The sequence below is a fragment of the Triticum aestivum genome, chromosome 2A (genome assembly GCF_018294505.1).
Source record: "Triticum aestivum cultivar Chinese Spring chromosome 2A, IWGSC CS RefSeq v2.1, whole genome shotgun sequence".
NCBI classification, from domain to species: Eukaryota; Viridiplantae; Streptophyta; class Magnoliopsida; order Poales; family Poaceae; genus Triticum; species Triticum aestivum.
Window position 1 is genome coordinate 504,221,188 of NC_057797.1, and position 72,089 is coordinate 504,293,276.

The following is a 72,089-nucleotide window of genomic DNA, read 5'->3' on the forward strand; positions in this document are numbered from 1 at the left end:
AAAGATGACCCTCGGGATGCGCGACTCCCAAGGGAAAAAGGCTAGGTGGCGAATGGTAAAACCAAGGTTGGGCCTTGCTGGAGGAGTTTTATTCAAAGCGAACTGTCAAGGGGTTCCCATTATAACCCAACCACGTAAGGAACGCAAAATCCGGGAACATAACACCGATATGACGGAAACTAGGGCGGCAAGAGTGTAACAAACACCAGGCATAAGGCCGAGCCTTCCACCCTTTACCAAGTATATAGATGCATTAATTAAATAAGAGATATTGTGATATCCCAACAAGTAAACATATTCCAACAAGGAACAACATCTCCATGTTCCAACAAGGAACAAACTTCAATCTTCACCTGCAACTAACAACGCTATAAGAGGGGCTGAGCAAAGCGATAACATAGCCAAACAACGGTTTGCTAGGACAAGGTGGGTTAGAGGCTTGGTTCAACAATATGGGTGGCATGATAAGCAAGTGGTAGGCATCATAGCATAGGCATAGAAAAAGAGCGAGCAACTAGCAAGCAAAGATAGAAGTGATTTCGAGGGTATGGTCATCTTGCCTGAAATCCCGCAAGGAAAAAGAACGAGTCCATGAAGAAGACAAACAGACGTAGTCGAACGAATCCTCACAAACGCGACGTTATCGGAACTAACCCGAAGAAGTAACACCGGAAAGAAGCAAACAACATAGTAAACAACCAACACATCAACATGGCATGATGCACAACCAAGTATGATGCATGTCCGGTTTAATTATGCATGGCATGGCAAAGTGCACAAACAACACTACCAATTAAGTGGAGCTCAATATGCAACGAGTTGCATATTGAAGAAAACACCACATGACTTATTTAGTTCTCTCTCGTTTATGTACTCAACAATATTAAATGTTGTTAAACATGGCAAGAGGTGAAACATGAGTAAAATACACAGTTAGGCATTTTAAATGACGCCGGAAATATCAAACAACAATTCCGGTAAATCCTCATGTGCATTTAGCAATTTAAATGCAACAACAATTAAAAAAAATAATTGTTGTTATCATGATGTGGATGACATGGACAAGTTTATGCAATTTTTATTAAAGTTGACAAGAGCAATATGAAGCATTTGGTCGTCATGGTGGAACAAAAAGGGTGCCACGACAACTACAATGGAAAAGGTGCCACGGCAACATTCCGGGTGATCCCACAACTCATTGGGATGTCGGTGCAAGAGAAAATGTGGATGAACGGATCATGCGAGGATGGTGGGGTGATCCCGGATACCGGGTTTCCCATGGGTCGACGGCATGGCAACCGAGGAGGAATGTGCAATGACAATTCGGACACGGTTCGAACAAGAGCATCTTAAACATCGCAAGCATTCGTTCACGGACGTCGTCTCGAGGTTATACCTTCGAAGCATGCCTTTTCGGAACGGATCAAGTTCAATGCGGTGTAGGGGAAGTAGACGTTCTCGGGACGTTCGTAGTGGAAGTAGTGGGGTACACGACGACGCTAGAGGTACTCGCGGCGGTAGTGGTACACGTTTTCGTAGAAGGACTTGACGAATTCGAGTCACTTGAGGTCGACGGTAGTCGTTCACATCCATAGTCGCACAAGGTTCCGTAAATGTTCGGGGTCTCGGCGAGGAACTCGGCGTGTCGGTGCGATGTAGGGGTACAAGTCGAAGGTCGTCGTGGTACTTGACGCGTTCGAGGGTCGTTCATGTCATGGTACTTGGCAAAATCCTCGGAGAAGGTGCTTGCCGGTCCGGGTACGGTTCTTGGGTTCTTGGTGTCTCATCCTTGCTGATCCAAAACACACGCGAGACGGAAGGCCTCTGGTGGGCAGCAGCAAGGCAGGGACGGGAGGATCCGACCCAACGCGACCGGATCTAGCGATCTCCGGTGACGAACATAGCAGGGCGGCGACGTGATGCTTGACAGCAAGGACTTGAAGCGAGGAGGAGGCCATGGCAGGAGGTCGGCGACGTGGTGGAGCAAGGTAGGGGCTCCGGTCCACTTCTGTTGTTGATACCGGCACCGCAGACGAGGCAGGGAGACGGCGCGGCGCTCGCCGGAGATAGAGCCAACGGTGGAGGGCGGTCCTGGTGCGGGCACCTGTTGGAAATATGCCCTAGAGGCAATAATAAAAGTGTTATTATTATATTTCCTTGTTCATGATAATTGTCTTTTATTCATGCTATAACTGTATTATCCGGAAATCGTAATACACGTGTGAATACATAGACCACAATATGTCCCTAGTGAGCCTCTAGTTGACTAGCTCGTTGTGATCAATAGATAGTCATGGTTTCCTGGCTATGGACATTGGATGTCGTTGATAACGGGATCACATCATTAGGAGAATGATGTGATGGACAAGACCCAATCCTAAGACTAGCACAAAAGATCGTGTAGTTCGTTTGCTAGAGCTTTTCCAATGTCAAGTATCTTTTCCTTAGACCATGAGATTGTGCAACTCCTGGATACCGTAGGAGTGCTTTGGGTGTATCAAACGTCACAACGTAACTGGGTGACTATAAAGGTGCATTACAGGTATCTCCGAAAGTATCTGTTGGGTTGGCATGAATCGAGACTGGGATTTGTCACTCCGTGTAAACGGAGAGGTATCTCTGGGCCCACTCGGTAGGACATCATCATTTGCGCAAATGTGACCAAGGAGTTGATCACGGGATGATGTGTTACGGAACGAGTAAAGTGACTTGCCGGTAACGAGATTGAACAAGGTATCGGTATACCGATGATCGAATCTCGGGCAAGTAAAATACCGCTAGACAAAGGGAATTGAATACGGGATTGATAAAGTCCTTGACATCGTGGTTCATCCGATGAGATCATCGTGGAACATGTGGGAGCCATCATGGGTATCCAGATCCCGCTGTTGGTTATTGACCGGAGAACGTCTCGGTCATGTCTGCATGTCTCCCGAACCCGTAGGGTCTACACACTTAAGGTTCGATGACGCTAGGGTTATAAAGGAAGTTTGTATGTGGTTACCGAATGTTGTTCGGAGTCCCGGATGAGATCCCGGACGTCACGAGGAGTTCCGGAATGGTCCGGAGGTAAAGATTTATATATGGGAAGTCCTGTTTTGGTCACCGGAAAAGTTTCGGGCGATATCGGTATTGTACCGGGACCACCGGGAGGGTCCCGGGGGTCCACCAAGTGGGGCCACCTGCCCCAGAAGGCTGCGTGGGCCAAGTGTGGGAGGGGACCAGCCCCTAGGAGGGCTGGTGCGCCCCCCACAAGGAGTCCAAGGCGCAAGAGAGAGTGGGAGGGGGCAAACCCTAGTCCAGATGGGCCTTAAGGCCCATATTGGTGCGCCTCCCTCTCCTCTCCCCTCTTGGCCGCACCCCAAAACCCATCTAGGGCTGGCCGCCGCCCCTAGGGGGTGGGAACCCTAGAGGGTGCGCGGCCCCTCCCCTTCCCCTATATATATGAGGCCTAGGGCTGCCCATAACACATGAGTTCTCTTCCTCTTGGTGCAGCCCTGCCTCTCTCCCTACTCCTCCTCTCCCATGGTGCTTGGCGAAGCCCTGCGGGATTGCCACGCTCCTCCTCCACCACCACGCCGTTGTGCTGCTGCTGGATGGAGTCTTCCTCAACCTCTCCCTCTCTCCTTGCTGGATCAAGGCGTGGGAGACGTCACCGGGCTGTACGTGTGTTGAACGCGGAGGTGCCGTGCGTTCGGCACTTGATCATCGGTGATTTGAATCACGACGAGAACGACTCCATCAACCCCGTTCACTTGAACGCTTCCGCTTAGCGATCTACAAGGGTATGTAGATGCACTCTCCTTCTACTCGTAGCTGGTTTCTCCATAGATAGATCTTGGTGACACGTAGGAAAATTTTGAATTTCTGCTACGTTCCCCAACAGTGGCATCATGAGCTAGGTCTATTGCGTAGATTCTTTGCACGAGTAGAACACAAAGTAGTTGTGGGCGTTGATGTTGTTCAATATGCTTACCGTTACTAGTCCAATCTTGTTTCGACGGTATTGTGGGATGAAGCGGCCCGGACCGACCTTACACGTACTCTTACGTGAGACAGGTTCCACCGATTGACATGCACTTGGTGCATAAGGTGGCTAGCGGGTGCCAGTCTCTCCCACTTTAGTCGGAACGGATTCGATGAAAAGGGTCCTTATGAAGGGTAAATAGCAATTGGCATATCACGTTGTGGTCTTGCGTAGGTAAGAAACATTCTTGCTAGAAACCCATAGCAGCCACGTAAAACATGCAACAACAATTAGAGGACGTCTAACTTGTTTTTGCAGGGTATGCTATGTGATGTGATATGGCCAAAAGGATGTGATGAATGATATATGTGATGTATGAGATTGATCATGTTCTTGTAATAGGATTCACGACTTGCATGTCGATGAGTATGACAACCGGCAGGAGCCATAGGAGTTGTCTTTATTTATTGTATGACCTGCGTGTCATTGAAGAACGCCATGTAAACTACTTTACTTTATTGCTAAACGCGTTAGTCATAGAAGTAGAAGTAGTCGTTGGCGTGACAACTTCATGAAGACACGATGATGGAGATCATGATGATGGAGATCATGGTGTCATGCCGGTGACAATATGATCATGGAGCCCCGAAGATGAAGATCAAAGGAGCTATATGATATTGGCCATATCATGTCACTACTCTATTTGATTGCATGTGATGTTTATCATGTTTATGCATATTGTTTACTTAGGACGACGGTAGTAAATAAGATGATCCCTTACAAAATTTCAAGAAGTGTTCTCCCCTAACTGTGCACCGTTGCTACAGTTCGTCGCTTCTAAGCACCACGTGATGATCGGGTGTGATGGATTCTTACGTTCACATACAACGGGTGTAAGACAGTTTTACACAGCGAAAACACTTAGGGTTAACTTGACGAGCCTAGCATGTGCAGACATGGCCTCGGAACACGGAGACCAAAAGGTCGAGCATGAGTCGTATAGTAGATACGATCAACATGAAGATGTTCACCGATGATGACTAGTCCGTCTCACGTGATGATCGGACACGGCCTAGTTGACTCGGATCATGTGATCACTTAGATGACCAGAGGGATGTCTATCTGAGTGGGAGTTCATAAGATGAACTTAATTATCCTGAACATAGTCAAAAGACCTTTTGCAAATTATGTCGTAAGCTCACGCTTTAGTTCCACTGTTTAGATATGTTCCTAGAGAAAATATAGTTGAAAGTTGATAGTAGCGATTATGCGATCAGTAGAAAGCTTATGTCCTTAATGCACCGCTCAGTGTGCTGAACCCCAACGTCGTTTGTCGATGTTGCGAACATCGGACATACACGTTTTGATAACTACGTGATAGTTCAATTAAATGGTTTAAGTAGAGGCACCAAAGACGTTTTCGAAACGTCGCGGAACATATGAGATGTTTCGAGGGCTGAAATTGGGATTTCAGGCTCGTGCCCACGTCAAGAGGTATAAGACCTCCGACAATTTTCTTAGCCTACAAACTAAGGGAAAAAAGCTCAATCGTTGAGCTTGTGCTCAGATTGTCTGAGTGCAACAATCACTTGAATCGAGTGGGAGTTAATCTTCCAGATGAGATAGTGATGTTTCTCCAAAGTCATTGCCACCAAGCTGCAAGAGCTTCATGATGAACTATAACATATCAAGGATAGATATGATGATCCTTGAGGTATTCGCGATGTTTGACACCGCGAAAGTAGAAATCAAGAAGGAGCATCAATTGTTGATGGTTGGTGAAACCACTAGTTTCAAGAAGGGCAAGGGAACAAAGGGATACTTCATGAAACGGCAATTCAGCTGCTGCTCTAGTGAAGAGACCCAAGGTTGAACCCAAACCCGAGACTAAGTGCTTCTGTAATAAGGGGAACAGCCACTGGAGCAGAATTACCCTAGATACTTGGTAGATGAGAAGGCTGGCAAAGTCGATAGAAGTATATTGGATATACATTATGTTAATGTGTACTTTACTAGTACTCCTAGTAGCACCAGGGTATTAGATACCGGTTCGGTTGCTAAGTGTTAGTAACTCGAAATAAAAGCTACGGAATAAACGGAGACTAGCTAAAGATATGTGTTGGAAGTGTTTCCAAGTTTGATATGATCAAACATCGCACGCTCCCTCTACCATCAAGATTAGTATTAAACCTGAATGGTTTATTGAATCTCGATCGTAGTGATACACATTTTCATGCCAAAAGATATAAGATAGTAATGATAGTACCACTTACTTGTGGCACTGCCATGTAAGTCATAATGGTATAAAACACATGAAGAAGCTCCATGTTGATGGATCTTTGGACTCACTCGTTTTGAAAAGTTTGAGACATGCGAACCATGTCTATTGGTGTATATGCATGAAGAAACTCCATGCAAATGGACCATTTGGACTCACTTGATTTTGAATCACTTGAGATATGCAAATCATACCACATAGGCAAGATGACTGAAAAGCCTCGGTTTCAATAAGATGGAACAAGATAGCAACTTGTTGGAAGTAACACATTTTGATGTGTGCAGTCCAATAAGTGCTGAGGCATGCAGTGAATATCGTTATGTTCTTACTTCACAGATGATTCGAGTAGATGTTGAGAATATTTACTTGATGAAACACAAGTCTGAATTATTGAATGGTTCAAGTAATTTCAGAGTGAAGTAGAAGATCATTGTGACAAGAGGATAAAATGTCTATGATATGATCATAGAGATGCATATCTGAGTTACGAGTTTTGGCACACAATTAAGACATTGTGGAAATTGTTTCGCAATTAATACCGCCTGGAACACCATAGTGTGATGGTGTGTCCGAACATCATAGTTGCACCCTATTGGATATGGTGCGTACCATGATGTCTCTTATCGAATTACCACTATTGTCCATGGGTTAGGCATTAGAGACAACCACATTCACTTTAAATAGGGCACCACGTAATTCCGATGAGATGACACCGTATGAATTATGGTTTAGAGAAACCTAAGTTGTCGTTTCTTAAAAGTTTGGGGCTGCGACGCTTATATGAAAAAGTTTCAGGTTGATAAGCTCGAACCCAAAGCGGATAAAATGCATCTTCATAGGAAATCCAAAACAGTTGGGTATACCTCCTAATTCAGATCCGAAAGCAATAAGGATTGTTTCTAGAATCGGGTCCTTTCTCGAGGAAAAGTTTCTCTCGAAAGAATTGAGTGGGAGGATGGTGGAGACTTGATGAGGTTATTGAACCGTCTCTTCAACTAGTGTGTGACAGGGCACAGGGAGTTGTTCCTGTGGCACCTACACCAATTGAAGTGGAAGCTTATGATATTGATCATGAAACTTCGGATCAAGTCACTCCCAAACCTCGTAGGATGACAAGGATGCGTACTACTTCAGAGTGGTATGTAATCCTGTCTTGAAGGTCATGTTGCTAGACAACAATGAACCTACGAGCTATGGAGAAGCGATGGTGGGCCCGGATTCCGATAAATGGCTTGAGGCCATAAAATCCGAGAGAGGATCCATGTATGAAAACAAAGTGTAGACTTTGGCAGAATGGCTCGATGGTCATAAGGCTAATGAGTACAGATGGATTTCAAAAGGAAGACGGACAATGATGGTAAATGTCACCATTAAGAAAGCTCGACTTGTCGTTAAGATGTTTTCCGACAAGTTCAAGGAGTTGACTACGATGAGATTTTCTCACTCGTAGCGATGCTAAGAGTCTGTTGGAATTATATTAGCGATTACTGCATTATTTATAAAATCTTGCAGATAGGATGTCAAAACATTGTTTCCTCGACGATTTTAATGAGGAAAGGTTGTATGTGATACAACCGGGGGATTTTGTCAATCCTGAAAGATGCTAATAAGTATGCAAAGCTCCAGCAATCCTTCTAAGGACTGGAGTGAGCATCTCGGAGTTGGAATGTATGCTTTGATGATGATAAAAAAATTTGGGTTTGTACAAAGTTTATGAGAAACTTGTATTTCCAAAGAAGTGAGTGGGAGCACTATAGAATTTCTGATGAGTATATGTTGTTGACATATTGTTGATCAGAAATGACGTAGAATTTTTGGAAAGCATATAGGGTTATTTTGAAAGTGTTTTTCAATGGAAAGCCTGGATTAAGCTGCTTGAACATTGAGCATCAAGATCTATAAGGATAGATCAAAATGCTTAATAATACTTTCAAATGAGCACATACCTTGACATGATCTTGAAGGTGTTCAAGATGGACCAGTCAAAGAAGGAGTTCTTGCCTGAGTTGTAAGGTACGAAGTTAAGACTTAAAGCTCGACCACGGCAGAATAGAGAGAAAGGACGAAGGTCGTCCCCTATGCTTAAGACGTAGGCTCTTCAGTATGCTATGCTGTGTACCGCACCTGAAGTGTGCCTTGCCATGAGTCAGTCAAGGGGTACAAGAGTGATCCAAGAATGGCTCACAGGACAGCGGTCAAAGTTATCCTTAGTAACTAGTGGACTAAGGAATTTTCTCGATTATGGAGGTGGTAAAAGAGTTTTTCGTAAAGGTTACGACAATGCAAGCTTGACACCTATCTGGATAGCTCTGAGTAGAGAGACCGGATACATATAATGGAGCAATAATTTAGAATAGCTCCAAGTAGAACAATTGTTTGGAATAGCTCCAAATAGAGCGTGGTAGCTGCATCTAGGAGATAACATAGAGATTTGTAAAGCACACACGGATCTGAAAGGTTCAGACCCGTTGACTAAAACCTCTCTCACAAGCAACATGATCAAACATAAAACTCATTGAGTGTTAATCACATAGTGATGTGAACTAGACTACTGACTCTAGTAAACTCTTGGGTATTAGTCACATGGCGATGTGACCTGTGAGTGTTAATCACATGGCGATGTGAACTAGATTATTGACTCTAGTGCAAGTGGGAGACTGTTGGAAATATGCCCTAGAGGCAATAATAAAAGTGTTATTATTATATTTCCTTGTTCATGATAATTGTCTTTTATTCATGCTATAACTGTATTATCCGGAAATCGTAATACACGTGTGAATACATAGACCACAATATGTCCCTAGTGAGCCTCTAGTTGACTAGCTCGTTGTGATCAACAGATAGTCATGGTTTCCTGGCTATGGACATTGGATGTCGTTGATAACGGGATCACATCATTAGGAGAATGATGTGATGGACAAGACCCAATCCTAAGACTAGCACAAAAGATCGTGTAGTTCGTTTGCTAGAGCTTTTCCAATGTCAAGTATCTTTTCCTTAGACCATGAGATTGTGCAACTCCTGGATACCGTAGGAGTGCTTTGGGTGTATCAAACGTCACAACGTAACTGGGTGACTATAAAGGTGCATTACAGGTATCTCCGAAAGTATCTGTTGGGTTGGCATGAATCGAGACTGGGATTTGTCACTCCGTGTAAACGGAGAGGTATCTCTGGGCCCACTCGGTAGGACATCATCATTTGCGCAAATGTGACCAAGGAGTTGATCACGGGATGATGTGTTACAGAACGAGTAAAGTGACTTGCCGGTAACGAGATTGAACAAGGTATCGGTATACCGACGATCGAATCTCGGGCAAGTAAAATACCGCTAGACAAAGGGAATTGAATACGGGATTGATAAAGTCCTTGACATCGTGGTTCATCCGATGAGATCATCGTGGAACATGTGGGAGCCATCATGGGTATCCAGATCCCGCTGTTGGTTATTGACCGGAGAACGTCTCGGTCATGTCTGCATGTCTCCCGAACCCATAGGGTCTACACACTTAAGGTTCGATGACGCTAGGGTTATAAAGGAAGTTTGTATGTGGTTACCAAATGTTGTTCAGAGTCCCGGATGAGATCCCAGACGTCACGAGGAGTTCCGGAATGGTCCGGAGGTAAAGATTTATATATGGGAAGTCCTGTTTTGGTCACCGGAAAAGTTTCGGGCGATATCGGTATTGTACCGGGACCACCGGGAGGGTCCCGGGGGTCCACCAAGTGGGGCCACCTGCCCCAGAAGGCTGCGTGGGCCAAGTGTGGGAGGGGACCAGCCCCTAGGAGGGCTGGTGCGCCCCCCACAAGGAGTCCAAGGCGCAAGAGAGAGTGGGAGGGGGCAAACCCTAGTCCAGATGGGCCTTAAGGCCCATATTGGTGTGCCTCCCTCTCCTCTCCCCTCTTGGCCGCACCCCAAAACCCATCTAGGGCTGGCCGCCGCCCCTAGGGGGTGGGAACCCTAGAGGGGGCGCGGCCCCTCCCCTTCCCCTATATATATGAGGCCTAGGGCTGCCCATAACACATGAGTTCTCTTCCTCTTGGTGCAGCCCTGCCTCTCTCCCTACTCCTCCTCTCCCATGGTGCTTGGCGAAGCCCTGCGGGATTGCCACGCTCCTCCACCACCACCACGCCGTTGTGCTGCTGCTGGATGGAGTCTTCCTCAACCTCTCCCTCTCTCCTTGCTGGATCAAGGCGTGGGAGACGTCACCGGGCTGTACGTGTGTTGAACGCGGAGGTGCCGTGCGTTCGGCACTTGATCATCGGTGATTTGAATCACGACGAGAACGACTCCATCAACCCCGTTCACTTGAACGCTTCCGCTTAGCGATCTACAAGGGTATGTAGATGCACTCTCCTTCTACTCGTAGCTGGTTTCTCCATAGATAGATCTTGGTGACACGTAGGAAAATTTTGAATTTCTGCTACGTTCCCCAACAGCACCATGGCCGGAGGCGGGAAGGTACTTGGGTGGCGGGAGGAGCAACTCCGGCAGGACGAGGGACTCGGCGACGCGGACTTGGGGCGCTGGCGACGGGCGACGTCTGCGGGCGCATAGGACGACGGCTACAGGTGCGGGTGCTCGAGGAGAGGCCGAGGGCGGCTGGAACCGGCCAGAGGCGACGCCCTACGGCGCAGGGACGAGGCAGGAGGCAGCTCGGTCTGTGGCTCTCGGACGTCGAGGGACTCCTCCCCTGGCGACGGAGCTGACGAGCCGGTGGCGCCGTGTAGACGAGGAGGCAGCGAGGAGGTCCTAGACCGGCAGCGGGAGACGAGGAGCTTGAGGGCGCGGCGATGCCATGGCCGTGCGATGCCATGGTCGTGCATGCAGGCAAGCTCGCAGAGTGGCAGGGAGGAGGTCGAGGCTGGCGCTAGGGCTCGCGACAGGAGACGGCGCTGGAGGAAGGACGAAGGGAGGCAGCGCACGGTAGGAACGAGAGGGAGATCAAGAGAAGGAGGGGGGTTCGAGCGAGGCGGGACTCTGGCGGCGCAAGGGAAGACGAGGTAGTGAGGGGAAAGACTGAGGAAGGCTAGGGTTCGGTCGGGAGTGGGCCTTGGGCCAAATTGGGCTGCGGACTCCCTTCTCTCTTTCTCTCTTCTCTTTAACTTCTCTGAAAAACAGAAAAAGACAAAGAAGGAAAAGAGAGAAAGGATGCAAAGAGTGGACACGAATTTGGGCATGGGGATTACTCTCCCGGACTCGCAAAAAAAAATAAGCTCGATCCAGAAAATAAAAGTGGCATGATTGAAAGATCTGGATTCAAATCCATTTGAATTTAATTCAAATGGTTTGAGTAAATTCAAGGTTTTGGAGAATCCAAAAATGTTTGGAATTTTTGTGGAGATCGGGAAAGCGATGAAAGAAATTATGGACAAAGTTTGGGGACCAAACTTGAAGTGAGAAAAGGCATGTGATTATTTGCAAGTGTGTTATGGGTGATTCCAAATTATTGGAATATTTAATATAGCTCCATAAATATTAGGAGCATAATGTTATAAAGAGAAGCCACTCTTCCCTCGGTTTAAATGGATCGAAGATCCATACGGTTTATTTAGTTGAGTTAGGAAAAGAAATGACATGATGGCATGATGACATGATGCAATGCACACGATGCAAAGATGAATGCAACAGACAAAACAAAACACACAACGAAACCCGGAAACCCTGTAAGGCATCTGAAGCTCCGGTCTTGGGGCGTTGCAGAGGTGGGGATCGACTCCACCAAAGGAAATGGAGAGGGACGCCCCGGAGACGGAGATCCGCCGGAGCCCTCCCGCGGCGAGTGGAGGCTGGAGAGAGGAAGAGAAAAGAGGGGCGAAGTGAATGGGTATGGGGGAGAAGAAACCTCCCCCTGCCCCGACTTAACCCCCTGTTCTCGTCCCCCAGCGGTAGTACCGTGTTGGGGGCGGTAGTACTGCTTACGAGCGGTAGTACCGCGCACCACCAGCGGTAGTACCGCCTAGCACGCCACGACAACTAAACAGACACGGCTTTAGCTCGACGAAACGACAAAAACGACCAAGACACACCTCTTCAAAAGAGGGCGGTGGCCGAGGCCACCTATGTTTGAGTCAAAAGGTATGGCACCGCGAAGTTTTTAACCTTGGGCCCACGACCAAAACTCGTCTTTGAAGCACAAGTGCCATCAACAATGGCTAAAGTGAAAGACTTGATCAATTTATGCATAATGGGGGGAGGGAGAGTTCATTGAGAGAACAACACTCCCCCTATGTCCATGCCTACACCTAAACTAGACAACAAATTGAGCGTGGTAGGGTTTGCACAGGTTCAAGCCACATTGCTCGAATCAATGATATTTAGCTCATGCCTTAACTCGCGAAATCTTGCTTCATCCAAGGGCTTCATGAAAATATCTGCAAGGTTGTCATGAGTGTTGACATAGTTGAGCTCGATCTCTCCTCGCCTAATGTGATCCCGGATGAAGTGATACCGAATCTCAATATGCTTCGTCTTGAAGTGTTGCACTGGGTTGAGAGAAATCTTGATGGCACTTTCATTGTCACACCAAAGAGGCACTTTGCCACAAGTGACACTGTAATCCTTTAAGGTTTGCCTCATCCATAGAAGTCGTGCACAACAACTACCAGCGGCAACATACTCCGCCTCAATGGACGAGAGAGACACACAACTTTGCTTTTTGGAAGACCAACTTACCAAAGAGCAACTAAGGAATTGGCACCTTCCGGAAGTGGACTTCCTATCCACTTTGTCTCCCGCCCAATCGGAATCCGAGTACCCTACAAGCTTGAAGTTTGATCCTCTTGGGTACCATAAGCCAAAGTTTGGGGTATGAGCCAAATATCGAAAGATTCGTTTGACCGCCACAAAGTGACTTTCCTTAGGTGCGGCTTGAAACCATGCACAAATTACCACACTCAACATGATGTCCGGTCTAGATGCACAAAGGTAAAGCAAGGATCCAATCATGGAACGATATACCTTTTGATCCACCATTTTACCATTGGGATCTAAGTCAAGTTGGCACTTGGTGGGCATTGGAGTGGAGGCCGGCTTGACGTCACTTAGCTTGAATCTCTTGAGCATTCTTGAGTGTATTTGGATTGATTGATGAAGGTTCCTTCTCTTCTTTGCTTCACTTCGAACCCTAGAAAGAACTTCAACTCTCCCATGGAGGACATCTCGAACTTTGAGGTCATGAGAGCGGCAAATTCCTCATTGAAGGCTTTGTTAGGAGAACCAAAGATAATATCATCAACATATAATTGGCACACAAACAACTCCCCTTTGACCTTCTTAGTAAAAAGAGTGGGGTCGATTAGCCCAACTTCAAAACCACGGTCTTGTAACAACTCGGTAAGGTGGTCATACCACGCACGTGGGGCTTGTTTAAGGCCATAGAGTGCCTTATCGAGTTGATACACATGATCGGGAAAGTAGGGATCCTCGAACCTGGGGGGTTGCTTGACGTAAACCAATTCATTAATGGGACCGTTAAGAAAAGCACTCTTCACATCCATTTGTTGTAACTTAAAGTTATGATGAGAAGCATATGCAATCAACATGCGAATGGATTCAAGACGAGCAACGGGAGCAAAGGTTTCACCGTAGTCGATACCCTCGACTTGGGAGTAGCCTTGTGCTACCAAACGAGCCTTGTTGCGAATGATAATCTCATGTGCATCTTGCTTGTTCTTGAATATCCACTTGGTTCCAATGACATTGTGGTTCCCCGTTGACCTTGGCACCAATCTCCACACTTTGTTGCTCTCGAAGTTGTTGAGTTCTTCGTGCATGGCATTGAGCCAATCCGGATCTTCTAGCGCCTCATAGACCTTGTGGGGTTCCACACAAGAGACAAACGCGTGATGCTCACAATAATTTGCTAATTGTCTACGAGTGCTTACCCCCTTTCTTAAGCTTCCAAGCACATTCGTCATGATATGATCCTTGGTGGAGAGCTTGGAAACAACCTTGGCGGCACGGCGCTCTAATTCCTCCTCGGTGGAGAGTTGAGGAGCGGTTACTTGATCATCTTGAGCGCCGTCATGAACTTGTTCTTGATCTTGAACTTGCTCGGGGGAGGGAACTTGACCTTGGGCATCACTTGGTGTGTCAACACCGTCTTGAGTATGATCTTGCCCTTGGTCTTGTTCATGAGGTTGAGGGCCTTCACTTTGTTCTTCGGAAGCGTGTGGGCCTTGGGTTGGTGATGGCTCCACTTGAGTGGAGCATTGTCCTTCTCCTTCGGCCACAAGGGGTTCCTCAATGGTTAGGATGAAACCAACACCCATTCTTCTTATGGCTTGAGGAGGAATTTCATCACCTACATCACAAGTGCCATTTTGCTCCACTTGGGAACCGCATTATTCTCATCAAACTCCACGTTACACGTCTCCTCAATAAGTCCCGTGGATTTATTGAGGACACGGTAAGCATGAGAGTTTGTAGCATAACCAACAAATATGCCCTCATAAGCTCTAGCCTCAAATTTAGACAACCGAACACCTTTCTTGAGAATGAAACACTTACACCCGAATACCCGGAAGTACTTGAGGTTGGGCTTGTTACCGGTGAGTATCTCATATGGAGTCTTGTTCAAGCCCTTGCGGAGGTAGAGCCGATTGGATGCATGACACGCGATGTTGATGGCTTCGGCCCAAAAGTTGTACGGAGACTTGAACTCCGCCATCATGGTCCTTGCCGCATCCATCAACGTCCAGTTCTTCCTCTCTGCAACACCATTTTGTTGAGGGGTGTATGGTGCGGAATATCGATGCTTGATTCCCTCATCACTAAGAAATTCATCCAAGGTGTAGTTCTTGAACTTGGTGCCGTTGTCACTCCTTATTGTCAAGATCTTTGCATTGTGTTAACGTTGTGCTTCATTTGCAAAGTCAATGACGGTTTGTTGGGTCTCGCTCTTCCTCTTGAAGAAATACACACATGTGTACCTTGAGTAGTCATCCACAATCACCAAGCAATACTTCCTACCTCCAAGACTATCGAAGGATGGGGGCCCAAAAAGATCCATATGAAGGAGCTCCAAGGGCCTCTTTGAATAAATGATAGTCGTGGGAGGGTGAGCCTTCTCATGTAGCTTTCCTTCGATACAGGCACTGCAAGCACGATCTTTAACAAAACTAACATTCATTAGTCCACGGACATGGTCCCCCTTGAGGAGACTTTGCAAAGATCTCATATTGACATGGGCTAAACGGCGATGCCAAAGCCATCCCACATCAACTTTAGCCATTAGGCATGTCGCGGTCTTAGTGGGTCGCTCTGAAAAGTTAATCACATATAGACCATTCTCGACATGCCCAACAAAAGCTACTTTAAGAGTCTTGCTCCACAAGAGGGCCACGGTATCGATATCAAAGAAAGTGGCAAAGCCCATGATTGCAAGTTGACGAACGGAAAGTAAATTGTATGCAAGGGACTCAACAAGCATGACCTTCTCAATCGTGAGATCATGAGAGATGACCACCTTGCCAAGTCCCAATACCTTAGAGGATGAGGCGTCACCCCACTCGACATTGGTGGGCATAGATGGAACTTTGTGCACGTCCACCACCAAGTCCTTGCTTCCGGTCATATGATTTGTAGCTCCGCTATCGAGCAACCATGATCCACCACCAGAAGCAAACACCTACAAGAGATCAATGCTTGGTTTTAGGTACCCATTTTGTAATGGGTCCTTTGATGTTAGTAACAAGGGTCTTAGGAACCCAAATAGACCATTCAATGTACTCATGAAGAGAACCAACAAATTTGGCATAAACATGCCCATCACTAGCACGACATAACACATAAGAAGGATTAAAATCGCCGGCTTTGTTGGGAGGGGTGACATTGCCCTTCTTGACATTGTTCTTCTTCTTCTCCTCGGGGGCACTCTCTGTCTCCTTCACAAAGGTTTGCATGAGGGGAGGAGGTCGTTTGGTCTTGTCATTCTTCTTCTTGTTCTTGGAGTCGGGCACGTACCCAACCCCTTCCTTGGCCACACCTCCCGTTTGGTTGATCAAAAGATCGTTGAGGTTCTTCTTGCCTTGTATGCAAGTCGCAAGACCTCTCTCAAGTTGCTCCTTCAACTTAGCATTTTCCTCAACAAGATGTATATGCTCACAACACGGGTTAGTAGCATTTGCATTATCAATTAAAACCATATGAGGAAAAGTTGCTTTCTCCTTAGTTAGCTTCACTTGGAGTTGATCATGAGACTCCTTGAGACTAGTGTGAATACCCTTCAAGGCCTTGTGGGCCTTGTCAAGTATATCAAACTCCTCTTTGAGTCTAGCAAGATCAACCCTGAGTTTGGCCTTCTCGGAATTTAGCACACGAGAAACAATGAGGGCATGATCATAATCTTTCTTTAACTTAGCATGATCAACGTTGTGTGACCCCCCAAGAGCCAAACGAAGACCACGCTCTTCCTCAAGAGCATTGGAAAGATCCGAAATCTCATTGGCATAGTCATGCCTATGCGCTTCCATCTTAGAGATGGTGTCTTCATGAGCCTCGATCATGTCATTGGCCTCACCAAGTTGTTCCAAGAGAGCAACAAAGTGCTTCTTGGATTTTCCCTTGAGTTTGCCCATAAAGGCCTCAAACTCGTTAGCCTCCACATTAGCTCCCTCAAGTTCATTAATGCTATCCGTTGGGGAAGGATGATTAATGATGGTAGTTTTGATGTTGGAGGTTACCTTGTTGGTGGCTTTAGCCATGAGGCACTTAGCGGTGATGCTCTCGTTGGGTGAGTCAAAGAGAGACACCTGTGACGTTGTTGCAATGGCAACGGAGGCCATGGCAACCGACTCATCATCTTCATCATCGTCATCATGCTCATTGTACTCTTCTTGCACAACCAAAGCCTTGGGAGGAGTCTTCTTGGTGAAGTTGTTCTTGTTGGGGAATGACTTGGCCTTGTCCTTTCGGATGAGTTTGCCACCACTGTCTTCCCTCTTCTCATACGGGCATTCCGCAACGAAATGACTCACGTTGCCGCAATTGTAGCAAGTCCTTACACGTTGCTTGCCCCTTGTGCCACTCGAGTTGTTTTTGCTAAAGTTGGGCCTCGAGTTTTTCTTGCTCCAAAATTGCCTTGAAGCAAGTGCCATGTGTTCATGATATGCATACTTCGTATCTTCGGGGTTGCTCTCCTCTTCTTCCTCTTCTTCTTCTTCCACAATGAGCTTGGCCTTCAATGCAAGGTTAGGCTTCTTTGCCCGTTGAGAACGGAGCACCGCATTGTCGGCGGTCTTGTCCAAAATGTTCATGGCCACAAACTCATCCAACACTTCACTTGAAGTCAAAGTGTGGAAGTCCGGTCTTTGACGAATGACGGAGGACATGGCCTTGTGGTAGGGCATCATTGTCTTGAGGAATTTGCGCTTGATCCAATTGTCATCCGTGTCCTTGCTCCCGTGATCTCGTAGTGAGACCGCGAGTTTGGTTACTCTCCGACAAAGCTCACGAGGTTCTTCATCTTCCTTCATTGCAAACTCATCGGCCTCATCTTGTACCACTTCATAGTTGGAGCATTGAATGCTTGCGCTTCCCTGGTAGAGAGACACGACACAATACCATGCATCTTTGTCCAAGGTGAAGGGACGAAGATGAGGTAGGTCTTTGGGTGGAATTGCATCTTGAATGATGAAGAGAGCATTCTCATTGAATTGATTGTCCGTGGCTTCTCGAGGAGTGAAGTTGCTTGGATCATGTAGATAGAAACCTTCTTCAATGATTCTCCAAAGGTTAGTGTTCACATGATTTAAATGACGTTTAAAGCGGTAAACCCAAGAATCAAAATCCTCATTTTTCACAATCTTAGGGGGAGGACCGACATGATTCAAATGAGTGGAAGGAACCGGTCCACCATAAACAAGTGGTGGTTCCACATGGGCAAAGATGCCGGTGCCATTCTTGCCACTAGAAGAAGGAGCCTTTTCACTACTAGCTTCCCCCTTGTCGGGGATAGCATCCGACACCTTGTTGGCGGGATCACCCACTTTCAACGGTGCGGTGGATAGTTTAAGCCCCTCAAGAAATTTAGTAAATATGCTTTCAACTTCGGTCGTCATGGAGGTTTTCAATGTCTCCAAGGCCACATTGAACTCCTCACGAGAGACCGAAGTTCCCCCATCTCCCGTAGACGAGATCGAATTCACACCGGAGTGTTCCTCCACACCGTCTACGGTATCAACCATACTCTTTGGACGGTAAAGTCCTTAATAAAAAGACGAGGCTCTGATACCAATTGAAAGGATCGATATGGTTGACTAGAGGGGGGGTGAATAGGCAACTACCAATTTTTAGCTTTTCTTTACCAAATTAAACTTTGCATCAAATTAGGTTGTCTAGATGTGCAACTAGGTTAGCAACCTATATGATGCAATAACAACAAGCATACAAGCAAGCAAGGGTAGAAACACTAAAGAGCTTGCACAAGTAAAGGTAAGAGATAACCAATAGTGGATTCGGTGAAGACGAGGATGTGTTACCGAAGTTCCTTCCTTTTGAGGGGAAGTACGTCTCCGTTGGAGCGGTGTGGAGGCACAATACTCCCCAAGAAGCCACTAGGGCCACCGTATTCTCCTCACGCCCTCACACAATGCGAGATGCCGTGATTCCACTATTGGTGCCCTTGAAGGCGGCGACCGAACCTTTACAAACAAGGTTGGGGCAATCTCCACAACTTAATCAGAGGATCCCAACAAGACCACGAAGCTTCACCATAATGGAATATGGCTCCGAGGTGACCTCAACCGTCTAGGGTGCTCAAACACCCAAGAGTAACAAGATCCGCTAGGGATGAGTGGGGAAATGAAAATCCCTTGGTGGAAGTGTAGATCGGAGCCTTCTCAACCACTCCCGAGCAAATCAACAAATTTGATTGGCTAGAGAGATAGATCGGGCGAAAATGAAGCTTGGAGTATTTAATGGAGCTTGAGCAATAAATGGAGCTTGGGAAAGTAAGAGGTAGGTGAGAAGGAAGAAGGGGACTCCCTTTTATAGTGGGGGCAACAATCCCGTTGCCCCCACCAACCAGCCCCACACAGGGCGGTACTACCGCTGAGAAGGGGCGGTACTACCGCCAGGACAACGGTACTACCGCGCCAGCCAGCGGTACTACCGCGCTGAGGAGACTAGTAGGGAACGAACCCAAATGCGGTACTACCGCGGTGGTAGGGAGGTACTACCGCTCCTGGAACGGTACTACCGCCACTACAACCGTGACTAGTGCCGCAAAACCCGACACGAGAAAAAGACCTCTCGAATCTCGGCGGAAGGAACCAGACTGCCCAGCGGTACTACGGCAGTGGGGTCAAGGGCGGTAGTACCGCTGTGGAGCGGTACTGCCGCTTGTGACCCTTCGGCCGTAGTACCGCAGGCAGTGCGGTACTATCGCTGGGGCACGCGCGAGAGAGAGAAGAAATCTCTCAAAGAAGCTGAGGACAAGGCGGAGGTGCCAGGCCCCCAGCGGTACTACTGCTGTGGAGCCACGGGCGGTACTACCGCTGCGGAGCGGTACTGCCGCTTGTGGCTTCTCAGCGGTACTATCGTTGGGTGCGCGGTACTACCGCTTTGACCCAGACAGGACAAGGAAGAGAGAGGAGAGATCTCTTCAATGGAAAGGAAATGCTCGGAGGGTGAGAAGCTGATGTGTACGTGATGATTCCACCCATGCAAAACCCCAGCGGACCCCCTCTAGATAGTACGATGCCCTCTACGCAACTAGTCCACCAAGAAAGAAACGAAAGAGCTACACCGTCTTGAAATACACTCCGAGGGGAAGAAGGCGTCTCGTGCCAGGGGAGAATCTGTGAATTATTCAAAGCACAAGATTAGTCCGCAAACATGTTGTCATCAATCACCAAAACTATCTTGAGAGAGATATGTCGTAACACCCCTTAATCTAGGACTCCCTCAGCATGCCGTATATCGCACACACCTTTGATCTGGCTGACAGTTTCTTTTGTGTTGCCTAATCACAAACAGTTCATTCGAGTGAACCGTATATGTACATCACACACACCTTCATCTGGCTGCCTGTTTCTTTTGTTCCTCCTCATCGCAAACGGTTAATTGAACTGAACCGTATGCCCTCAATCACACACGCAACTAAAATCTGAACCGTGTTTGATGCATCCTCCATCGCAAACGTTTTACATCTTTTTTGACGGTTTTTTACACCACCGTTTGCGATTATGGCATCGCACACAGTTTCGTCGAAGGGTCTCTGATCGTAGTGTCGCGTTAGCAGCATCCTGCAGTAGTGATTCTATTTGGTCTGCTGGATACTAGTCTAACTACTGGCACTATACAAAATACTATGATCATGCTCTCAAATGGATAGTAGGCCAGTAGGTGCAGAAAGCACTACCTTGAACTTATCCAATGTTTTTTTAATATCTTATTATGTTGTTCCTCAGTATTTTCAGGTATATTAGTAAAACAGACTGCCGTAACTGTAAGAGCACATTCACATGCTTATACGAGATCTCATTTCTACATCTTTCATCTTCTTCTTCGTCGCCGCCTTCACGTGTTGGGATTTGCGCTCTGTAGATCAGGCTTTGTAGGAGGCCACCATCCTCGGGTCCTCTGGCTTTGGCGGGAGGACAAACATCTTTATTTGCTCCTCCCACGTTGGCTCCATCGGAGCGGCAGGTGACATAACAATGGGGAAGGGGCGAGCTTTCACGTGAAACAATGACGAAAATGACCAAATGTGCGGGCTCTGCCTTGATTTTGGATGAGCCTGTGTCGGGCACGTACGTGGCGAATCTCTAAACTCCTCTAAATTGCCCGCCAGTTTGGTTTCGGTTTATGGGATTTTGCACGTCTAGAATGATCCGAACATCTTAGGTAAACACCATTTAGACGGCCGAAAATGTTGGGACTGTCCGGTCTGAACATTTAGTGGCGATTTGAATTTTTTGAGGGTTTAGTGGCGATTTGATGATCCGACGACTGCGGCCGGTGTTCACGTCGACCGCGGCCGTGTCAGACGCTACTCACGCCACGCCACACCAGGCCAGAGCCACAGGTAAAACAAGCGGAGCGAAGCGAGCCACCTCCAACCCCACAGCCACTGGAACCGAAAGGAGACGCACGCCCCACGCCGACTCCGCCGTTCGCTCACTCCCCGCCCCGCCGTTCCCGTTGCCACCCTTCGCCGACGCGGGCAAGAGAAGAAGCCGAAAGAGAGAAAGCGTCCCCCACCTCGCCCGGATCCCGCGAGCGGGCCCATGTCCCACTCGACACTGCTCGTCCGGCCGCCGGCGCCGGCGAATCCGTCCCTTCCGCTTCGCCGGTGCGCGCCCGTATCCGCAGCGGCGGCGACGCTCCGCACGTTTCCTGCCGCCTCCTCCGTGGCTCAGTGCTCTAGGTTTCTCTCCCCGTCTCCCTCCCCTTCTCACCTGGTTTCTGCTCTCGTCGACCGAGTGATTACTGCAAAATTGTGCGTGTAATGGATGCGTATTTCCGTCTTAGTTTGCATTGACCCGGTTTTCCCTTGATCACGCAGGCTGCGCACCAAGTGCAGGTTTGCTGCCCCCGGTGTCAGAGAAGATTACTCTTCTACGCCAATCGATGTGGTAGCAGACGTCAAAACAGAGAAGGCATGAAATTGAGTACCTTATGTCTGTTATCATTCGGAAGTGCTGTCAGGCATGACTCTGTTTCTCCAGTAAGATTGGTTTCCTGAAATAGTTCCAAATGCTTGCAGATTGTAGTGTTGGGAGGAAGTGGATTTGTTGGTTCTGCTATATGCAGAGCTGCGGTAGCCAAAGGCATTGAGGTTGTGAGCCTCAGCAGGTACATCTTTCCCCTTATCTGTTCTTTTTATTCTAGGAACACAGTACATATGCAGACAGTTCACAAACACGCACTTACATGCACGCACACCCTACCCATATGAGCATCTCTGGGAGACTAACGAAGTCATCACAGGGTCTCCCACTGAACGAACATCGTTAGAAGGACTGGAATAAATAAATTCAGGAAAGTGTGAGCACCCGAGCCAAGTCTAGGACTTGAACCCGGGTGGGCTGGTTCCACCACAAGGAATCTAACCATCTGAGCTATGCTCAATTCTCATCTTTTCTCTTATCGATTGTACAAACTTTATGTATGTACTAGCAATGTGCCAGTGTGTTGCAACGGATCCAAAGTAGAATAATACATGTTCACAAACTTGAAAGAAAAACACTAGTAAGGAATGAGGTGAGGGAGGGATGTGGTTGGTTTCAAGATAGTAAGGGGTTTTCTGCAAATTGGAGCAGAGAAGTGGGGCCTTGTTGCAAAAATGCCACAGCTTACCTCACAATTGTTAGATGCAGGTCTGATGGTTAGAAAGGGGACACCCTACCATATGAGCATCTCTGGGAGACTAAGGAAGTCATCACAGGGTCTCGCACTGAACGAACATCGTCAGAAGGACTGGAATAAATAAATTCAGGAAAGTGTGAGCACCCGAGCCAAGTCTAGGACTTGAACCCGGGTGGGCTGGTTCCACCACAAGGAATCTAACCATCTGAGCTATGCTCAATTCTCATCTTTTCTCTTATCGTTTGTACAAACTTTATGTATGTACTAGCAATGTGCCCGTGCGTTGCAACGGATCCAAAGTAGAATAATACATGTTCACAAACTTGAAAGAAAAACACTCTAGTAAGGAATGAGGTGAGGGAGGGATGTGGTTGGTTTCAAGATAGTAAGGGGTTTTCTGCAAATTGGAGCAGAGAAGTGGGGCCTTGTTGCAAAAAATGCCACAACTTACCTCACAATCGTTAGATGCAGATCTGATGGTTAGAAATGACGGATGGCAGACACACCATCATCACCAATTGAGTCTTTTATAAGAGTAGAGATACCACTTCCTGCAAAATCCCTTGAGTGAGTTGTCCATGTAGTGCACGTTATCAATCCAGCAAGTTTCTTTTCCAGAGACCAAATTCAAGACACACATCCCATCTGAAGCCTCCCTGCCCAGCACCTTGATCCTTCTAACTTTGTGTCAGGTAGATTTTTTTTTTGAGTGAAGTACGACGGGTATCTTAATCAAATGATAGAATCAGGATACGACGGGGTGCAATGGCAGTCCAAGCACACACCGCCACTACAATAGGGGTAACAAAAGAAAACAAATAACAAGCCCAAGACTCTCCGAGCCAATCACTTAATGAGTAGCACCAACAGTACTGTCAAAGGCATCACTCTACTGAGACAGCACAGCGAACGTCAACGCGCCGAGAACACACGAACGTCGTTGGCCTTACCGCACTAAAAGGAACCGCCACTAAAGGACTGGAAGAACGTGCCGTTGGCAACCCATATCGGTCGAAAGACGTCAACAATCCACACTGGACGCAAGCTAACCTTTGCAGGATTTGACACCTGAAGCAATAAGAAGCAAGGAGCAGCAACCACCTCCCCTTGCCACCACAAACTGCTGTTGAGGATCTCAAACTGGCCATTCATGCTCCGGTGAGACGTGTGAGTCATGAACCAACCAACGAGGGATCCGTGGCTCCAAGACGACGCCTCAAGGAATGGAACAATGTCGAAAGACGCTACCGTCGTCCGATCCAGAGAAACCGGATCTGAGGCTTTTATCCTGACAGTACTTAGGGTGGATAAGGTGTGGAGGCTTCACGATGACGCCTCCAAGAGAAATGACGCCCTAAGGCGTCGACGTCATTTGTGCGAGCAAAAGCCGGCACAGGGCTTTTGCCGTAGCATCACAACTCAGCATCCCCACTGAACCACGCCGTCCACGGACACTGACAAGTGCCAATCATCACTGGAAGCTCTTGAACTTGCCAGCCTCCAGCCTCCCTTGGTGTCTGTGTGCACACCAAGCCCATCTCAAGGCCACCAGATGCCTCCACTGTGCTAGATTGGGAGCTGCCTTTCAGATCCATGCCGTTAGACTATGATGACCACCGACCAGAGGCCGCCGGTGAAGGAGCCGACTCCTGCCGCCAAAGCCATCCTCCTCCAAGTCACCTGCCCCTCATCGCCTCTGGACAGATTTGAGGACCGAACACCGCCACCAACTAGCCATCCGAAAATGCTGCAAACACCATCGCACAACTAGAGAGAACTCCCATCACCTTCGACTGCAGGCCCGCCACCGGCGCAGCAGAAGGTGCTGGCAGCGCCGGCGATGAGGGGCAGGTGGAGAGGCCTGAACGCGGCGGCAGCGAGAGCCTCCCACGATATGGGAGTCGGTGGAGCCTCTTCGTGTCAGGTAGATAATCAAGGGAATACATATGTAAAATTACTGATGGGATGATATGCGAGTTGCGGGAGCCTTTTTTGTGTTAGGCAGATAATTAAGGAAGCATATATGGGCTGATTGCAGTGATTGAAGCATAAGGGCATTGAAGCTTTTTAAGATAGTTGGGATCTACTCCCTCCGTTTCTAAATATTTGTCTTTTTAGAGATTTCAAATGGACGGCACATACGGATGTATATAGACATATTTTAGAGTGTAGATTCAATCATTTTGCTCCGTATGTAGTCACTCGTTGAAATCTCTAGAAAGACAAATATTTAGGAACGGAGGGAGTATCATCTATGGTGAAAATAATTATTATTCAGGCATTATTTCTGAAAGCCTAATCTGCATCCTGTCACCGTTTAGACATTCTATGCTAATGACAGGTCAGGAAGACCATCTTACTCTGATCCTTGGGCTGATGAAGTTACTTGGCTAGCAGGTAGGTTGAGTTGTGACATTAAGCTGTTACCTTCATGGTAAATAGATTTGGTTTGATCATGTTATCTATTTTGTTGGGTGAATGGATAGCAGGATATCTGAGTTGTAACATAGGCTGTTACCTTCGTTGTAAATAGATTTAGCTTGATCATATAATCTATTTTTCTTGTGTGAACTGCTCCCTATATTAGTTATGTTCTCTAACCCCGAACGTCATAGAGTTAACTCTTTATTTAAACCGGAGCTATGGTTTGCTGCTAGGATGGTTTTACCCGCATATTATTTTTCATGAAATACACACCTGAGAATTCAAATTACGTCCAATAGATTTAATAAGATTTTGTTCTGGACTAATAGTGGTACAGTAAGTACACTTTATAGATTATCGTTGGTGCTAAACAAGCAAACATTACATGTATGCATTCTGTCGTGCTCCACTTTGGTAAGTTAGTATTACTAGATGATGGATCCTTTTAAACTAATTTCCTGTCATTTTGTTTTTGAGTTCTTATATATGCATATACTATTTAATATTTATTGCAAAATAGTTCTAAAAACATATGTACTTAAGACCACTTTTTATTTTGTCCTTACTCACCTGGCTAATTGCGAATGTGTTTTCTTGAGAAGTACTGTATTGCTTTAACATTACGCCTTGTATGAACCTTGGTGTTTCCCCTTTACCACTTTTTCCCTGTAATGTAGCTACATGCTTGTACTGGATTTCCAAGAGTTTCTGGTATGGTTTTTTGGCCCTCTCATATTCAGTTAAGTATCTTACTGTTATGCAGGAGATGTTTTCTATGCAAGATGGGAGGACGTGCTAGTAGGGGCTACTGCTGTTGTGTCTACCCTTGGAGGATTTGGTAATGAAGAACAGATGAAAAGGATAAATGGTGAAGCAAATACCATAGCAGTAGACGCCGCGAAAGAATTTGGTGAGTACTTTGTGATGATTAATGACAGCGATAAGATTATCTGTATGCATTTTCGGAAATTTTGTTGGTGTGGCAGTAGTTAATGTGTTTCCATGACTGAACTAAATTTCAAATTGAAAGATAATAGTTTGATACAATGGGGGTTTATGCATTTGGCACCAATAGGATCTTGACTTATGACATCATGCCAAATGGTCCCTTATAAGTCCACAATTGACAACTCTATGGAATAGTTTAGTTGCAGAATCAATTACTCTGTGACCACTTGAATTATAGGAATATATAAGAAAACCTGTACCAGACCTGTTTGTTCATTTTAATACCATAACTCCTACATGTACTTTTAAACACTGAACTCTGTAATAGTTTTTAATTAGTGAAAACTAAAAAGTGCTCTTTTAATCATTACAACTTAAACTATAGGGAAAAGAAAACTTTATCATTAAGGGTGCATTTTGCTGGAATATCAAATTTTAAGTTATATTGTGTTAGGGAGCTTGCTATCCTGGTTAAACCTTTGCAACTAAAGATTGAAAACTTCAAACGGCTGAGACTTCTTGCTGTATAGTCGAAAACTTCGCAATTAAGTTATATTGTGTTGCCTAGCAGTTAGCTTACTCTTCCTTTTATTGTCTGAAAAATATCAAAGAACATAACATAAACAGTTTGCTATGTTCTTCTGCAGGGATCCCGAAATTTATTTTGATCTCTGTTCATGATTACAACCTTCCATCCTTTCTCCTTACCTCGGGCTATTTCACTGGTAAGAGAAAGGCTGAATCTGAAGTCCTCTCCAAATACCCATCCTCAGGTTAGACCTCTGCTACTTTATCTTGTTCATATGTGTTTATCAGAGTATATCCAATCTAACATTTATCTTTCAGGTGTTGTATTGAGGCCTGGGTTTATTTACGGTAAAAGGAAAGTAGATGGCTACGAGATACCGCTCGACATCGTAGGGCAACCACTAGAGAAGCTACTTTCCTCTGTCGAAAATTTCACCAAACCATTGAGTGCATTGCCTGGTTCGGACCTGGTCCTCGCACCCCCTGTGAACGTGGACGATGTCGCCTACGCCGTGATCAACGCCGTCATAGACGACAGCTTCTTCGGAGTGTTCACAATCGAGCAAATCAAGGAGGCGGCAGCCAGTGCCAGAGTGTAGAGATCTCAATATCTGGAAGTACCTTACGAGGGATGCTCATGTTGTTGCAAATCTTCCATAATAGGGGATAGCTCAAGGCCAAACTCAGTACTGCAATGCTGTGCTTAGAGAGTTTAAATGCACTAACACAATCCATTCCAAAAGCTGTAGTTGTTCATAGCAGGCAACACTCTTTACTAGGGTTGATCTTGTAACGACCCATACATACATAGCTGAAATACGAGCACAAAAATGGGTTGCAACAAGCTTCACCATCAGAAGAACCCAGGTTTATTCTTTAACCTCACACATAACCTCGGTTGCCTAGTACGGCTTCAGGCAATCGAAGAGGTGACGGCGGTGATCCGATGAGACGGCTCCCTCCGACGAGCCTGATGCGGGAGACCCGACGGTGGACGAGGGTGAGACGCCGGTTGGTGTCAGGCACTGCCTCGGCGCTCCCGCTCCCGGGCTGTCCTCCCCGTGCGCCGGCGGCGGTCTGCATGCGCCTGGACTGCCCAGCTGCAGCACCTGCAACTGCGTCTTCTTCCTCTGCTCCCTCCTCACCATGTTGCGCTTGTTCACGTAGTCCTCGTGGATGAACACGTCCATGGACGCTCTCTACCTCTCTCCGATACTGGACTACTCCTACCTCCAAAGTCCTAACATGGCTGGATCACCAACAGGAGCACAAACGCAGAGGAAGGGGGCAATTATACTACGACTGGTCTCAAGCCAAGCACGTCGCTCTCGCCATTTTAACATTTTTTACGAGGCACAGCACGCAAGCTGCCATTGGTCTATGCCAAGTGTGAAGTCCACAACGCTACAAAAAGAAATGCTTGCCGAAAGACGATGGCAACAAAAAAAATGCCCTAGTAACTACACTGCGAAGCTGGGCGAGCAATAATCATGCAGGGCTTTCTCTCTTTCACTCTCGTGTATTGTGACGATACCAATTCTTGTCTCTTCTTGTGAAAGCAATAATCGGGGCTCGTCAGAATTGATGTGTCAAATGGCAAAAAAAAAAAGCTCTAGAATCCGTGGTGTGCATTGGCAGAGCAGCAGGGACAACGGTGCCTTCCAGGTTGGGGGGCTCTTGGGGCAATGCAGCGACAGGGAAGTTGATAGAAACCACAAAAAATACTGGAGATGTGGAAAGATGGTAGCTTGTGTGATGTGACCAGGATTCACCACCCCTTCCCTACCACATAACACCTTGTGGTCGCTAACCAAATGTATCCCGCAAACTCAGCAGGACCCAACACACCGGACTGGTCTTTTTCATAGACCCTCTCCCGGTTTCCATTTTATCTTCAGATCAGTAAAGCTTCACCACAGATAGTGCTAGGTCATGAGAGCTGAAAGGCATCACATCCCGCTCTAAAGTGCTCATGCAATCACAATGCCGAATAAGAGCGGTGAAATTTTTCGTTACCGCGTGCAGAATTAAGCGGAGCAAGTCTCGGTGCACCTTTTGATTTAACAAAAGATATCTGTTCGCACCCAAAATTTCCAAAGGATATACACACATTATTATGCTTATTATTGACTATCACACCAGAACCCTGAAAAAGATTCATGTCCTAACACCCACAAAATTTTATGCGGCTCACAGCCTCTTCTTGAGATCGGCAGTCTTTCATATCGAAGTTGATGCGCTCACCGTCCTTCGTGCGTTCCCAAGGATGATAACAATGACAGTCACGTCGTCATGGTACTTTCTCCTGCTCCCAACAGGTATCCTCATAAGCTGTTCAGCTGTTAAAGCTGACAAGGCATAGGAAGAAATTAGTGAAGAGTTGGTGTTAGTTTTACTTGCTTACAGCTATGGTTCCCCAAAAGGGTTGCCAAGATGGTACTCTAGTTACAAAAATCAAAACAATTAATCAACGTAAATGTACTCTCACACATACTGCCTCTTCATTCTCATCTGATGTTATTGTTATGATATATGCATGTCTAAAGTCTAAACCATAAAAAAAAGGAGGGACTTATAATTTTTCTACAAGCCTATAAATAGCTATCTGACATCAATGACATACTTTTAAGTTAAAACATGTTTGGTTGTTACTTGGTATCACAGAGCTTTTACTCACTTGGCAGGAGTTAAGGGGGTACTTGCCTTCCTATTATAACATGAGAAAGGTGTTTCTACAATTGGGTTGTTCATTACCAATCACAAAGGGTCTTCTATAGACTCTTAATGCTAATTATTTGTGTATCAAAAAAATAAATTTGATATATTTAGGGGATACCTGCTTCTTTGGCAGCTTTATGTACAACTTGCTCGATGAGATATTTTGCAGGATCGCCAGTTGGATTATCATGCATAAATTGATAAACCAACTGAACAACTTCATCGTTACTGAAGAAATCAAATAAGCCATCACTGCCAAGCACAACAAACAGATCGTCTTCCATAACCTTGTGACTCAGTGTGTGTGGATTTGTATATACGTAAGGCGGGCTGCACAAATTACGAACTCGGAGAATTCCCATGAGTGCCTCATTGAACTTTTTCTGCAAAATTGGGATTAAAGTATGGGCATTAGTTAAGTCATAAGAATGTCATGAATTTTCATCACATGCTAAAGTATAATATGGTACCTGTTTAAGGTAGCCAACTCCAAAAGCACGAGTAACCTTCAGCTTCCCTTTTACTTTGTTACCCATCACAACTTTAGAGTCATTAGGATGGTCAGCTAATAGTTTTTGGTATTCCAATGGATTTTCAAGTGAGTGGATCTCTGTCAATTGAGTAGCTTTCACTGTATCCATTTCTGAATATGGCATGGAAGCAAGCACAGCTCTACTATCCCCAAGATTTAGAATGCACAAATCTGTTCCCTGAAGAAGCACAACCAGGACACAAGATCCAACTGAAACTAAATCTGGTCTATCATCCATATCCTGTTCAACCATGCATAAGAAATCATTCTCAGCTTGCTCAACAGCAGAAGTGAGGCAATTCAGCACACCAGCTCGAAAACTTTCAGAAAGTTTTACATCTTCATTCTCTGCAATTTCCATGGCTAATGTTAACTCACTTTTAACACCATTAGGGGAGTCCCCTGATGAGCTACATAGGCCATCTTGTTGCTTGATACGGCACTCTAACAAGTATAGGTAATATACTATGTTATCATATAGAGTTACTGCCAGAAAATCAGCTGCATCTCGTCCATTAAATCCATCATAAATTCCACAAATCAACCATCCATTTTTCTCAGAGCACACAGCTTGGACTCTATCCTCTCCAGCAGCTCCACCAGCCATCTTTACCTCGGTACCAGTCAGAAAATTGGATGATACAGTTGTTGGAGCGCTGGACCTCCAAAGATTTTTACTGATTTCAAATATGAAGCTCTCAGTTGATGCAGGGCTGCCTTGTGAGGTGGATAGCAAGTCTAACCTTGACATAGATGGAGAAGAGACGATTTTTCTGAAAGAATTTGGAGAATCTAGTTCTGGCAAAATCTCTTCCCCAATAAGACCCTTGCATATATTTGTATTGGCCAATGTGAAATTTGCACTAATTGCGGCACCAGATAAACAAGTAAATGAGCCATTTCGTGACTTCGTCATGGCATTAGTTTCAAACCTCATCTGGGGAGAGGTGTCATGCTCATCATTTTCAAGAGGGAAACTCTGATAAGAATTGCAATGATATCCAAAGCTTACGCTGAGATTACTACAACTCCTGACAAGTGTGTCTTCGTCCTCAGAGCTGATGCTGTGATCAGTGTTGCCCTCATAAAACAGGTCATCCACCATCTTCTCTACGGAAGTGTTGCACCAATAAAGGTATAGTATTGCTGACAAACTTGGCTTTTGAGGTTCTGATGCTTACTCAAATGCCATGCTGAATATAGTTGCTTTTATACTTGAAAGGAAATGCAAACCAGACCTGCAATATTAAGCCAAACCATTAGCTAAATACAACGGAAAAGAATTGTAGTAGTTAGCATAAACATGATAAACAGCCGTAAAAATATATTTAAACGAAATTAAAACTTGTTTCGGCCATACTGAAAGATTTTATTTTATTTTAGTACATACCATCCTGCTATCCAACACCATACATATATTTTTATTATGATGAGGGAAGGGATGTAATTGATGATGGTAATATCTTGATTTTTGTAGTTGATAAGTACTTTGGTCTCCTATACCTCTATAGGTAATTTTTTCTGATCATACTTCCATCAAAATTTAATTAGGGAAAGAACATTATCCCTCAACATGCATGCTGTGAATCAACGAGAAAGCACCAGTTTGACATCTGCACCATGTATTACCTACTAGCCTTGTGCATTCTCATGAATATTTATCATGACTACAAACAAAACAACCACTATGTGAGTTGAGTTGTACGAGCTGTGCCTACTTACCAAAAGTATGGTGTGATTTAATATTGGCCTTTAATGTTTGGAGAGTGTTTCCTTTTTAAGCTACCACAGACGATAGGACACACATGTCGAAAAATTCTTGTCAACTGAAAATACGACATCTCATACGTCACAAGATTTAGCAAGACATGCCGTTACGTTATTATTTGTTTATTTTCGCTATAATAAAATGGATAAAGAACATCATCGGGACTCTGCAGAGGAACAATAGCCTGAAGCTCAAACAAAAGGCGAATGGGAAGAGAAGAATAACCTGAAGTGAGAAGGGATTATTTCTATTTAAGCAGCGATCCCGCATGCGACACGGCAGGACGGGTTTATGAACTTCGCCGCAGCGGCTATGACCGGTGTTTCCGCAAGAGCTAACCTTCTTGGACTTCACCTATTTACCACAACAACAGCAGCAGACTGCTCCATGAGAAGAAGGAACAACAAGGAAACGAGCCAGAAAAGAAAGAGAGTGCGGGCGCATGATACGCACAGATGCATCCATCTAAGTTCAGAGAGATGGGAACCGGGCCAGGTGATGCAGCCCCTCCTTCCCCTTCATCCCTGAACCCAATCCAATCTGCGATTTAAAAACCCAAATTGGCTCCTAGGTAAAAATCCCGTTCCTGAGGGCCCTATCACACACACACGACATGAATCAAGAACCAGTAAACGCACGGAAAGGAAAGAAAACAGACGAGCTTGCATGTACAGCCGTATACAGAACGCGGGACAGAGAGGAGGGGGAGATGATGATTTTGAGGATTCATTCACCTTCCTGGCGAGCCGCGGTCGAGGGCGAGCAGAGCTGGGGCGGAGGAGTGGCGAGCGGGAGGAGTAGGGAGCTAGGACGAGACGGGTGTGGTGTGGAGGATGGGGGGAATTGTTGGGAGGAAGGTGTGGGCCGAGGAGAATATAATGGTGGTGGTGGGCGAGAGAGGAGGAGGACTGGAGGAGGGAGGGAGACGGAAGCAACGAGCTCAGTGGTTTTTTTTCATTTTGTTTTTTCGGATCTGACTGTTTCTGGAGAATTGGATATGCCAAATCTAACCGCGTCCTTGCCCGCCTCCTCGCGTCACAATCTCGCATTTCGTTTATTTTCTCCTTTTCCCTTTCGAAGTCGTTCGCCTTTTATTTCGCTTTGGCTTTTGCCTTTTTGCGATTTTTGTTGGCTAATCCTAGTCCTTTGAAATTTTCTTGTATGAATGACATCTGTTTTTCGTGGCCACGGTGTTGGGGAAAGGGGGCCTCAGAAAAAATACTAAGATGGCAGCAAGGGAAAATTGTTTCGATTTCGCGCAAGAATCAGTAGTGAAGCTCTCCAATAGCAATTATTTAGAGTAAAAGTGAACACGCTTGGGAACTATTCACAATTTGAGTTCAAATACTGTTTTCTATTTATTTTTCGCTGAGAAACACCGGGTATAAAATTTAGACATATGTTTTTTTTGCGGGGTCAAAATTTAGACATATACATATACACAAATATCGGTTGAGGTTAGTATCTTTTTATTCAAGCTATTCAAGTCCAGATTGCATTCTACTCCCTTTGTTCATAAATATAAGATGTTTTAAATGTTTAAATATGGATTACATATGTTGAAACGAGTGAACAAACACACTAAAACATGTTTGTATATATTTGATTAAAAAAGTTAGAACATTTTATATTTACTAGTAAATGCGTATGCGCAATGCACGTTAGGTATTAGGTAATATATTAATTGCACGTAAATATTAGATAGGATATTATTTGAGTATTAATTATGTGATTAGCATTGACATTAATATTTGGTATGATATTAACTGCACACTAAACATGTTGAGCGTTCATCATTGAAGCAGTCTGAGTCGTTGGATTGACCTGATTTGATGGCCGGGATTTGTTGGATCTACCTCTTTAGATCTTTTTATTTTGGTATAGATAAACGGACGGAGTACCACGTTAAAATACAGGTTTAATGTGTTGATTTATGAAGATTTAAATAGATCGATTTCATATCAAGATTTTTTTTAAAGTGATATATTTAGCTATTTGATATACTGGCAGTAGCTGTCTTCAAGGCTCATTTTACCAAGATGTAGTTTTATAACGATATTGTACAACAGCAATGATTTATAAAATACTTTGAAGTGCATTTTCTTCAATCTATGGCCTAAATTTATATTTCACACAACTATGAACTAGGCAAAAATTTCTATGTTTTTAATGTTTGTGGATGCAGGTGCGGGAACCTTCATGAACTAAGAAAAAACTACGAAAATTCATATGAAAATTTTTCATTGATGCATGAGACCTACCAAAAATAGGACTACAGGCGCATTGTGGCACCTCGATTCAGAGCAACCGGTTTACCTTGGATTGCCAGCCCAGAGAACTGGCAACAGACAACAACTTGGTACAGAAAACAACCGCTTTATTGATCTTTTGTGGATACATAAGTTCAGATATTACACAACAGTTAAGGCCAAGCGGCACACACGGTGCGGCTGCACTTATGTACGTATATAAAAGACATCTCTCGGACCTCGACGATAAGGAAAACTCCTACTCGAGAGCGAAACGATGAAGTAGTGGGACTCCACTCCACAAGGACACTCCTGGGACACGGCCTAGATCACGACGAACCGAACGACATCAACTCTTGGTACGGCTTCTCCTGCATCTGGCATGACACGCCAGGTGAATACTTTGAATGTACTTGTAAGCTCACATCAAACAAAGCAAATACGACAAACAATAACAGGGCATTTAACAAGTATAATGCATGAGCATGAACATGGTACTATCTATCATGAAGTGTACGTGGATCATGATCACGGTTCCTTGGACCAACCTACCATCTCTGGTTACCTCGTAACTGTTGGAAATATGCCCTAGAGGCAATAATAAATTGATTATTATTATATTTCCTTGTTCATGATAATCGTTTATTATCCATGCTAGAATTGTATTGATAGGAAACTCAGATACATGTGTGGATACATAGACAACACCATGTCCCTAGTAAGCCTCTAGTTGACTAGCTCGTTAATCAATAGATGGTTACGGTTTCCTGACCATGGACATTGGATGTCGTTGATAACGGGATCACATCATTAGGAGAATGATGTGATGGACAAGACCCAATCCTAAGCCTAGCACAAGATCATGTAGTTCGTATGCTAAAGCTTTTCTAATGTCAAGTATCATTTCCTTAGACCATGAGATTGTGCAACTCCCGGATACCGTAGGAGTGCTTTGGGTGTGCCAAACGTCACAACGTAACTGGGTGGCTATAAAGGTACACTACGGGTATCTCTGAAAGTGTCTGTTGGGTTGGCACGAATCAAGATTGGGATTTGTCACTCCGTGTAAACGGAGAGGTATCTCTAGGCCCACTCGGTAGGACATCATCATGATGTGCACAATGTGACCAAGGGGTTGATCACGGGATGATGTGTTACGGAACGAGTAAAGAGACTTGCCGGTAACGAGATTGAACAAGGTATCGGTATACCGACGATCGAATCTCGGGCAAGTACCATACCGCTAGACAAAGGGAATTGTATACGGGATCGATTGAGTCCTTGACATCGTGGTTCATCCGATGAGATCATCGTGGAACATGTGGGAGCCAACATGGGTATCCAGATCCCGCTGTTGGTTATTGACCGGAGAACATCTCGGTCATGTCTGCATGTCTCCCGAACCCGTAGGGTCTACACACTTAAGGTTCGATGACGCTAGGGTTATAAAGGAAGCTTGTATGTGGTTACCGAATGTTGTTCGGAGTCCCGGATGAGATCCCGGACGTCACGAGGAGTTCCGGAATGGTCCGGGGGTAAAGATTTATATATAGGAAGTCCTGTTTCGGCCATCGAGACAAGTTTCGGGGTCATCGGTATTGTACCGGGACCACCGGAAGGGTCCTGGGGGCCCACCGGGTGGGGCCACCTGCCCCGGGGGGCCACATGGGCTGTAGGGGGTGCGCCTTGGCCTACATGGGCCAAGGGCACCAGCCCCAAGAGGCCCATGCGCCTAGGAAACCCTAGAGGGAAGAGTCCTCAAGGGGGAAGGCACCTCCGAGGTGCCTTGGGGAGGATGGACTCCTCCCCCCCCTCTTGGCCGCACCCCTTCCTTGGAGGAAGGGGCAAGGCTGCGCCTCCCCCCTCTCCCTTGCCCCTATATATAGTGGAGGGGAGGGAGGGCATCCATACCTGAGCCCTTGGCGCCTCCCTCCCTCCCGTGACACCTCCTCCTCTCCCGTAGGTGCTTGGCGAAGCCCTGCAGGATTGCCACGCTCCTCCATCACCACCACGCCGTTGTGCTGCTGCTGGATGGAGTCTTCCTCAACCTCTCCCTCTCTCCTTGCTGGATCAAGGCGTGGGAGACATCGTCGAGCTGTACGTGTGTTGAACGCGGAGGTGCTGTCCGTTCGGCACTAGGATCATCGGTGATCTGAATCACGACGAGTACGACTCCATCAACCCCGTTCACTTGAACGCTTCCGCTTAGCGATCTACAAGGGTATGTAGATGCACACTCCTTCCCCTCGTTGCTAGTCTCTCCATAGATAGATCTTGGTGACATGTAGGAAAATTTTGAATTTCTGCTACGTTCCCCAACAGTAACCGCCATCAACATCTTACCATCGTGATCATCACTCGATCACATCAAAACCAACCATAGTGATCTCCACACGACCACATAAAGATCAACCAACTTCTGCATGTGCCATCTTGGTGTTGTTAGGTGTGCCAGTTAGTTATTACTATTGACCCACAGTGTGACCTACTACAAACTGTGTCCATATGCAAGGAGGTGGCTATGGATAGATTATACACTGCAGAGGTTAGTACATTGTACCCACATCGCGGAACTCATGGCCTCGTGCTCTCATTTGAGGACCAACGACATTCCGACAAAACCAATCTATTGCATGACACAATCCCAGCCACTCCGACAAACTCCCCTTTGGCTATGTCATGGGTAGCCCCGAATGCCAACTGCTGACATCTTCCACCTTTGTGGCCGACCACCATCGTGGCAAAACAAAAATAAGTGGTCCCAAACGGGACAATGGTACCAAACAGCTCGGACACACAAGGTTATGCCTGCCAACCGGGCCAGGGTAGCACAAGAGCATAACATTCCCTAGTTGGAGGCACCGGCGAGAGGCGTGACAATAGACTGAAGTAGGGCCTCCCCATCCAGGCGAGTGTGGTTGCACTGGTGAGCTCGATTCGGTGGCATTGATGCTGCTTGAACTACATCCGTATTTTTCCAAAGAGGAAGGGATGATGCAGCACAACTACGGTAGGTATTTCCCTCAGTGTGAGACCAAGGTTATCGGACCAGTAGGAGAACCACACAACACTTTGTAAATGGTACATGCACACAAAGAACAAATACTTGCAACCCGACGTGAAAGAGGGGTTGTCAATCCCTCCTAGGTGAAAAGATAGATAAAATTGTAGTAGATTGGATAAATAGATCTCGCGGGAACGTGAGATAAAATAAATAACAAAAAAATTACAGCAAGGTATTTTTGGGTTTTTGGATTAATAGATCTGAAAATAAAAGCGGATAAAAATAGATCTCGAAGGCAAATATGATAAAGAAGTGACCCGGGGCCGTAGATTTCACTAGTGGCTTCTCTCGAGAAAAATAACATACGGTGGGTAAACAAATTATTATTGGGCAATTGATAGAACTTCAAATAATTATGATGATATCCAGGCAATGATCATTATATAGGCATCACGTCCAAGATTAGTAAACCGACTCCTGCGTGCATCTACTACTATTACTCCACACATCGACCGCTATCCAGCATGCATCTGTTAGGAATCATTGCATGGAAAACAAAAAAAAAATTCTATGCACATGCAATGATCTATCCATGGAGATGCATAGCTACGAGAGGGGAGAGTGTGTCTGCGTACCCTCATAGACCATAAGTGGAAGCATTTCACAATGTGGTTGATGTACTCGAACTTTGTTTGCGATCCAACCGATCTAGTAGCGAACGTACGACACCTCCGCATTCAGTACACGTTCAACTCGGTGACGTCCTCTGCTTTCTTGATCGTAGTAGATGAATTCTGTTAGCATGACGGCATGGTGAGTGATGGTGAAGTGATCTCCGCAGGGCTTCACCTAAGCACTACGAAAATATGACCGGGGGTGTAAACGGTAGAGGGGGGCACCGCACACGGCTAACAATTAATCTGGTGTGTGCTAGGCGCCCCCTCCCACATATAGATAGATGGGAGGGGGAGGGGAGAGGCCAGGGCACGCCCTAGGGCTGGCCGCCGGCCCCCTAGGGGCCCTGCTTTGCCCTGCGCCCCCTGCCATGTTTCCCCAAGGGGGAAGGAAATAGGGGGGGGGGAGGGAAAGAAGTGGGAATCCTAATCCACACTTTCCTTTCGCTTCTCCCCTTCCCTTCTCCTCCTTAGGCCGGCCCATATGGGGGGTGCACCAGCCCCTTGTGGCTGGTGCATTTCCTCTCTTGCCCATAAGGCCCATATCTTTTGTCGGGGGTGCCCGGAACCCCTTTCGATGACCCGATAAGTACCCGGTACCCCAGAAACACTTCTGGTGTTCGAATACCATTGTCCTATATATCAATATTTACCTCTCGACCATTTCTAGACTCTTCGTCATGTCCGTGATCTCATCCGGGACTCCAAACAACATTCGGTCACCAAATCACATAACTCATATAATACTATATCGTCATCGAACGTTAAGCGTGCGGACCCTACGGGTTTGAGAACTATGTAGACATGACCGAGACACCTCTCCGGTCAATAACCAATAGCGGAACCTGGATGCCCATATTGTTTCCTACATATTCTATGAAGAGCTTTATCGGTCGAACCGTTATGACAACATACGTAATTCCCTTTGTCCATCGGTATGTTACTTGCCCAAGATTTGATCGTCGGTATCTTTATACCTAGTTCAATCTCATTACCGGCACGTCTCTTTACTTTTTCCGTAATACATCACCTCGTGACTAACTCCGTAGTCGTTTGCTTGCAAGCTTATGATGTGTATTACCGAGAGGGCCCAGAGATACCTCTCCGATACTCGGAGTGACAAATCCTAATCTCGATCTATGCCAACTCAACAAACACCTTCGGAGATACCTGTAGAGCATCTTTATAATCACCCAGTTACGTTGTGACGTTTGATAGCACATAATCTCATAGTCGAAGGAATATGTATTTGACATGAAGAAAGCAATAGCAATAAAACTGAACGATCATTATGCTAAGCTAACGGATGGGTCTTGTCCATCACATCATTCTCCTAATTATGTGATTCCGTTATCAAATGACAACTCATGTCTATGGTTAGGAAACCTTAACCATCTTTGATCAACGAGCTAATCTAGTAGAGGCTCACTACGGACACGGTGTTTGTTTATGTATCCACACATGTATTTGAGTTTCCCGTCAATACAATTCTAGCATGAACAATAAACCTTTATCGTGATTTAGGAAATATAATAATAACCATTTTATTATTGCCTCTAGGGCATATTTCCATCAGCATCTGGTGTATTAAGTTCATGGAGAAACGGAGTAATGTCGTAGGAATGATGACATGATGTAGACAGGATCTATTCATGTAGGAATAGACCCCATCTTGTTATCCTTAATAACAACGATACATATGTGTCATTTCCCCTTCTATCACTGGGATTGAGCACCGTAAGATCAAACCCATCACAAAGCACCTCTTTCCATGGCAAGAAAAAATGATCTAGTTGGCCTAACTAAACCAAAGATTCGAAGAAGAAATACGAGGCTATAAGGAATCATGCATATAAGAGAGCAAAACTCAAATAATTTTCATGGATAAAATAGACCTGATCATAAACTCGTAGTTCATCGGATCCCAACAAACACACCGTAAAAAGTGTTGCATGAAATGGATCTCCAAGAGATCATTGTATTGATAAGCAAAAGAGAGAGAGAGAGGAAGCCATCTAGCTACTAACTACAGACCCATAGGTCTACAATGAACTACTCACGCATCATCAAAGAGGCACCAATGAGGATGATGAACCCCTCCGTGATGTTGTCTAGATTGGATCTATGATTTCTGGAACTTGCAGCGGCTGGAATTGTGTTTCGTCCATTCCCCCTAGGGTTTTTGGATTTTTAGGGTATTTATAGAGCAAAGAGGCAGTGTGGGAGGCGGCCGAGGTGGGCACAACCCGCCAGGGCATGCCTGGGCCCAGGCGCGCCCAGGTGGGTTGTGCTCCCCTCGGAGCCCCCTCTGGTACTTCCTTGGCCCATCATGTGTCTTCTGGTCCAGAAAAAATCTCCAAAAAATTTCTCTGCGTTTGGACTCTGTTTGGTATTCATTTTTTGCGAAGTGAAAAACAAGCAAAAAACAGTAACTGGCAATGGGCACTATGTCAATAGGTTAGTCTCAAAAAATGATATAAAGTTGCTATAAAATGATTGTAAAACATTCAAGAATGATAATATAACAACATGGAACAATCAAAAATTATAGATACGTTGGAGATGTATCATGCACCATGACTCGATCAACAGTTGTTTAAGTTGGATTAACATCAGATTTAACTTGAATAAAAATGATTCAAGTCATAGTATGCGATGCGGTTCACGGGGTCATGATAATATGAATATAGGTGATGAATGCATCATATTCAATATGAGCATATGACATGATCTCTACTGCACACATTAACAAGATGACATATCCTCTACTGCATAACAATAATATATCATGGAACAACTATAATGCAACAAGTTTCATATGGTAAATCATTTTAATAATGAAGCATATAATGAATTTAATTCAAATAAAACCATTGCCATTGCAATGCCAGCCTTTCATATGAATGATGTGGCTTGCCTAAGTTCAGAGGAGTGTCACAATACTCCTGGTCTCCTCCAACACACTTAGGACCTTCTGAAAATAATTTAAATGCAAAAAACAAAATGTCACATAAAGCATTTTATTGCACCAGAAATTCTACATGGCAAGGAAAATTCTCAAACTTTGCAAACATAAACTTTAGCTCAATACAAAACTAATGCAAAAAAGTTTCAACTCATTTGGACTTATAGAATATGATTTATAGCTAGTCAAGGTTCTGGTCAAATTTGCATTTAAATTGAATTAAACAAAAATTCCAGAGAGGGCCACATCGAAGGCGTATTTTGCAAATTTTCCTCCACTAGAAAATAGTTCAGGAGGGGGAAGAGAGACTGACATGGGGGGGTCCCGTTGTCATGGTTAGAGAGAGAGAGGGGGGGGGGAACAGAGCCCAGCGGCTCTGTCGTCAGTGGTTCTCCGGCGAGGAGGCCACGGTGGCCGCCGACGAGGGTTTTGATGTGTCCAACACATCGTGGGGATCACGTACATATCGAGAGCGTCGGCGGAGGTGGATGGACAGCGATGTGGGCTTCTTCTCCAGAGATGGCGGGCGGTGGAGCTTGTTGGAGATGGCATTTCCGGCGACAATCCAACCAACTGCACCAGTGTGCTCAAGAGACCACGACGAACTCGACTATGGCAGTGGCGAAGACGGGGGTGACCGGAGCGAGTGGACGACCATGGGGGGACCTGCGGCCAACTCTGGCGAGGATCGGTGGCAGGAGGCCCTCCCGGCCTTGCCACACTTGCTAGGGATCAATTTGTGGCCAGTGAAGGTGACGGCGATGGGTAGAACAACTTGGGAAGGGGTCCTTATATAGATGGAGGGGTGGTTGAGCTCTGTGCTTCGCCGGAGATAGGCTGTTAGTGAAATACGAAGGAGAGAAGCTCGAGCTCAGCTTGGAGAGTAAGTAGACGAGCGCGGAGAAGCTACGCATGCACGCGAGCATAGTATCGCACACTAAGTGGGGCAGGTTGTGACGCCCCAAGACCGAAGCTTTAGATGCCTTCCATGGTTTCCGAGATTCATCGTGTGTTTTGTTTGGTTCGTTGCATTCATCTTTGCATCATGTCATCATGCAACCCTTTTTTATAACTCTTTTAAATAAATTGTATGTATCTTCGTTCCATTTAAATCGAGGGAAGGTGACTTCTCTTTATAACATATCCTCCCAATATTAGGGAGCTATATTAAAATATTCCATTCATGTGGAATTACTTTGACACACTTGCAAAATAATTTCCCATGCCTTTGTTATCTCACTTCTTGACCTCAAACTTTGTCCAATAAATTCTTTCATCATTTTCCCAAGCTCCACCTAAATTCTCAACATTTCTGGACCTACCAAACACCCACTTCTTTCACTCACTCATTTGAACTAAATTCAAATGAGTTTGGATCTAGGTTGCCCAACACCCTTCCAACCATTTTCGTCAAATCATTCATATTTTCCCGATCTCAGGAAAATATCTCACTAGTCCATACTCCTTCTCTACCTCTTCTTTTTCTCTCTTTTCTTTCTTTCTTTTTCTGTAAATGGAAAAGAGAGAAGCCCATTTTGGCCCAATGATCAGGCGAGCCCATAGAACCTCCTAAAGCCCAGCCGGCCTAAGGCCCAGCAACCCCTCCTAACCCTAGCTGCTCGATCCCCTCATCCGTCTCTCCTCGATCGCTCGCTCCCTCACCTCCCGCCGCCACCACACACGCACGCACACCACCCACAGCGGCGCTGCTTCCCTGGAGGCTGCACCCCAGCGAACTCCTCCTTTCCTCCACCTCACGCTGCTAGAGAAGCCCCTCTCCTCGCCCTTCCCCGCTCGTCCTCCAGGCGGCCAACTCCGGCGGCCTTCATCGCCCGTTCCTTCCTCCTCTCGCTCGCCTACACCACCAGATCAGGCCGCCTACGCCGCCCTTGCCCGGTCCCGGCCTGACCCCGCCGTCCAGGGCCCTTGCTGCCACACCCACCTGGACCGGCCCTGGATCCTTCGCCGGCGGCTAGACTCCGCTCCGTCCTCGCGTCCCCGCCGCCCCTCACCGTCGTCCTCTGCTCGGGAACAAGCACGACGCTCGCCGCCTCCTCTGCTCGTCCCGAGCGGCAGCGTTCCACCTCGCTGTGGAGCTCCCATGCCAAATCGCCATCTCTAGCAGCGCCTCCACGCCTTTTCTCCCGCCCTCCCGTGCTGCGTGATGAGTTCCTTCCCGAGTCCTCCTTACTGTGTCATCATTGCTGCCTCATGCCAGAGAAAGTTCTCGACCTCTCCGTTGACCTTTGTCGCAAGTCCAACAAGCAGCGCCTTCGGGGTTTTTCGCCAAGTCCCCGCTCCGATGTACACACATGCATCATTGACGACCGTCAAGTACCTATGACCGAAGACCAAGTACCCGTTGGATACGCCAAGTACCATGACTTCGCCTCTTGCTCCACAAGTACCGCACCAAACGCCAAGTACCAGGACGTTGAGGACCCGCCAAGTTCATTTACGTGCGTGTACGACTACACATCTGGGATGCGTCGAGTACCTCTATGGAAGAACCGAACGTCTACGAACTGTGTACAATGACCGTTGCCAAAGACTGTCGAGTGAACGTCTACCCACGCCGTGTTTTTTACCAAGTTCGATGATGACCTCCGAAGAACTCGGATTCACCAAGTTCCACTATCGTCGCCTCCAGAAACCTTGGATCCGTCAAGTCCGAAGATCCTTAGTACCACGACAACCCCGAAGGGATTCGTATTCGTCAAGTTCACCTTCAAAACGTGTACCACTACCGCCGCCCGAACGTGTACGACTGCTTCGACGACACCCCGTGAACGTCTACTTCCCCTATGTCCCATCGAACCCAAACCGTCTCAAACGCACGCTCCGAAGGTATAACCGCCGAGAATGAGCGCCCGTGAACGAATGCATGTGTTGTGTGAGATGCATGTTTGGATGTTGTATCCTCCCATGAACGTTCGTTGTTTCCCTCGCTTGGCACCGTCGTCGACCCATGGGAACCCGGTATCCGGGATCACCCCACCATCCTTGCATGACACGCTCCCGTCGCTTTTTCTTTTGCACCGACATCTCGATGAGTTATCGGATCATCGGAATGTTGTCGTGCATCATTTCCGTTGTTGTTGTCGTGGCACCCCTTTCTTTCCGTCGTGGTGACAAAATGCTCCACATCTTATAACTTGCCACCATGTTCATAAAATTGCATAAAACTTGCACATGTCATCCACATCATGATAATGACATTTAAAATGTTTAAATTGTTGTTTGCTTCAATTGCTAAATGACATGTGGGTTTTACCGGAATGGTTATTTGTTGTTTCTGGCCGCACTTAAAATTGCCTAAAATGTGTAGTTTACTTTTGCCTCACCTCTTGCTATGTTTAATAACATTTAATATTGTTGGGTACATAACCGAGAGCGAACTAAATAAAAGGATGTGGTGTTTTGTTAATATGCATCTCGTTGCATATTGAGCTCCACTTAATTTGTAGTATTGTTTGTTGCACTTTGCCATGCCATGACTCTTTAAACCGGACATGCATCATACTTGATTGTGCATCATATCATGTTTATGCTTGGTTGTTTACCATGTTGTTTTCTTCTTTCCAGTGTTGTTTCTTCTTATTAGTTCCGGTAACATCGCATTTGTGAGGATTCGTTCGACTACGTCCGTTTGTCTTCTTCATGGACTCGCTCTTCTTCCTTGCAGGATCTCAGGCAAGATGACCATACCCTCGAAATCACTTCTATCTTTGCTTGCTAGTTGTTCGCTCTATCGTTATGTCGCACTACCTACCACTTGTTATATCATGCCTCCCATATTTCCATGTCAAGCCTCTAACCCACCTTCCTAGCAAACCGTTGTTTGGCTATGTTACCGCTTTTGCTCAGCCCCTCTTATAGCATTGCTAGTTGCAGGTGAAGTTGAAGTTTGTTCCATGTTGGAACATGGATATGTTGGAATATCACAATATCTCTTATTTAATTAATGCATCTATATACTTGGTAAGGATGGAAGGCTCAGCCTCATGCCTGGTGTTTTGTTCCACTCTTGCCGCCCTAGTTTCCGTCATACCGGTGCTATGTTCCTTGATTTTGCGTTCCTTACGCAGTTGGGTGTTATGGGAACCCCTTGACAGTTCGCTTTGAATAAAACTCCTCCAGCAAGGCCCAACCTTGGTTTTAACATTTGCCACCTAAGCCTTTTTCCCTTGGGTTCTACAGACTCAAGGGTCATCTTTATTTTAAACCCTCGGGCTAGTGCTCCTCTGAGTGTTGGTACAAACTGGGCGATGTCCGGCGCCCCCTGGGCAACCAGGGTTTATGCCAACCCGACGTCTGGCCCATCCGGTGTGCCCCGAGAATGAGATACGTGCGACTCCTATCGGGATTTGTCGGCACATCGGGCGGCTTTGCTGGTCTTGTTTTACCATTGTCGAAATGTCTTGTAACCGGGATTTCGAGACTGATCGGGTCTTCCCGGAGAAGGAATATCCTTCGTTGATCGTGAGAGCTTGTGATGGGCTAAGTTGGGACACCCCTGCAGGGTATAAACTTTCGAGAGCCGTGCCCGTGGTTATGTGGCAGATGGGAATTTGTTAATGTCCGGTTGTAGAGAACTTGACACTTGACTTAATTAAAATGCATCAACCGCGTGTGTAGCCGTGATGGTCTCTTTTCGGCGGAGTCCGGGAAGTGAACACGGTCTTGTGTTATGCTTGAACGTAAGTAGTTTCAGGATCACTTCTTGATCACTTCTAGCTTCTCGACCGTTGCGTTGCTTCTCTTCTCGCTCTTATTTGCGTATGTTAGCCACCATATATGCTTAGTGCTTGCTGCAGCTCCACCTCACTACCTTCTCCTACCCATAAGCTTAAATAGTCTTGATCTCGCGGGTGTGAGATTGTTGAGTCCTCGTGACTCACGGATACTTCAAAACAGTTGCAGGTGCCGATGACAGTGCAGGTGATGCTACCAAGCTCAAGTGGGAGTTCGACGAGGATCTGGGTCGTTACTACGTTTCGTTTCCTGATGATCAGTAGTGGAGCCCAGTTGGGACGATCGGGGATTTAGCATTTGGGGTTGTCTTCCTTTATTTTGGTTCCGTAGACAGACCTTTGATTGTACTTTGGATGATGTATGGATTATTTATGTATTGTGTGAAGTGGCGATTGTAAGCCAACTCTTTATCCCTTTCTTATTCAGTACATGGGATGTGTGAAGATTACCCCTCTTGCGACAAACCTACCATGCGGCTATGCCTCTAAGTCGTGCCCCAACACGTGGGAGATATAGCCGCATTGTGGGTGTTACACAGGCGCCGCACTTGCGTGCACTGTTCCACCTGGTAGCATCGCGTCCACGTCTGGCATGCCATCTGTTGGCATTGGAGAGGAGTAGGGCAAGGCCAGTTGGACGCACGGGAGTGTGCTGAGTGGCGAAGACAAGCCGCGGTGGCGATAGAAGGAAGAACAGGCGGTGGCCGAGGGCCCCAGCGTCTAGAGCGCGCGCTTTGCATGTCGAACATCTCGCGCCAGCTTGGTCACCGCGTGCATTGGCACACGCTGTGCTTTTGGAAAGTGCAAGCCGTTTTTGGTGTGTAGTCCTTTTAACGCGGGGCTGAGATGAACTCTTGGTTTGCCACCTAGCTCACTCAACAAGACTTGAGCCTGATGCAAAGTTTCTGTACAAAAACTTGGATAGCAAGTTGTGCTCAAATGGATCGGTGAATAAGTCCAAATTTTTGCAGTTAAGAATCTCTTAGGAAGGTAATTATGTGGTAAAAATTTCAGCTCCAACAGGTTAAGGAAAAACACACTTGCTTCACAAACTGCCATGTCTGACCAGAAGCAAATCCATTTTTTCTAGCTGAAAATTTACAAAGGACAGTGGCAAATTTTTGCATGGGAAGGTGAGGCATGAACCAAAGAATATTTTGGAGTTTTCTTGGAATTTAATGAGTAAGAAAAATGAGGGTTGCTTCATAGCATAGAGGGAAAATATCCATTTTAGATAGAAAATGAATATAATGTCATAAAAGAAAATTATGACATGGTAATATTGTGAGAGGGATGAAGTTTTGAGAGGGTTTTAGTATAGTAGGCTTCACTTGGAAGAAATTCAAAAATAATTCCAAGTGATAAGTCCAAAAGAATTGACAGAAAAACCCATTTGCCAAAATAAATATTCAATAAATCCAAATAAAAAGAAAAGGCAAAAACCAGGGTGTCACACACATGGGGCCCACAGGGATACTGGCCTTGGGCCTCATGCCTCTAGTTATATATTGCTTCAAAACTAGTCCTCAAATTATCGTGCAACTTTTTGCTGTTGTAACCTCACAATGTGAGGCAAACTCATCGACAATCGATGTAGGTACTCCACCGGAGGGGAAATTCACCAACATCTTCACCGAGAATTCATGCTTCGCTGATCCCAATGAGGTATGAGTAGTCCACCCCTGGACTGTTGGTTTGCAGTTGTAGCTACGTAGCATCATCTCTCTCTATGCTTCGATACAATGGTCACGTGAGCCGTCTGACATCAATGTAATCCATATGATGTATTTTTTGCGATGAATCTTCTTACTATATGGCGAATAATACATTATTATCAGATCATGATCTTTGCAAGTGACTGATAAGACTACTACTTAGGCATATGTGAAAATCTACATGTCATGGTAGATATGATGGGGAACGTTGCATGAAAATCAAAAAATTTCCTATGAATCACCCAAGATCTAACCTAGGAGATGCATATCAATGAGAGGTGAGTGTGTCTACGTATACTTGTAGACCGAAAGCGTTAGCGTCGTAACGCGGTTGATGTAGTCATACTCGTCGCGATCCAATCACGATCCAATCCGATCTAGTGCCGAACGGACGACACCTCGAAGTTTAGCACACATACGGCTCGGCGGCGTCCTCTCCTTATTGATCTAGCAAGCGAGGGAGAGGAGGTATATGAGATGTAAACCAACACGATGGCATGGTGGTGGTAATGGCAGCGAAACACCGATGGGGCTTTTCCAAGAGCTGATGGATCGAGGTGGAGGCTTATCAGGAGAGAGAGGAGGCTTGGGTTTGGTGTCTCCAGCCCTTGCGCCCCCTCCCCACTATATATATAGCAGTGTGGGAGGGCTGGGGGCGTAGCGCTAGCCCCTCCTCCAAGGAGGGGAGGTGTCCAAGGGAGGAGGAGTGCCCTCCAAGCCAAGTGGAGGGCCTCCCCTTAGGGTTTCCCTTTCCCTAGGCGCATAGGCCAAGTAGGGGCTGGTGCGCCTGGACCAATAAGGACAGGGAACCTGTAGGATTGAAAGTAGGTCTAGAGGGGGGTGATTAGACTACTTAACCAAATAAAAATCTAGCCTTTTCTCAATTTTAAGTCTTGGCAGATTTTAGTAGCTTAGCACAAGTCAAGCAATCAACCTATACATGCAATTCTAAGAGTGTAGCAGTGGAAAGTAAAACATTGCATATGGAGGTAAAGGGAAGGGTTTGGAGAAGGCAAACGCAATGTAGACACAGAGATTTTTGGCGTGGTTTCGATAGGTGGTGCTATCGTACGTCCATGTTGATGGAGACTTCAACCCACGAAGGGTAACGGTTGCGCGAGTCCACAGAGGGCTCCACCCACGAAGGGTCCACGAAGAAGAAACCTTGTCTATCCCACCATGGCCATCGCCAGGACTTGGCTCACTTGGGTAGATCTTCATGAAGTAGGCGATATCCTTGCCCTTACAAACTCCTTGGTTCAACTCCACAATCTTGTCAGAGGCTCCCAAGTGACACCTAACCAATCTAGGAGACACCACTCTCGAAAAGATAATAGATGGTGTGATGATGATGAACTCCTTGCTCTTGTGCTTCAAATGATAGTCTCCCCAACACTCAACTCTCTCTCATATGTTTGGCTATGGTGGAAAGATGACTTGAGTGGAAAGCAACTTGGGGAAGGCTAGAGATCAAGATTCTTGTGGTTGGATTGGAATGTCTTGGTCTCAATAAATGAGTAGGTGGTTCTCTCTTAGAAAACGAGTAGTGGAAGTGTAGGCACGTTCTGATGGCTCTCTCTTTAGTAGAGAAGAGGGCGGAGGGGTATATATAGCCTCCACACAAAATCCAACCGTTACACACATTTGATCCAACTCGGTCAGACTGAATAGGTGAACTCGGTGAGACCCAGTCAGTTCAAAATGTGAACGTTAGGAATCTCGATGGGACCGACATGATCAACTCGGTGGGAGCAATGTGCTAGGGTTAGGGAAAAACCTCATCTCAGTGTGACCGATTGCATGAACTCGGTGAGACTGATTCTAGCAATGAGCAAACAGAGAGTTGGTCAGGCAAACTCGGTGGGACCAATCGCTCATTTCGGTGAGACCAAAATGTTACGAAGGGAAACCGACAGTTTGCATTTCCATCTCGGTTAGACTGAGATACCTATCGGTGAGACCGAATTGATTAGGGTCTCTGGTTGTGTCTATGTCAAAGGAACTCAGTGGCACCAGATAGATCAAATCGGTGGGGCCGAGTTTTCCTTTAGGTATAGGACATATTTGGATTTGAGAAAGTGGTTGAGGGCTTTGGAGCATATCACTAAGCATTTTGAGCAAGTAGACCATTAATCAACACGTCATCCCCTTTTAATAGTATTGGCTTTTCGTATGGACTCAGTGTGATCTTGGATCACTTAAAGTACAAATGTAGAGTCTTGAGCTTTTGCCAATCTTTGTCCTTAGCATTTTGAGGGGTCCACATCTCTAGTCCATGCCATGCCAATCATTGAACTTTCTGAAATATTTAACTTAAACTAGTAATAATGTACGTGCAATGCATGTTTGTATTAGGTAGGATATTAGTTGCACATTATATTAGGTAAGATATATCTGTTGCACATTGGTATTTGGTAAGATATCAATTACTTTTTCGCGGTAATGGTAGGATATTAATTACATGGCAGATTTCAAGGGATAGTGCTACCTCTTGAGCACTGCGTTGGTTTTCCCTTGAAGAGGAAAGGATGATGCAGCAAAGTAGCGTAAGTATTTCCCTCAGTTTTTGAGAACCAAGGTATCAATCCAGTAGGAGGCTACGCGCGAGTCCCTCGCACCTATACAAAACAAATAAATCCTCGCAACCAACGCGATAAGGGGTTGTCAATCCCTACACAGTCACTTACGAGAGTGAGATCTGATAGATATGATAAGATAATATTTTTGGTATTTTTATGATAAAGATGCAAAGTAAAATAAAATGCAATGAAAATAACAAAGTGTTGGAAGATTAATATGATGGAAGATAGACCCGGGGGCCATAGGTTTCACTAGTGGCTTCTCTCAAGAGCATACGTATTTTATGGTGGGTGAACAAATTACTGTTGAGCAATTGACAGAATTGAGCATAGTTATGAGAATATCTAGGTATGATCATGTATATAGGCATCACGTCCGAGACAAGTAGACCGTCTCCTGCCTGCATCTACTACTATTACCCCACACATCGACCGCTATCCAGCATGCATCTAGAGTATTAAGTTCATAAGAACAGAGTAACGCCTTAAGCAAGATGGCATGATGTAGAGGGATAAATTCATGCAATATGATAAAAACCCCATCTTGTTATCCTCGATGGGAACAATACAATACGTGCCTTGCTGCCTCTACTGTCATTGAGAAAGGACACAACAATATTGAACCCAAAGCTAAGCACTTCTCCCATTGCAAGAAAGATCAATCTAGTAGGCCAAACCAAACTGATAATTCGAAGAGACTTGCAAAGATAACCAATCATACATAAAAGAATTCAGAGAAGATTCAAATATTGTTCATAGATAAACTTGAGCATAAACCCACAATTCATCGGTCTCAATAAACACACCATAAAAGAAGATTACATCGAATAGATCTCCACAAGAGAGGGGGAGAACATTGTATTGAGATCCAAAAAGAGAGAAGAAGCCATCTAGCTAATAACTATGGACCAGAAGGTCTGAGGTAAACTACTCACACATCATCGGAGAGGCTATGGTGTTGATGTAGAAGCCCTCCGTGATTGATGCCCCTCCGGCGGAGCTTCGGAACAGGCCCCAAGATGGGATCTCGTGGATACGGAAAGTTATGGCAGTGGAATTAGGGTTTTGGCTCCGTATTTGATTGTTTTGGGGTACGTAGGTATATATAGGAGGAAGGAGTACATCGGTGGAGCAACAGGGGGCCCACGAGGGTGGAGGGCGCGCCTGGGGGGGGGGTAGGCGCGCCCCCTACCTCGTGGCTTCCCTGTTGGTTGCTTGACATAGGGTCCAAGTCTCCTGGATCTTGTTCGTTCCGAAAATCACGTTCCCAAAGGTTTCATTCCGTTTGGACTCCGTTTGATATTCCTTTTCTTCGAAATCCTGAAATAGAAGTGGGCCTCCGGTTGGTAGGTTAGTCCGAAAAATAATATAAAAGTGTATAATAAAGCCCAATAATGTCCAAAACAGAAGATAATATAGCATGGAGCAATCAAAAATTATAGATACATTGGAGACGTATCAAGCATCCCCAAGCTTAATTCCTGCTCGTCCTCGAGTAGGTAAATGATAAAAACAGAATTTTTGATGTGGAATGCTACTTGGCATAATTTCAATGTAATTCTTCTTAATTGTGGTATGAATATTCAGATTCGAAAGATTCAAGACAAAAGTTTAATATTGACATAAAAAATAATAATACTTCAAGCATACTAACTAAGCAATTATGTATTCTCAAAATAACATGGACAAAGAAAGTTATCCCTACAAAATCATATAGTATGTCTATGCTCTATCTTCACCACACAAAGTATTTAAATCATGCACAACCCCGATGACAAGCCAAGCAATTGTTTCATACTTTTGACATTCTCAAACTTTTTCAATCTTCACGCAATACATGAGCGTGAGCCATGGACATAGCACTATATGTGGAATAGAATGGTGGTTGTGGAGAAGACTAAAAGGGAGAAGATAGTCTCACATCAACTAGGCATATCAACGGGCTATGGAGATGCCCATCAGTAGATATCAATGTGAGTGAGTAGGGATTGCCATGCAATGGATGCACTAGAGCTATAAGTATATGAAAGCTCAACAAAAGGAACTAAGTGGGTGTGCATCCAACTCGCTTGCTCACGAAGACCTAGGGCAATTTGAGGAAGCCCATCATTGGAATATACAAGCCAAGTTCTATAATGAATAATTCCCACTAGTATATAAAAGTGATAACATAGGAGATTCTCTATCATGAAGATCATGGTGCTACTTTGAAGCACAAGTGTGGTAAAAGGATAGTAGCATTGTCCCTTCTCTCTTTTTCTCTCATTTTTTATTTGGGCCTCTTTTTTATGGCCTCTTTTTTATTTGGGATTCTTTGGCCTCTTTTTTATTTTATTTTTATTTTTCGTCCGGAGTCTCATCCCGACTTGTGGGGGAATCATAGTCTCCATCATCCTTTCCTCACTTGGGACAATGCTCTAAAAATGATGATCATCAGACTTTTATTTACTTACAACTCAACAATTACAACTCAATACTTAGAACAAAATATGACTCTATGTGAATGCCTCCGGTGGTGTACCGGGTTATGCAATGAATCAAGAGTGACATGTATGAAAGAATTATGAATAGTGGCTTTGCCACAAATACAATGTCAACTACATGATCATGCAAAGCAATATGGCAATGATGGAGCGTGTCATAGTAAACGGAACGGTGGAAAGTTGCATGACAATATATCTCAGAATGGCTATGGAAATGCCATGATAGGTAGGTATGGTGGCTGTTTTGAGGAAGGTATATGGTGGGTGTATGATACCGGTGAAAAGTGCGCGGTATTAGAGAGGCTAGCAATGGTGGAAGGGTGAGAGTGCGTATGATCCATGGACTCAACATTAGTCATAAAGAACTCATATACTTATTGCAAAAATCTACAAGTTATCAAAGCAAAGTATTACGCGCATGCTCCTAGGGGGATAGATTGGTTGGAAAAGACCATCGCTCGTCCCCGACCGCCACTCATAAGGAAGACAATCAATAAATAAATCATGCTCCGACTTTATCACATAACGGTTCACCATACGTGCATGCTAAGGGAATCACAAACTTTAACACAAGTATCTCTCAAATTCACAACTACTCAACTAGCATGACTCTAATATCACCATCTTTATATCTCAATACAATCATCAAGCATCAAACTTCTCTTAATATTCAACACACTCATAAGAAAGTTTTTACTAATCTTGTATACCTAGCATATTAGAATTATTTAAGCAAATTACCATGCTATTTAAGACTCTCAAAATAATCTAAGTGAAGCATGAGAGAATAATAGTTTCTATAAAACAAATCCACCTCCGTGCTCTAAAAGATATAAGTGAAGTACTAGAGCAAAACTATATAACTCAAAAGATATAAGTGAAGCACATAGAGTATTCTAATAATTTCTGAATCATGTGTGTCTCTCTCAAAAGGTGTGTACAGAAAAGATGATTGTGGTAAACTAAAAAGCAAAGACTCAAATCATACAAGACGCTCCAAGCAAAACACATATCATGTGGTAAATAAAAATATAGCTCCAAGTAAAGTTACCGATAGAAGTAGACGAAAGAGGGGATGCCTTCCGGGGAATCCCCAAGCTTTGGCTTTTAGGTGTCCTTAGATTATCTTGGAGGTGCCATGGGCATCCCTAAGCTTAGGCTCTTGCCACTCCTTGTTCCATAATCCATCAAATCTTTACCAAAAACTTGAAAACTTCACAACACAAAACTTAAAGTAGAAAATCTCGTGAGCTCTGTTAGCAAAAGAAAACAAAACACCACTTCAAGGTACTGTAATGAACTCATTATTTATTTATATTGGTGTTAAACCTACTGTATTCCAACTTCTCTATGGTTTATAAACTATTTTACTAGCCATAGATTCGTCAAAATAAGCAAACAACACACCAAAAACAGAATCTGTCAAAAACAGAACAGTCTGTAGTAATCTGTAGATAGCACAAGATATGGAAACCCAAAAATTCTAAAATAAATTTATGGACGTGAGGAATTTATCTATTAATCATCTGAAAAAATAATTAACTAAATAGCACTTTCCAAATAAAAATGTCAGCAGTTCTCGTGAGCGCTAAAGTTTCTGTTTTTTTACAACAAGATTAACAAGACTTTCCCTAAGTCTTCCCAACGGTTCTACTTGGCACAAACACTAATTAAACACAAAAAAAACACAACCAAAACAGAGGCTAGATAAATTATTTATTACTAAACTGGAGCAAAAAGCAAGGAATAAAAATAAAATTGGGTTGCCTCCCAACAAGCGCTATTGTTTAACGCCCCTAGCTAGGCATAAAAAGCAAGGATAGATCTAGGTATTACCATCTTTGGTAGGCAATCCATAAGTGGATCTCATAATAGATTCATAAGGTAATTTAATTTTCTTTCTAGGAAAGTGTTCCATGCCTTTCCTTAACAAAAATTGGAATCTAATATTTCCTTCCTTCATATCAATAATTGCACCGATCGTTCTAAGGAAAGGTCTACCAAGAATAATAGGACATGAAGGATTGCAATCTATGTCAAGAACAATAAAATCTATGGTCACATAGTTCCTATTTGCAAAAATAAGAACATCATTAATTCTTCCCATAGGTTTCTTAATAGTGGAATCCGCAAGGTGCAAGTTTAAAGAGCAATCATCAAAATCACGGAAACCTAACAAATCACACAAAGTCTTTGGAATCGTGGAAACACTAGCACCCAAATCACACAAAGCATAACATTCATGATATTTAATTTTAATTTTAATAGTTGGTTCCCACTCATCATAAAGTTTTCTAGGGATAGAAACTTCCAACTCAAATTTTTCTTCATAAGATTGCATCAAAGCATCAACGATATGTTTGGTAAAAGCTTTATTTTGGCTATAAGCATGAGGAGAATTTAGCACGGATTGCAACAAGGAAATACAATCTATCAAAGTGCAGATATCATAATTAAATTCCTTGAAATCCAAAATAGTAGGTTCATTAACATCTAGAGTTTTGATCTCTTCAATCCCACTTTTATCAATTTTAGCCTCAAGATCTAAAAACTCTGAATTTTTGGAATGCCTTGTAGGTAAAGGTGGACCATATTCAGTCCCATCATTATCAAGATTCATATTGCAAAACAAAGATTTAATAGGGGACACATCAATAACTTTTAGATCTTCATCTTTATTATCATGGAAACTAGAAGAACACGCTCTTATAAAGGAATCTTTCTTAGCACGCATCCTAGCGGTTCTTTCTTTGCACTCATCAATGGAAATTCTCATGGCTTTGAGAGACTCATTGATATCATGCTTAGGAGGAATAGATCTAAGTTTTAAAGAATCAACATCAAGAGAAATTCTATAAACGTTCCTAGCCAAATCATCAACTTTAAGCAATTTATCTTTAAGCAAAGCATTGAAATTCTTTTGTGAATTCATCAATTCCTTAACACTAGTCTCAAATTCAGAGGGCATCTTATTAAAATTTTCATAAGAATTGTTGCAGGAATTACCATAATTATTAGAGGAATTACTAGGATAAGGCCTAGGATTAAAGTTTCCTCTATACGCGTTGTTACCAAAATTATTCCTACCAACAAAATTCACATCCATAGATTCATTATTATTCTCAATCAAAGTAGACAAAGGCATATCATTAGGATCAGAAGAAACACTCTTAGTAGTAAATAATTTCATAAGTTCATCCAACTTTCCACTCAAAACATTAATTTCTTCTATCACATGCACTTTTTTATTAGTAGATCTTTCAGTGTGCCATTGAGAATACTTAACCATAATATTATCTAGGAGTTTAGTAGCTTCTCCTAAAGTGATTTCCATAAAAGTGCCTCCCGCGGCCGAATCTAAAAGATTTCTAGAAGCAAAATTCAATCCGGCATAAATTTTTTGTATAATCATCCACAAATTGAAACCATGTGTTGGACAATTACGTATCATTAATTTCATCCTCTCCCAAGCTTGTGCAACATGTTCATGATCAAGTTGCTTAAAATTCATGATATCGTTTCTAAGAGAGATGATCTTAGCGGGAGGAAAATACTTAGAGATAAAAGCATTTTTGCACTTATTCCAAGAATCAATACTATTTTTAGGCAAAGACGAAAACCAAGCTTTAGCACGATCTCTAAGTGAAAAAGGAAATAGCTTCAATTTAACAATATCATTGTCCACATCTTTCTTCTTTTGCATATCACACAAATCAATGAAGCTATTTAGATGGGTAGCGACATCTTCACTAGGAAGGCCGGAAAACGGATCTTTCATGACAAGATTTAGTAAGGCAGCATTGATTTCACAAGATTCAACATCGGTAAGAGGAGCAATCGGAGTGCTAATAAAATCGTTGTTGTTGGTATTGGTAAAGTCACACAATTTACTGTTATCTTGAGCCATCGTGACAAGCAAGCAATCCAACACACAAGCAAACGAGGAACGGGCAAAAAGAGGCAAATAGAGAAAGAGAGGGAGGATAGAGAGAGAGGGCGAATAAAACGGCAAGGGTGAAGTGGGGGAGAGGAAAATGAGAGGCAAATGGCAAATAATGTAATGTGGGAGATAAGGATTGTCATGGATACTTGGTATGTTGACTTTTGCGTAGACCTCCCCGGCAACGGCGCCAGAAATCCTTCTTGCTACCTCTTGAGCACTGCGCTGGTTTTCCCTTGAAGAGGAAAGGGTGATGCAGCAAAGTAGCATAAGTATTTCCCTCAGTTTTTGAGAACCAGGGTATCAATCCAGTAGGAGGCTACGCGCGAGTCCCTCGCACCTACACAAAACAAATAAATCCTCGCAACCAACGCGGTAAGGGGTTGTCAATCCCTACACGGTCACTTACGAGAGTGAGATCTGATAGATATGATAAGATACTATTTTTGGTATTTTTATGATAAAGATGCAAAGTAAAATAAAAGGCAATGAAAATAACTAAGTGTTGGAAGATTAATATGATGGAAGATAGACCCGGGGGCCATAGGTTTCACTAGTGGCTTCTCTCAAGAGCATAAGTATTTTATGGTGGGTGAACAAATTACTGTTGAGCAATTGACAGAATTGAGCATAGTTATGAGAATATCTAGGTATGATCATGTATATAGGCATCACGTCCGAGACAAGTAGACCGACTCCTGCCTGCATCTACTACTATTACTCCACACATCGACCGCTATCCAGCATGCATCTAGAGTATTAAGTTTATAAGAACAGAGTAACGCCTTAAGCAAGATGAAATGATGTAGAGGGATAAATTCATGCAGTATGAGAAAAACCCCATCTTGTTATCCTCGATGGCAACAATACAATACATGCCTTGCTGCCCCTACTGTCACTGGGAAAGGGCACCGCAAGATTGAACCCAAAGCTAAGCACTTCTCCCATTGCAAGAAAGATCAATCTAGTAGGCCAAACCAAATTGATAATTCGAAGAGACTTGCAAAGATAACCAATCATACATAAAAGAATTCGGAGAAGATTCAAATATTGTTCATAGATAAACTTGATCATAAACCCACAATTCATCGGTCTCAACAAACACACCGCAAAAGAAGATTACATCGAATAGATCTCCACAAGAGAGGGGGAGAACATTGTATTGAGATCCAAAAAGAGATAAGAAGCCATCTAGCTAATAACTATGGACCCGAAGGTCTGAGGTAAACTACTCACACATCATCGGAGAGGCTATGGTGTTGATGTAGAAGCCCTCCGTGATCGATGCCCCCTCCGGCGGAGCTCCGGAATAGGCCCCAAGTTGGGATCTCGTGGATACAGAAAGTTACGGCGGTGGAATTAGGGTTTTGGCTCCGTATTTGATCGTTTGGGGGTACGCAGGTATATATAGGAGGAAGGAGTACGTCGGTGGAGCAACAGGGGGGCCACGAGGATGGAGGGCGCGCCCCCTACCTCGTGGCTTCCTTGTTGGTTTCTTGACGTAGGGTCCAAGTCTCCTAGATCTTGTTCATTCCGAAAATCACGTTCCCGAAGGTTTCATTCCGTTTGGACTCCGTTTGATATTCCTTTTCTTCGAAACCCTAAAATAGGCAAAAAAACAGCAATTCTAGGCTGGGCCTTCGGTTAGTAGGTTAGTCCCAAAAATAATATAAAAGTGTATAATAAAGCCCAATAATGTCCAAAACAGAAGATAATATAGCATGGAGCAATCAAAAATTATAGATACGTTGGAGACGTATCAGTTAGCGTTGAGTCAAAAATGTGTTTATAACCAATGTTAGTGGTGGGTAATTAGAGCGTTAAACGTGTTTGGTGCTCAACATTGGAGCAATTTGAACCGCTAGATAACATGATTTGACGGTCGAGATGGTTTGGATCTGCCCATTTGGGTCTTCTTAAATTGGTATAGATGGATATTAGTTCAATGAGCTATATGTTGTTACGAATTACCAAAACCACCCGGGGATTAGTTGCACTTTCAATCTCCCCCTTTTTGGTAATTGATGACAACATATAGATCAAAGCTTCGACAAATGATAGTATGAATGAAATACATCGTCGCTTTGAGAAGTATGTGATAAGCAAGAGCTCCCCCTAAATTTGTGCATTATTTAAAAGTTTCTTTTGAATGCAAATGCACAGTCAATTAGGATCATGGGTCAACTCTTTCATGTCACATACATCTTGATGGAGCGCTCAAAATGATAGACTATAAAGAACATGCATTCATCACCATGGGAAACATGATTGATCATACACAAGTATTAAGATATCATCATTCAAACACACATTAAAGCATAATATTATCAAACACATGATCATAAGAGTATCTCACACACAAGCACAAATAGTAGCAAGCAAACGATCAAACGACAAGTAGCAAGAGAAGCAACAAAAGGGCAAAACACACACACACTCTCTCTCAACTTAATGATCTATACACTTTCTCCCCCTTTGGCATCAAGTTACCAAAAATCTTGAAAATGCATAGTGCTATGTAACACTCTGGGCACGATCTCCGGGAGCTCAGGTGTGCGAAGATGGCGTGGAGAGGAGTCCGTCTGCAAAAACTTCTGAAGATGTCTGAGGAGCTGGAGGATTTGCAACTGGAGGAATGACTGGGGCAGTTGCTGCAAGTGCTGAAGTGGTAGTACTCGTATCACTGACAACTGGCACAACTACAGACCTTTGTGCCCTTGGCACATGCTAAAAAGTGTTGGTAGTTGGTCTATCACTCATGTCCTCAATCTCTTCCTGTAGCTTCTCAAATGTGGTCTGAATCTCGGTGACCTTCACATCTAGATCATGAAGCTTGGTCTCAAATATGCTCTCAAGGCTCTCTTGATTTCGAGTCAGGGTGGCTAGTCCTTTCTCTATTCTCACTGTTGCCTCAAGTAGATAGCTGAGTTGATCTTGCTCGGTCTTGAGATTGACAACTAAAGCATCTGGCATTGTGGAAGTCTTTGCTGCCTTTGCTTTCTCTCGCTTCTCTCGAGCCTCTACAGAAGTAGGATGTGATGCATCCATGACAACCACGTTGTCCTCAAAGTCTGGCCTTAGGGGAAGATGCTCTTTGTCTAGAAGATATGTCACTGTCCCCATCTTGGAGTTGATGAGCATCTGAATGTGGGGGCATATCCACATGACCTTTTCTGGTCAGCAGCAGTTCTCTTCACAGTTTCAATGATCAAGCTCATCACCTTGAACTTTTCTGGCACATCAAACATGTGAAGCAGGTTGATAGAGTGACCATGGATCATTCTATGATCTCCTGACTTGGGCAGTAGAGTGTGCCATAGTATAATGTTTATTGTGGTCAGACCTGACAGCAGATAGTAGATTGATCCAAACTTGTGAGTCTCCAAGGCATCATCAGGAATTTCCTTGTACATGTGAGCCATGGAGTTGTGTCCCTTCCTTGGCTTGGCATACACATATGTGCCATCTCCACCTTCTTCAGGGGCATTGATCAACTTGGCCCACTCAGCAATTGATGATTTAAACCTTGTGCCTTCAGTCATCCAGACTATCTTGCCATCTGGGTAGAAATGGGCAGTTGAATAGAATTGCATGACCATTTCATCATTCCATTTTGTTAGTTTCTGACCAACAAAAGTGTCAACTCCGTTCATTCTGAAACTCTCATGAACTCCTGGAAAGTAATCCTCATTGTCATCAATGAATTCCCAATCAACCCATCTCATGTCATTGACAATGGGCTTCTTATCCAATAGGTCAGTCTCATAGAAGTCTTGTTGTTCCTTGGTGTGAAAGTGATAGTCATAGCAGTCCTTATCCTTGCAGCATATGGATCAGTCTGTCTCTAGAGTCTAAGACCTGCATCCTTTCTCAACTTCATATCCTTAGCCACTGGATGATTGTCATCATGATCTGGAACCTTTGGCTTCAACTTTCTGAGCACTTGTGGCTCTTCATCCTCTTGTATTTCAGGCACTGGAGCCTTGTTCTTCTCTGCAGCTGAGATGTTTCTGGTGGATCTCTTGGGTGCAGTTGGCTTGGAGGCTTGTGCTTGAGATGAGCGCTTGGAGGTTGTCTTGGGCTTAGATGGAGCAGCCCCAGACTTGATAGCACCCCCCATGAGCTTCTGAGATTTTGGCACTGGCTCTTCATCTTCCTCATCAGATTCTCTCGTCATGGAAGGTTTTCCAATCACTCTGGCCATAGTCTTCTTGAGCCTTTCCTTCCTTTTCTTTCCTACAGCAACCTCTTCCTCTTCAGGTTGCATGGTTTCTAGAGTGGAGGCTCTGGCTTTAGACATGGGCTTCCTCTGGGAAGGATCCTTCTTGTGCATACCAGGCTTGATGGCAGCAGCAACATCTTGCTCTTTCTTGAGCACTTTCTTCTTTGAGGTCACTTCCTCATCAGCAACATAGTCCTCATCTTCAGAATCTGAGGTTCTCTTCTTCCTCTGCCTAGTAATAGCCTTAGGCAAATTGCTTGGTGTGCTTCTGCTTCCATCATCATAGCTGCTTGAGGGACTAGTTCCCTCACTGAGATTCACCTGCTCCTCTGACCTATTATAACTGTCACTGTTGTCTGACATGGCTGAAACTGACCCTGTGAATAGATAGGTATAGGTAGAGTGGATGAGCATCACAAAGCACAACTGATTTTTGCAAAGAGTTGAGACAAAAATTTGATTTTAGTTTTCTACAGAAAGCATTTCGGAGCTACCGATATGACAAACTCGGTGGCACCGAAGCGGATTTAGAGTCTAAACATGCAATTTTGGTCAGACCGAAATACAGTTTGGTGACTCCGAGATGCTAGGGTTTCACAGAGAATGTGAACTCAGTCACACCGATTGGTACACTTCGGTCAGACCAAGTTGTACATGTGTAATGGCCTGGGCCAAATCGGTGAGACCGATTTCTTCAGATTGGTCGTTCCGAGATGAGTTCGGCGGAAACCTAACCCTAAGTTTTTTTTGCATCAAATCTATTCTAGAGGAAGTTTTAGGTGGATACATTGATCTTAATCGTGGCTAGAAACATGGCATTAATATTTGTGCAGGAATCGGAGTTAAGGAATACACAAAGAGATCAAGTCCTACCCTAACTTGGCGATGAACTCGCTACGACGACAACGGCGGAGGAGATTCCCGTTGATGGCGGTAGAGACCAGCGGCAGGAGGGCGCTGGCGATGAAGGAGATGATCCGGAGACCAGGAGGGGCGGCAGAGCTGGGTAGGCGTGGTTGGGAGTTTGAAGAAATTTCCAAAATTCAACTCACGACATATATATACCCAGTCACCGTCGGTGTGACCGAGTGGAATGACTCGGTGGCACCGAAATATAGAATCACAAGTGGTTACTGCAACTCGATGAGACCAAACTGTTCTAATCGGTTGCACCGAGGTGAAAACCTAGATCAACTCAGTGCTTTTGGTGGGACCGAAAGGAGTGAATCGGTCAGACCGAGAGTCATTAAGTGGTTTTGGAAGTTTAAGCCCTTGACGGATTGGTGGCTCCGAGTGCTCCTCACCCGGAGGGTCTGAATTTGACTTGATCGAACTTTGTGATGTAGCATGAATAGAGTTTGAGACGAGAAAGACATAGATAGCTAGAGGGATTACTTAGGCATTCTTGTCCGTCCATTCGGCAAATAGAGAAGCCAAACAATCAAAGCAACAAATGGATGTCCTTGAGCGGGAAAAATATGCAACCAACATGCTCGCACAATAAGATAGCAAATGAAATATAAAGCAAAGCATGCACAAACACTCTAGCATCTATCAAGCAATTGGTGATGACTAGGTCATCTATATATGAGTATATTGACTGAGGAGTCAAATGAGAACATTTGATCGTAGGTCATACTCATCATTTAAGTACAAGTGGGGTTGCCACTTTTACATAAAGCATTGTTGTCTTCACACCATTAGAGTTGCTTTTGCTCAATTCTTAGAGCAAAGCTCCCCTAGATGTGATATCCCCCCTAAGAGGGATGACCTAACCTTGGGTTTTGTTGATGATGACTTCATGTAGGTGTTGAAGATGTAGATGCTCATCGTTGATGTAGATCATTTGGAGCAATCCATTGGAGTGATTTGCACTTTCAATACCTACATGGGTTAGTCCCACAAGGAACATACAAGGATATCCATAGACATAGAGTGAAATACACATATGATGTTGTCCATGAAAGCATTAGGTTACCTTATCCCTTGTCTTACCAACAAGAGGGTGTCGGCGTCCTGAGAATGGGGGTATCTAGACTTGCCTGCCTGTGGCCCATGGCGTGGCTCCACCAGTGGCCTGGTACGACCCATCATCCGCAGCAAACAACTCAAGACCCTCGCGAGGCGGATGACGTCAAGACCTCCCTGGGGGCAGCCTCGCTAGGCTATCTCCTGAGGCACGGAGATATCTATGCAAGGGGAACCTCGCGAGGTTCACATGATGTGAGCCATGACGACCAAGGCCAGGCGGGCGCCAGCGGGCGCAGTGTACCAGTTTCCTCTTTGGTGCTAAAGAGACAGGCACATGCGAGGAGTCCCGAGGCAGCCGGCAAAGGTTTCCATATCGGTGCAACAAGACCAAGGCCAGCAGGGCGGCAGGACGAAGGTCACCGCAGAGCCCACAACAGCGTCACCACCAGAGTCTTTGGCAGGCGAAGACCACCTTTTATCAGGATAGTTTGTATTAGTTGCCCCCCTTCAAACTTGGTTGCTGTTGGATCCCTTCCCTCCTAACATTTGGGAAGTGGACCAGGGCCTCTATAAATAGGGCTAGCCACCACCGTAGCAAGGGACGGATCATTCAGACCATCCACACACACACCAGCTCATCGAGCTCAAGAACACCTCTCCTCAGGAGGCAGTTCATCCATTTTATTAGTTCATCCCTAGCCTTCGAGGAAATCCACCACCATCACACTGGAGTAGGGTATTACACCACAACGGTGGCCCGAACCAGCGTAAACCTATGTGTCTCGTGTTCCTTGGGTCCGTCGAGCTAGGCCGTGGGATCATCGAGCGAGCGAACTAGAGAGGAGGAATACTTCGTGCGCACCCCAGTGTTCGAACCTCAAGGGTTTGCCGGAACCCATGATCTGACATTTGGTGTGCCAGGTAGGGGTGCACCGAAGCTTCTTCTCCGTCGATCGACCCGCCATCGCCTGGCAGCTCTGATGTCTGACGGTCCAAGGACCCATGCCGACCACTGGCGGCCTGGCTCGCCCGGGCGCCGCCATCCATGCAAGAAGACCTCAACTCCGTGCTCCAGGTGGCCCGCGCGCCGCCCAACGCCCGCGGGTGCGGGCAGTGGGGGCCTACACCCATCGCCCTCGCGCCGCGGCGCACACGCGCAGCCGCGCGATCCTCAGGTTACACTATGGCAACAACACTGCATACCCGACGGGAGCAAGTGAACATGTGAGCCGCACTCATCATGGCACGGGAGTTGCTATGGTGTAGATTTGTGGAGAGCGGTCGCGACGCACTACTGGAGCGGGTTGCTGAACTGCTGGATGCCGCTTGCAGAGGTACGCCGCCTTTCTGCTCCTTAGCCACACCCCAAGTTGTAGCGGAAGCGTGCGCAAGGCCCTAGCAAGCTCGTGCGCCCCTTGGGGCATCAAGGGGATCCGAAGACACCAACACGGGCCTTGGCACGGGCCGCCCTGCCCCAACCACGCCCTCACTAGGAGGGACGAGCGCTGGCGGCCCGCCGCAAGGGTGCGCCGGGATGCCACACAGGGGCCACCAGGGTCAAATGCCGCAACTGGCAGCTCAAGGCACGGGGCACCTAGGTGGCGGTTCCGGCGAGGTGACTGCGGACGCCTACGTGCCCCGGATGGTGAATTTGGAGTACCTGCCGGGGGAAGGCCCCAATCCGTTCCCTGGACCAGGATGGGCGGCTGGAGGGCCCGGGGCGCGGGCCTTCCACGAGTCACCCAGAGGCTTCACCAACCCCCTCAGCGACGATGACGGCGGGGTACAGCCGATATTCATGAGCAAGCTTATGCTAACCCTAAACTGCTGGACAACTAGGCTGTAGTAGCAGTTAGAGACCTCAGGGCAATGGCCCTGCCCCCGACAGGAGTGGTGCTCTGGGGGTTAAGCGGGAGAGGCCCAGAGCCAAGCACTCCCCCATGCCATACAGAGCGAGGTGCTGCACGGAGGTAGGTCCTCTGCCGGGGGAAGCGCTGGCAAGCCTTTCCCCCCAGCAGAGGGCCCGTGGTCGCTAAGGGCGCCGCTAGCATCCCCCTTGCCCCTTGGTCTCGTCCTGGTTTCCAGATGCCCCAATGGTGGTCGGGGGTGGCCCGGGGCGGGGCCCTCGCATGGCGATATGAAGTAAGGATTGCGCCTGTGAAGGTCTCCGCTCGTGACACTCTCACATAATAATGAGTGGGGATATACATGCCCTGGAGTCTCCGGAGTGCCGCCCTCGGGCCTCGAGGGTTCCCGCCCACGTCCTAGTGGAAGCACCATGCTCCGGCTGCCGTCGACAGTGTCCCCCAATGACTATGCTCACAGCCAGTGAAGCACTTCGCTCCGCGCTGGTGGGAAGACAAGAAGACTAGCTAGGTGCCGGACGTGGCCATTCACTTTCATCCCCTTTTCTGTAGCTCGATTTGCCACATTTTGGATCTGAACTTGGAATCTCATTTTCATTGTCAAGTTGGGGGGGGGAGTCTTCTTGCTTGAGTGAGTTTCTTGCGTTTTGGTTGCGTGCTCTGTTTAGAGACTTGCGCCTATTGCCCCTTCCCCTACAAGCGCCTCGCGAGCGGGGGCTAGGCATGGTATGCGCACAACGACCATGCTCAGACATGCCCGGATGGTGGCAACCTCCCTCCAAGACCAAGAGCGCAATCGCCGCGGGGCCATTGCATGCACACCCTGCCGAGGTCTGGCGCTCGCTCCTCGCGAGGCCCTCTTAGGCAGACCAGCAGGCTCCTTGGGAAATCTAACCCTCGCGAGCTCCGGGGGGCCCCTCTCAGGAGCAAGGCGCGTCGACAACCACAAAACCACTTTAAGGCCCGCTGGGACAAGGTAAATTACAGCGGCAGAGCCTGCTGAGGGGCTCGTGCACCTACAGAAGCATGTTCAAGTCTAGCCTGAAAAGAAAATATAACAGTAATTTACTTACACGAGCCCCCCTCTCCAAAATGCTCTCACGCCTCTAGAGGCTGTGTCCAAGTCTTTACGTGCAGGCTAAAGCGAAGGAGCGCGAGCTCAATCGGGCATGTCACTCGCGGCGTCGCCCGGATCGCTCTCGTACCCACTGTTGGTGTTGTCGCTGGCGTCGTCTTCACTGTCATCAACCACGCCGCCTTCGTCCGCCACGACCACCGCCACGTCGTCCTAGGTGGCAAAGGCCCTGACTAGAGCATCCACATTATCATCCACCCAACACGCCAGGTTGTCCCGGATGGCCCCGGGCACTGGAGCGATGGCTCCGTCAAAGTCAAAGTGGGGATCGATGTTCTGGAGATGACTGAAGAGGCGGGAGAACGCGCGCCCGAGGAGGCCTCGCCTCCTTTCTTCAACAAGCTCGCAAGCCCTTGTGGCCTGGTCCTCCAGGCACGTCACGACATCGGTAAATAAATGGAGATGGCTGGCATAGTCTTCCGCGTGGGGATGACGGGCGCGCTCCTCGCAGATGGCGCCCAGTGCCCGGTTGACCCTCAATCTCAGGGCCTAGAGCATCGGAGCGTGCTCGCGCTGCAACATCTGCCAACGACACACCTCCTCCCGGTTCTGCTGCGTGAGGGACTTGACAGCATCAACCCGCTGTTGGAGCAAAAGCAGTTCATCATGGGTAGAGGTTAGCTCGGCCTGGGCGGAGGTCAGGGCCGCCATGGCGGTCCTCTCACGCTCCACCGCCTCGTCATCCTTGACCTGAGGGCGGTGGTCCTGCCTTCAGCCTTGGCCTCCAAGAGCTTCAACTTTAGGTCTTGCACATTGGCAAGATCCGCGCGAGCCTTCGCCACCCTGCGGTCGACCTCCTCCTGGATCGCGGCCTCGCGCGCATTGACGGTGTCTTCAGCCAGGGCCACCTGGCGCTCCCTCGTCTCCAACCGTTCAAGCTCGAGGCTGCGCTCCGAGGCCTCCAGCAGCAGCGCCTCCTTGCGCTCCAGGATCTCTTTATCTTCGGAAGGTGCCCTCCTCATCGACGCCAAGGCGATCCCGCCTGCCTCGACCTGCTGCTCCATGGCAGCATTCAGGACCTGGAGCTCTCGTTCATGCTCCTGGGCGACCTCGTGGTGGCGATCGGCCTCCCTAGCCCAAGGCCCAAGCGATGGCTTCGCGCGAGGTCACAAGGGGTGCCTTGGCTTTCGTGCTAGTGCGCTCGCGTTGGAGACGCCCAAAGTTGATGGCCACCTTCAGTTGATGTCATTCGTCCTCCAGCCAAAGGCCCTCAGTCTCAAGGCAGGCGTCAACATCCACAAGCTCTTCCCCAAGCCAGCTTAGCGCACCCATCGCCTCCCGGAAGAGCTTGTGACGGACAGCGCCGCGCCCACGCGCACGCTCCAACGCACGACCATGTCCGTCCTCCACACATGGGATCGTTGGGGAAGCTCGAGTCGCATCACCTGCCCCAAGCAGAGGGGCGGAGGCCGGTGCCTTCCTCGTGGCCTCTCGGGCCTCGGCGGAGGCCCTGCAGGGCAGGTCCTCGCTGCTCGAGGGCGAGGCTACGTGTGATGATCGGTGGAGGGGCCCTCGTCACTCTCCTAGCGCCCCAGGCAAGACCGCAAAGGAGGGACGACAAGAGCGCAGGGTCAAGGCACCCGGTCATCCCATCTACTTCCCCAACAGGCCTCGTGTGACGTGCAACACTGGCAGGGAATGCTCAGGGCCAGCGGAGGGCCTGGAGTCGGCGGAGGTTGCTTCTCGGGAGATTTCGCCACCCTGGCCAAAGGGACCCTGAAGAATTGCGGTCAGGAGGAGATGCAACACTCAGGAAATTATGAGGATAATGTACTCACTCGTCTATGGCAATGTACTTCCTCTGCTTCAATGGCCGGGAGGCGTCGCCGCTACAGCTTGGAGACCCCTTCCTCTTGCGAAGCACTTCGAAGTCCTGTCGAAGCCGATCGAAGCCCCGAATATGGTCGCTAGTGCCAGACGCGGTTGGCATGGTTCCTGAGGAGGCGACGTCAGGTGTGTGGGGCTACGTCGACTTCTCGGCCCCTGCTTCATGACGACTCGCCGGGGCCTCAGGGGCTTCAGCCTCAGGTGCATCGGACTGCATCAACCCCCTGGCCGCTTCCTCAGAATGGCTCTCTTGAGCCCCAGGGGTCGTCACTTCAGGAGCCCCGAGCAACGCCGGTTCCCCAGCAGCTGCGTCACCAACGCTCGACAGCGATCGCCCCCTGCGCCCACTTCTGGGTTGAGCGTTGCGCTGGCGGCAGACGAAGGAACCACGAAGACAGGGTTCTCTCGAGGCCCTTCAAGGCCGACCAGGCGCAGTCCCCATTCATCGAATGGGGGCATCTGCCTCGCAAACTCCACCTTGTTCGAGCAGCAATACAAGAGGCAGCCCTCCTCCGGCAGATTGGCTGGCACCGGGTCACCCGTCAGGAGCTCAGGCACAGCGCTGCGCCTCAAGAGGAAGCTCAGACGCGTGAAGCCTTATGGGGTCCTCGCTGCCAAAGAAGGTCCACATCGGTCGGGAGTGGCGTTGGAGCGGAGCAATGCAGCGTCTGATGAACTCCTTTACCACCATGGGCGCTGTCACCCTGAGATCCTTCAGCCTGGCCAGCCGACGCCAAACATGGGCGAGCCGCGGGTCAACAAGCCTTGCGTGCCCCCAACCGGTGCTGGGGACGGCGGGTGCCATTGGAAGCAAGAGTAGGGGGCTGAGCATGCCGGCATCCACAAACACCCACCGCTTCCTAAATCCGCTCACAACCGGTGAGAGCTAGAAGTCGACCCCCGAACCGGCCGTCGCTACCATGGCCTGGAAGCTCAAGCATCCCGAGTGCTGCCAGGCATCAATCAGATGCAGCGAGAAGAAATGGCAAAGCAAATCTACGTAGGGAGCAATGCCCACCATGGCCCCGTAGACAAAGGCGAAGACGACAAGGAGAATGATGGACAGGGGATCCATGTGCAGTGAATTGACTTGGTAGTGAGAAAGCACGACATTGAAGAAGGCAGAGAAACGGGGAATCAGGCCAGCCCAGAGGGCGTGAAGATGAATGGGGATCTCGGTGGCTGTCCTATCAATTGCGGTGCGGGAAGCAGGCCAGGCTACCGTCGCCCCCAGTCATTGCAATCGGAAGCGCGCGCTGGGGGAACCTTGTCCATCGCTTCTTGGTTGAGCACCACCGACCGCTCGACGGTGGGCTCGAAGGCCGGTGGCACTTCAGTTGAGGCATGGTGTAACGCCCCAAGACCGATGTGCCAGGTGTCCGCCAGTTATTCGCTGTTGTTGCCTTGTCATTCGCTTTCGTGTTGCATCTTGTCATATCATCATGTGCATTGCATCATCATGTTTTAAAACTTGCATTCGTCCGGGTTCTCCGAGTTCTCTCTGTTGTCCGTTCTGAGCCCAACCACACTGGCACGCGCCCGCGACATCTCTAAAATAGTATTTTATAAATGGCCGGAAAATGTTCTCGGAATGGGTTGAAAGTTGGCGTGCGGTCTTATTATAGTGTAGATAGACCGCCTGTCAAATTTCATCGCATTCGGAGTTCGTTTGACGCCCCAACGATTAACTATAGCGGCAGTATAGCCGGTCAAACGTCGGACGTTTTCGGTCTCCGGAAATAGTTGTCGGGTTGCTTTCCCCCTCTCTCTTCTCAGCCCACCACCACTCACCGTCAGGCCCTACCTAATCTCTCTTGTCAGCCCGCGGCCCTCCTCGCGCGTGCATCCGAAAAGCTATCCCTGACCCGACCCGAACTGTCGCCACCATTGTGTTCGGATCATCCCCAAACATCTACAAAACGTCTCCGTTTTGTTTATAGCGCTTCCTAACCTAGTTTTTCTTGAACCGCCCGATTTTGATCGGTGGGTCCAAATCTATCCTAAACTCCCCTCTTTCCATATATATAGAACCCTTAGTCTAATTTGAGACAAAACCCTAAAACCTAGAAACCGCCCGATTTTGATCGGCGGACACGGAATGTAGGGGTCCCATCCATTCCGTGTCCGCCGCCGCCACCCACCCACCATCTCCATCGAGATCCTCCCAGATCCATCCACTCCACCCAGCCGACACGACCAACTCCCTCCTTTTCAGCACAAGCCAATCTCCTCCTCCTTCCAATCGATCCAACCAAGCCGCGCTGCTCTAATCCCGCAGGAGCCCGAGCTCCTCTGCCCAGCAGCGCCCGATCTCCCCTCATCCCCGAGCTCCACTCGAACCCCCTCCTGCTCTGCTTCGTCCTGCTCTCCGAGCCCAACAGGAGATGGACCCCTCCATGCCGTGCTCCTCACCAAGCCCCACCTCGTCGCCGGAGAGGATCTCCTGCAGGACCTCTGGCCTCCTCCCACGTCCAGCCGCAGAGCACCACGTCGCCCCGATTTCCCGCGCCCCCTCTCGAACCAGGAGCAGGAGCTTGCCCACGCGCTGGCCAGCAGCAGTGCGCCCCGCCTCGACTCGCCATGGAGACCACCGCGGCAAGGCCAACCCTCGCCGCCCTTCTCCTTTTCCATCCCTTCTTCTTCCACCTCCCTAATCTCTCTGCTCCCTCTCTCTGCCGCCATGTACAGGGCTTCGACGCCGCTGCCTCCTCTGCTTCAGATCAACGCGCCGGCCGCCGGGTCCGAACCCAGGCGTCGCCCGTCGCCGGAGCATCGTCCCCGTCCCTGCCGAACCTGCCGCTGACCTCTGCTTCCTCTTCTTCGAGCAGGAGTGCTCGTCCCCAAGTCCCGTGCGGCCTCTGTCGAGAGGAGGACGACAGTCTCGACGCCTGCGTTGACTGCGCCGCGTCCGTACGCGTACATCTGGTGGGCTCCAAGGCCCAGCTGCGCTCTCCAGCTGTAGCCCAGTAACCAACCGACTAGGCCTCAGCCCACTGGTTGAGGCCACACCCGAGCGCCCTTTTTTTTTTTGTTGTTGTTGTTTTCCTTCTGTTGGGCCCAATCTCAGATGCAGCCCGATTCCTTTTTTCTCCGTGGAACAAATTTAGATATTATTCCAGAGACTGCAGTTTTTCAGAAAACCCCTTGCACAACATGCATATAATAACTCACAATTTGTGCATCGGATTAAAATGAATTATATATGAAATATGCTTAGTTTTTCATCTAGTTTCATTATATGTCATTTTCATCCATGTTAAAAATGTTTAAAATGTTGTTTGCATATAATTTGCTCCTATGCGATGCCAAAATGCTTTAATTCATAACTAAATAACCGTAGCTCCGTTTTAAATAATCTTTATATGTAAATGGGGTAGAAAATGCCTAGTTTAACATGGTGCTTTCATCTTGCATGTTTAACAACTCTAAAATTATGTTTAGGGCAGAACAATACCAAACCCAATATATGCATATGAGGGTTTTCCGGACTTGTTGTTTGTTGTTCCGGCTTCATTTAAACTTGTCTAGATAGGTAGTTTTCATTTGCTTCACCCTCTTGACATGTTTGTCAACATTTAATATTGTTGGGTACATAAACGAGAGAGAACTAAATAAGTCATGTGGTGTTTCGCCAATATGCAACGGAGTTGCATGTTAACCTCCACTTAATTTGTAAGATTGTTTGTGCATTTTGCCATGCCATGCTTCATTAAACCGGACATGCATCATTCTTGTTTGCCCATCATGCCATGTCCATGTGGTGGTTGTTTACTATATTGTTTGCTTTCTTTCCGGTGTTGCTTCTTCGGATTAGTTCCGTTAACGTCGCATTTGGGAGGATTCGTTCGACTACGTCCGTTTGTCTTCTTCATGGACTCGTTCTTCTTCCTTGCGGAATTTCAGGCAAGATGACCATACCCTCGAAATCACTTCTATCTTTGCTTGCTAGTTGCTCGCTCTTTTGCTATGCCTATGCTACGATGCCTACCACTTGCTTATCATGCCTCCCAAATTGCCATGTCAAGCCTCTAACCCACCTTGTCCTAGCAAACCGTTGTTTGGCTATGTTACCGCTTTGCTCAGCCCCTCTTATAGCGTTGTTAGTTGCAGGTGAAGATTGAAGTTTGTTCCTTGTTGGAACATGGAGATCGTTCCTTGTTGGAACATTGTTTACTTGTTGGGATATCACAATATATCTTATTTAATTAATGCATCTATATACTTGGTAAAGGGTGGAAGGCTCGGCCTTATGCCTGGTGTTTTGTTCCACTCTTGCCGCCCTAGTTTCTGTCATATCGGTGTTATGTTCCCGGATTTTGCGTTCCTTACGCGGTTGGGTAATAATCGGAACCCCTTGACAAATCGCCTTGAATAAAACTCTTCCAGCAATGCCCAACCTTGGTTTTACCATTTGCCACCTAGCCTCTTTTTCCCTTGGGTGTCGCGGACTCAAGGGTCATCTTATTTTACCCCCCTCCCCCCGGGCCAGTGCTCCTCTGAGTGTTGGTCCAAACTAGAGTCCTGTGCAGCGCCCCCTCGGGGAAACTTGAGGTTTGGTTTTAGTTGTATGGAGCGCTCATCTGAGTGTGCCCTGAGAACAAGATATGTGCAGCTCCTATCAGGATTTGTCGGCACATTCGGGCGGTGTTGCTGGTTTTGTTTTAACTTGTCGAAGTTGTCTTGTAGAACCGGGATACCGAGTCTGATCGCAATGTCTCGGGAGAAGGTATATCCTTCGTTGACCGTGAGAGCTTGTCATGGGCTAAGTTGGGACACCCCTGCAGGGATTTGAACTTTCGAAAGCCGTGCCCGCGGTTATGGGCAGATGGGAATTTGTTAACGTCCGGTTGTTGAAAACCTGAAGTTGACCTTAATTAAAATGCATCAACCGCGTGTGTAACCGTGATGGTCTCTTTCCGGCGGAGTCCGGGAAGTGAACACGGTGTTGGAGTTATGCTTGACGTAGGTTGTTCTAGGATCACTTCTTGATCATAATTTCTCAATCGTGCTTTGCCTTCTCTTCTTGCTCTCATTTGCGTATGCTAGCCACCATATATGCTAGTCGCTTGCTGCAGCTCCACCTCATACCTTTACCTTACCCATAAGCTTAAATAGTCTTGATTGCGAGGGTGCGGGATTGCTGAGTCCCCGTGGCTCACAGATACTTCCAAAACCAGCTTGCAGGTGCCGAGGATACCGTGCAGTTGACTCAGCAATCTCGCACCCTCG

The 72,089-nt window shown here is 46.4% G+C and overlaps 1 protein-coding gene and 1 pseudogene across 2 annotated transcripts; one reads left to right on the forward strand and one right to left on the reverse strand.

The window, feature by feature from the left end:
• The first annotated feature begins 21,279 nt into the window (after positions 1–21,279).
• On the forward strand, positions 21,280–27,339 carry LOC123189117 (uncharacterized protein At1g32220, chloroplastic). The gene is made up of 7 exons (XM_044601454.1): positions 21,280–21,618; positions 21,757–21,850; positions 21,958–22,046; positions 24,901–24,956; positions 25,747–25,893; positions 26,579–26,704; positions 26,778–27,339. Exons 1-7 carry the CDS (start codon positions 21,479–21,481, stop codon positions 27,056–27,058), a joined length of 933 nt encoding a protein of 310 aa, XP_044457389.1. The 5' UTR covers positions 21,280–21,478; the 3' UTR covers positions 27,059–27,339.
• LOC123189118 (probable protein phosphatase 2C 39) lies at positions 27,177–32,435 on the reverse strand (annotated as a pseudogene). The gene is made up of 7 exons (XR_006495590.1): positions 32,212–32,435; positions 31,931–32,072; positions 31,703–31,831; positions 29,648–30,947; positions 29,296–29,560; positions 28,704–28,807; positions 27,177–27,699 (listed from the first exon to the last, which is right to left on the reverse strand). The product of XR_006495590.1 is annotated as a probable protein phosphatase 2C 39 (transcript).
• Between the last annotated feature and the right edge of the window lie 39,654 nt (positions 32,436–72,089).

Coding starts and splice junctions, on each gene's coding strand:
- LOC123189117 (XM_044601454.1), top strand. CDS start 21,479: ATGTCCCACTCGACACTGCTCGTCCGGCCGCCGGCGCCGGCGAATCCG. Junction 21,851..21,957: donor CAGACGTCAAAACAGAGAAG/GCATGAAATTGA, acceptor AAATGCTTGCAG/ATTGTAGTGTTGGGAGGAAG. Junction 25,894..26,578: donor AGACGCCGCGAAAGAATTTG/GTGAGTACTTTG, acceptor GTTCTTCTGCAG/GGATCCCGAAATTTATTTTG.